At 44.6% G+C, this 72,089-nt stretch overlaps 2 protein-coding genes and 1 long non-coding RNA gene across 4 annotated transcripts in view; 2 read left to right on the forward strand and 1 right to left on the reverse strand.

Moving 5' to 3' along the window:
• The first annotated feature begins 7,792 nt into the window (after positions 1–7,792).
• ghrhrb (growth hormone releasing hormone receptor b) lies at positions 7,793–39,380 on the forward strand. The gene is made up of 12 exons (XM_049010451.1): positions 7,793–7,872; positions 13,578–13,686; positions 25,331–25,431; positions 26,617–26,714; positions 28,352–28,484; positions 30,523–30,676; positions 30,802–30,862; positions 31,903–31,972; positions 32,091–32,182; positions 34,135–34,264; positions 34,615–34,656; positions 38,362–39,380. Exons 5-12 carry the CDS (start codon positions 28,383–28,385, stop codon positions 38,542–38,544), a joined length of 834 nt encoding a protein of 277 aa, XP_048866408.1. The 5' UTR covers positions 7,793–7,872; positions 13,578–13,686; positions 25,331–25,431; positions 26,617–26,714; positions 28,352–28,382; the 3' UTR covers positions 38,545–39,380.
• Positions 39,381–41,116: 1,736 nt separating this feature from the next.
• adcyap1r1b (adenylate cyclase activating polypeptide 1b (pituitary) receptor type I) overlaps positions 41,117–72,089 on the reverse strand; it is a 31,371-nt gene continuing 398 nt past the window's right edge. The window contains exons 2-14 of one of the 2 annotated variants that reach the window (XM_049010447.1): positions 65,118–65,296; positions 62,944–63,043; positions 56,485–56,595; positions 56,176–56,276; positions 53,085–53,182; positions 51,654–51,786; positions 51,191–51,344; positions 50,626–50,686; positions 50,390–50,459; positions 49,926–50,017; positions 46,930–47,059; positions 46,631–46,672; positions 41,117–45,998 (exon numbers count right to left, since the gene is read on the reverse strand). In XM_049010447.1, coding sequence (XP_048866404.1) covers positions 45,789–45,998; positions 46,631–46,672; positions 46,930–47,059; positions 49,926–50,017; positions 50,390–50,459; positions 50,626–50,686; positions 51,191–51,344; positions 51,654–51,786; positions 53,085–53,182; positions 56,176–56,276; positions 56,485–56,595; positions 62,944–63,043; positions 65,118–65,171 — 1,356 coding nt within the window. In that variant the 5' untranslated portion in view covers positions 65,172–65,296 and the 3' untranslated portion in view covers positions 41,117–45,788. The remainder of the gene's footprint in view (positions 45,999–46,630; positions 46,673–46,929; positions 47,060–49,925; positions 50,018–50,389; positions 50,460–50,625; positions 50,687–51,190; positions 51,345–51,653; positions 51,787–53,084; positions 53,183–56,175; positions 56,277–56,484; positions 56,596–62,943; positions 63,044–65,117; positions 65,297–72,089) is intronic. The other variant, XM_049010449.1, reaches the window with a different exon arrangement.
• Positions 48,505–50,067, forward strand: LOC125739907 (uncharacterized). The gene is made up of 3 exons (XR_007397381.1): positions 48,505–48,802; positions 49,087–49,110; positions 49,928–50,067. It is a non-coding gene; the product is annotated as an uncharacterized LOC125739907 (long non-coding RNA).

A 72,089-nucleotide genomic window follows, 5' to 3' on the forward strand; every position in this document is an offset into this window, starting at 1 on the left:
TGGAAAGATGCTGAAAAATAAACCTGGTGAGGATTAAACATTTTTAAGCAGTATATTGGTACCGATTGTCATCTGTGTATTCTTTGTTTACTGATAATGACAAATGAGCCCCATTAATACTGCGATGAGTTATCCATTAACTAATTCCCTGGGTTACGTTAACTTATTAAGGTGATTGTTATCAAATTTGTTGCCGTTGCCGTGCGGATGTTCGCATGGAAACATTCTTCTGTGACGTAATCCTTCATCGTGGAGGCTAACAGGCAAAAGACACAGAAGCCACTGTTTCAATGGGTCTAATTCTCATCTAATGCTCGGAATCTTCATACTTAATGATGTTTGGTGTTGTGCCTGAGGGGTGTGGGTTAGAGAAGGGTGTCTGATTACGTTCTGATCATCATATTGGAACCAGAATGTTCAAACAGATCGGCAAACCGGATGTACTCCGGATATTTCAGAATTAATGGCTGATGATGGCATAACAAGGAGAAATGGTGGAGATATCTGGGCAGCCTCGTAGGTAAAGCTGGTACAGGCTTGTCGTCGCTGTTTCTTATTACTGCAGGTCAATAGAAGTGCTGTGATACTCAGGAGGATGAGTGGTTCAGTGTCTGTGGGTTCAAACCCCACCCCCTGTAGATCCTCAGCTTTGATCCTGGATGATAAAGCTGTCCTTTAGTGCCACACTCTTACTGCAATGTTGTCATAAACATTTTGCTTGATCTCTTCATTGCTTCAGAGCTTTGGACATCCATTATGATGAATGCGTCATCACCAAACTCAGCACGATGTCATGCAAGCACATCATTACCAAGCACTACATGGACATTTTATTTATTTAACACATGTTTTTATCCAGATGTACTTTTTTGAGCAGAGCAAGCAGAGCCAGATGGAGCAATTAGGGGTTAAGGGTCTTGCTCAGAGGGAGTAATGTTAAAATTATTCGGGGATTTGAACCAATGACCTTCCAGTCACAAGAACAGTATCCTAACCTGCTGAGCCACACACCACCCCCCAGAGGAGAATGTTTGAAACTGCAGCCTCAGTGCTTGTGGGATGGTAATAAAGAAATGAATTTAGAAATGAATAAGAAAATACCCGTAAATCGTAAATTTCCATTGTAAAGCATTGTAGAGCTTGTTGACCCTTATTAAATGATAATGGGGCAGGGGAATTCTGGGAAGGGGGGCAGAGAATGATGAGGCTAATTAGGCTTGTGTCCCTCGATCCTTTAATGACTCGTATGTCCAGCGAAAGCCTGGCAAGATGGCCACGGACAGCGCCCCGGGGCATGATGGGTCTTTTCACTGGGCCATTTGCATTTCCGTCATTCTGCTGGCCCGCTCCCATTTGTGGTGTGGAAAAGAAACACAACAATTCCAGTGGGCTGAAAATGTAAATGTCACTGTTTGGGCACAGGAGGCGATGCTGGGCAGATGGGCCGAGTCACATGGCCCCCATGTGGGAATTTGTGCGGAGGCTCTACAGATCGCCCCCACCCCCACTAAAAGCCTGTGTCATCATTTTCCTAGACTGCAGCAAATACATGACAATAGATAATGATAATAATAAAAATAATAATAATGTTCCAGCATAGCATAGCATGCCACGGTTCTAAGCTTAGAAAATTCTAGCAACATGCTTTTTTTCATGGTACTTGTATGGAGGCGTCTCCCTTATTGACCCACCCGTAGCAGTGACTTAATTCTGCTACCTGATCCAGTCACATTACTATTGCATGTCATCCGATATCAACAATGTTACCCTCAATATCAGTGTTATTACCTTTCATATCAATATTGTTACCTGCGATATCAGTGTGTTACCTTCATTATATCAATACTGCTGCCTTAAACTTACTAATATGTTTGCATACAGAGTAAAGATCATTGTCTTTGAGAGAGTACAACGCCGGAGACATCATGTGGGTTGACAGTGAGGACGCTACTTTAGCTGGTGATGCTGCATTTTCTAACCAACTGAATGTTCCTAAGCTTCCACAATGTTCCTGCACTTGGCCTTGCACTCCAGGCCTCTGTCTCATTAAAGTAGCCATATCCCAGCAGCTTCTAACTGATTAGGAGAGCTGCCAAGCCCTCCTAAATACACACAAGGCCAGCCATTTGTGCCTTCTGCATCCAATTACAGCATCTCCCAACAGTAACACTCACCGTCTTCAAATGGGGCAGGGAATCGGCTTCAGTTTCCAAGTCCCGATCATGTATCCTTTAAGGTTTTTCTGTTTTTTTCCCCGCTGGAGAAATATATTGCAGTTATACGTTTGTATACATTTATCGACTGACTTTACTGGTACAAGCAGGGCTGCCTCTACCTTTTCAGAGGCTCTAGGAAAAGCTTTACTTGGGAGCCCCCCCCAGCAAGAAAGCTGATGATCATTTCGCGATCATTTCACTTCCTCCGCAACAGAGATAATTCAGGGGCCTTAGGGAACCGCATCTTCTACCTATAGCAGGAGCTGCCCACGTTTCTGCCTGCACATAAACATTTCAGCTTGAGGCATAATTTGAATTGTTATAAATTTTGTGAAAGTATTCTTATTTCGTAAATTATATTTATGAAAAAATGAATATAAATATATATATACACAAAGTCAGACACACATAAATTTTATTTGTTTGTTGTTTGTTTGTTTGTAATTCGTTTGATTACTTTGTCTGGGTCCCCTTGAGCTAATAGTGTCTTAAGCAGCTGCCAGTTTGCCTACACCTGGATCCAGCCCGAGGTACAATAATTATCATTGCAATTGCTATCATTTTAATTTTCTGACTTTAAATTTAACATCTCCTTATATAACTGGGCATAGTGCTGCGCAAACGCAGGTTAAATAGCTTAATGGTGGGTATATGGAAGTGCATCACCCCCTGCCCCCTCCCGTCCCACACACACACACACACACACATCGAATGAATTCTGTGTTGCAAGGTCTTCTGTGACAATTGCAACCACTTATATAACCGAATCCAACAGACCAGCCAAACCGGGTCTGTGCAGCAGCATCTATTTACATGTAATATTCATTCAACCAGTAGATGTCGCTCTCATTCCCGCCCGTCCCCTAACGTAGCACATCCACACAGCTGGTTCTGCTTATTAGCACGGCCCAGGTTACCAGGACCACTGGTTTGCACGGCGGACCTCCTGGCTGTGAGATCATGTAAGACGCTGCAGAATGCAAAGCGAGCCGACTAGACGCGAGACTAGAAGAACATATGAGACCCATTTAAACGCAGGATGCGGATACGCGGGGAATTGAATTAACAGTGAAATGTTAAGTGAGAAGAAATGCTCATGTGCTGCAATAGTGCTGAGATTAGATTTAGCGGCACTGGTATCATTTTAGTGCAGGATCATCATATAGCTGCTCCCCCCCACTCTCATGTTCCCTTCATACTCTTTATTCACTTGGGGAGACAAATGGAGTCTTGGACACCCCCCGTCCCCGTCCAATGAAGGGGATCAGCAACCATTTATGGAGGGTTATGTAAGTGTTTGGGGAGGTGTAGAATAAGGACACTTTGGGATAATGAAAAGTGTATAGAAGGTGGTGATCGCAAGTCATTTAACTGATATCAGCCAATGGTTATGGTCTTTGCAAAGAAAAATATCTATTTATTTCTGCATTCGTTTGTGTCTCAATGTACGGAAGAGGATTAGGGCCACCGTGAATATATTATTTGAATTCTTTAACTTTAATCTCAGAATTCAGACTTTTTCTCAGAATTCTGACTTTATAAAAAAAGAATTGACATTTTTCTCAGAGGGGCGGCATGGTGGTGCAGTGGTTAGCACTGTTGCCTCACACCTCTGGGACCCGGGTTCGAGTTTCCGCCTGGGTCACATGTGTGTGGAGTTTGCATGTTCTCCCCATGTCGTCGTGGGGTTTCCTCCGGGTACTCCGGTTTCCCCCCACAGTCCAAAAACATGCTGAGGCTAATTGGAGTCGCTAAATTGCCCATAGGTGTGCATGTGTGAGTGAATGGTGTGTGAGTGTGCCCTGCGATGGGCTGGCCCCCCATCCTGGGTTGTTCCCTGCCTCGTGCCCATTGCTTCCGGGATAGGCTCCGGACCCCCCGCGACCCAATAGGATAAGCGGTTTGGAAAATGGATGGATGGATGGATTTTTCTCAGAATTCTGACTTTTTTTCTCAAAATTCTGACTTTAGAAAAAAAGAATTCTGAGATTAAAGTCAGAATTCTAAGAAAAAAGTGAGAATTCAAATAGTATTTTCATGGTGGTCCTAATCATCTTCCGTATCAATGTGATATTTTCTTGGATCATGATCAGGGACGGATTACAGACCGGGCCAGCAGGGCCGCTGCCCAGGGGCCCTTGGGGTGCAGGGGGCCCGTGGGGCCCCTAGCCCAAAACAATTTGCAACGCTTATCAACAATGCATTTTCGTTTGTCTATTTTAGAGGGCCTACATTCTTTGATCCTCTGCCTACAAGGGCCCCTGACCCTATAGGAAGGGCGTTTGGCTGCCAAGGGCCCTTGAATTGTGGTGGTTGTGGTGGTGGTGCTGGAGGTGGTGCTGGTGGTGGTGGTGGTGGTGGGGAGGGGGGCCCTCACGAATGTTTTGCCCAGGGGCCCACACAACCCATAATCCGTCCCTGATCATGGTAAGTAAACCTTTTGGTGCCGGAGATTGTAAATGACCAGCAGCGTTTACAATCAGATCGAATCTAATAGCACATTTTGGTCAATGATTCGTTTCAATAAAATTTGAATCAGACACCAAAACCGTATTTCTTACCGTGATTCGGTCTGACCTGGTCCTACCTGGTGTTTCAAACAGGTCCTTAGAAAGATGTCGACGTGCAGGTCCACACGCTGTGGATTGCAGGGAGCATGCGGAGAATAAATTAGAATTCATTTGAATAAATCGTGCACAGTGTGAAAGGTGATATCGGCACGCCGGGTTGCCGGAATGGGCGAAGGCGTCAGGAAGCGCTGGACAGCTTGTGGCCACCGGTCCATGTTGCTGAGCTAATTTAGGGTCGACACTGCTCACAGATCAGGCTTCCCTCAGCGCAGACTCAGGATACATTGGATCATGTTCTTGAATGACAGCGATGCGGCCTGCAGCCTTTGCTAGTCCAGCATTTAAACCATGCGATAGGAGTGCGGTGCCTCTCATTGCTGCTGTTCCATAAGCTACCCTTGACCTCTGGTCATGTGATCACCAAACCAAGCAAGTCTCTCTCGGGAAGAAGGGGAGCTCCATCGGAAAATGTGCCACCTCAATCCCGGAATACTGTAGTTTTGCATCGCCATTGGGAACGGGTACGTTGAGTTGCCGGAGCTGGGATGACCTGGGGAATGGCTGTTGTACTTATTGTAACATGGGCTGGGGGAAACTTAAAAAGTTATGGTGGACTTGATTCTGTCCCGCACTGTCTGATAGCTGACCACTAGTGCACACCCAGTTAATCCAGCCACTGTGGATCACTAGGTAAATTGCTGTTTTACCTTTGAAAATGGGCTTAAAACTATTACAACTATATTGCATAAAATATTTACCAGCACATAAACAAGGCACCCTGCGTCCTGGACCAGGATAAGCAGTAAAAAGATGGATAGATGATGGCTAAACATGGGGATGATAAACAACCCAGCAAGCTCCGAAATATCTGGGTTAAAGAGTGCGCTATTTTTCTTTTATTTTTTTTTTTGTTTTGGACCGGACCGAGCTAGGTTTATGCTTGACGGAGCAGCTGGATCCCGCCCTCACGCAGCTACAATAACAGATTCGGCTGGAGAGAGACAAGACCTCAGACCGTCAGCTTGGTGGAGGTGCAGGTCAGCGCAGGACCGCGAGAGAAAGCGCTTCCATTTAGATTCGCTCCCCTGCTTTAAAGACAGGAAATCATCATCAGAAAAATCTTCTAATGATTTAAAAGGATCACGCAGGAATCACTGAAAATTTAAAGCTCTCAGGCCAGATAGAAAGGATAGACATCGTCTACCCCCCATACCTTACAATCCCACTTTGTCTGTAAACGCCCCTTCACCACCCCGCTCCATCCTCCTTCTCCCATTTATCCAAAATTTTGCAATAATAAGGGGCACGTGAACAAAACAGGACAGAGGTTTCCTCTTGGGATTGTGGATGGCTAATACCTGCCTCTTTCCCCCCATTCGGATCTGTGTAGGCGCTGTGCATTAAACCTTCACCTCACACGCGAGGAACCTAAGGACGCTTAACGAGGCCGCTAGAACAGAGACGTTAATTAGCGGGCTGCCCTTACGGTGAAAACCTGCGGGCGTTTGGGACATGGGGTTAGACGTGGGATCGCTCTACATAACATCGGCATCGTAATCCAGCTACGCGCTGCGTGCCCTTAGCGTGTGCGTGAGGAAAATGGGGGGGGGGGGGGGTGTGTGTGGGGGGGGGGGGGGGGGGTTACAGTGACGACGTGAGGCTTCATGTTTCTGTTTCGGTGACTCTGGGCTCGTTCTTGAATGTTCAGCATCTTCCCTCCAAAAAATTTGAAAATGTCAATTATTATTAATAATGCAGTTTTCTTCTTCTTCATCGTCATCATCATCATCATCATCATCATTCTTCTCATTATTATTAGTAGTAGTAGTAGTAATATTATGTCATCAGTTATTTTCGTCCATACAGCCGTTTTCTAACTAACTATCGTGGTCAGACCGGAAGCACGAGGCTGGGGTGCATCCTGAACGGGCACATACATGCACACATGCACGCACACATACATGCGCACATGCACGCACACACTCGTAGACTATGGGCTATTTAGTCGAACTGGATTTTCGGAGGGAAAATGCCAGCAATAGGAAAACACTATTATTATTAATGATAATAACAATATTTTTAATTATGTTTCATTATGTTATATGGTTTGGTGATGTTTTTGTTTTAAGTGATATTTTCCTGAATGTGTTCCAGTACATAAACTAAGCATATATGGCACTGGGTAAAGTTATAGCCCTTGGCTTAACTGAAAGCCTGAACACGCCAAAGCAAAACCGATGTCCTTCATGAGAACCGTCAGCGCGTCCAAAAGCCGCTTCAGGGACGTGTACGAGTTTGCTCGTTTTACCGACCTCCTCCCCTTTGCAATGCGTCTGCCGGCTTCACCTGCGTCCCCAAGTAGGATGGGCTTTCGGGGACGTGCCAAAAAAAGCCGTGGCTATAAAACGCAAACTGTTATTACTGGTTTGCATTGTCGTCTCTCAACTCCTTGACATTCGTCTGACGTTTTTTGTCCTACAACCTGAATGCTGAAGCCCTGATAATCTGGAGGATATGCTTAAATCGCCACAATATTACCGCACCTACTATTGCAATCGTCCGCAGCTGACCGAGCTGCACGGTCCAGCGCTGTCCCTGCACGGAAGCCGAGGCGCGCCCGCCTTCATCATCCCCGACCCGGTCCCTTTGACGACGGGCTGCGGCTGTTAGGGCTGCGGGTTGTGGGCTTGCGGGCTGCATCGCTCGTGCATCTCAGCTTCGGGACCCGAAGACATCACTGGGACATCTGGAAGCAGTCCGTCCTCCGTTACTGCTCATAGACATCAGCATCTGCCTTTCGCGTATTTATGCTCTATACCTGCCCATAGAATAATTCTCGGGAGGTATGTCTCAGCAGTGGTTATTTTTTCTACCTAAATTATCCAAAGAAAATTAAAAACCGGACAGTTCAAAAGAGAAAGAAGTCTTTTTTTCTCCCCGTTTCCACTTCTTCTTCCTCTTATTTTTTATTCTTTTTCTTTTTTTTTTTTTTTTGCAAAATGACAAGCTGTTTTAAAACTTCGTCGACATTGAGATTAATATTAACTTTATGTTGTCTGTGGGTGCAGCACACTTCATGGAAGCTGGTAAGTTTGGGATCCTGTTATGATAACTTTCAGGGCGAAAACATCATCATCGGAAAGATTATTAATGTTAACGAAATATTTTATATATAGGACGCATCATCTTCCAACGACATCTTAACCAAAGAAAAACGAATAGAATTTTAAAAAGTTGATATTAAGGAAGTCATTATGGAAGTTAAATTCGCTTCCTTCCTGAAAATAAAAACATTTCATAAAATGAATAACAGTGCAAAATTAATTTAAGCTACATGGTGGTCAGTGAGACAATTACAGCGCAGCCGAATTGCAGCAGTTTTTCCAATCGTCTACAATTCGAAAGCACATTAATCATAATTAAGGTTAATTAGTGGCGGAAATTTTGTTCGCTAAAATGTATCGATTTTTTCCCCTATGGTTGGATCCCAATCCATTAGCTACAGCGGAGTTAAAACGTAACTCAACAAACAACAAGAATAGTTTCTAGGCGAAATTGATTGACTTGATACTTCAATAGCGCAATAAACACTACGCAGTTCTTTGAGCAACCCGTTACCCGTTGTTTTTACAAACGTCTACTTCAGAAATTTTCCTTTTAAAGTGTTGATCCGCCACTGATACGTAAATCTATAAGCTTTTGCCGACATTGGCATGCAGTGTTTATTGCCTGTAACGCCTGCACCTATACTCTATTACCGCCAAACTCATTGCTTATGGGTACATTTCAGTATCTCTGGACTTGAATTGATTCGAGCTGATTCTCTCCCGAATTTAGAAAGGATGAATTATTTGGTTTTGCTCCCGCTATGGACTTATGTGAGTAAATGTAAAGGATCCCTTCTTATTTGTTTCTCCGGTTCTAGTCTGAAGTGGTCTTGAGTCATATGGTCTCATTAAAAACACTGCTACTGTCATGCCAAGGTGAGTCAGTAATGTCTGTCTTAGGAAACTTGCCCGTAAAATCAGTCCTGAAGGGTTTCTGCTTTTCACCATTGAGAAGTTCTCCGCAGGACAGGTGAGGTTTGCTAGCATTATTGTGTAATTTGCGCTTTTTAGGAGGTACCGGATAACGATGTCCTGTTTTTGTCCGAGGCTATTCAGCTCTAGTGTCATTTATTAAGGTACTTCAAAGCAAAGTATCCAAACATCCGACTAAAAAACACTTTTCCCGTGCAGGGTTTTTTTTTTTTTGGGTGGGGGGGGGGGGGGGGGGTCCAAACGCATAACGCGCGATACATAAACAGGAAAACGGTCAAGGACGAGTCAAAATATTACAGCATAAGAGGAGCATAAGAACAGCGAAAACTCCACATCTGGATAAGATAAGATAAGATAAGATAAGATAAGATAAGATAAGATAAGATAAGATAAGATAAGATAAGATAAGATAAGATGGATGATTCTTTATTGGTCATGGGGGGAATTATTTATGAACAACATAGTCTTGCTCAAGAGGGCACTAAACAAATACACGGTTGTGCTATATCTAGGACAGCACTGAGCCGCACTCATGGAGGAATTAGTTAATGTAATGGGAAGTAATGCGGGCTCCTTAGACGATTACCGCGGCTTGACGGAGTGCCCCGGCGTCCACTGTGATCGATCAGCGCTAAAGATAGGTCGATCCCAGGACTGCACCACGCCGCATCAGACACGCCGGGGAGCACGGCTTTCACCGGCACGCCGATTCAGAAACTGCCGGAAAAACTCCCACTCTCCCAGTGAGAAACCTATTCGGATCTGCGGTACATGTAGGTTAAAAGGATTAAATTATAGACGGGGCAGCAGATGAAAGGAACGATGGAGGTAAACCGTGATACCAAGGTATTGTGCTATGCAGGGGAGTAGTTAGAGGTGAATGGCTGGGGGGGCTAAGTCTTTACTTGGGGGGGGGGGGGGGGGGGGGCTGAAAGAAAACTATTCAGGACTTAAGCCAGTAAATACACATTTATTTTATTTGAAGGGGGGGGGCAATCTGCTATAATCTGCTATATTAACAGACAGGCAAATAAATGCAGACTTTCCAAAGAACCAATCAGCAGCTTCAGTCCTCCTGGTATCTGGCGATGGAGACTGGGGCCTCTGTGGTGTGGCCAGCAGGGGGGCTAAAGGTCAACCCCCCCCCCCCCACTTCTCGAATCTCACCATCTGTGCGCAAAGAGGCCAGAAGGGTCAGCTGATGTACATACGCAGGGGCACAAAGGCATGCATGTGTGTGTGTGCGTGTGTGTGTGTGCGTGTGTGTGTGTGCGTGTGTGCACTCACGTGGCTAGGTCCTAGGGGCCTCACCTGGGGGGGGGGTTCTGTTCTGGCCAGCCTTCGTTGCCTGTCCTTCCATCGTTATTAGCACGCAGGAGACGACCTCGCCAGAGGCAGACAGCCGCACACTGGCAGAAGACCACTGGAGACCAGTATGTAAACAAATGGGGGATGTTATTAATAGACCTTGGGCGGAGTCACTCAAAGACTTCGGGTTCGAGCACTGCGGATGATGGCCGTTTGCTACAGATAGAAAGGTCGTCACGGTTAATAATATTAAGAACCAGAATCTCAGCCAATCACTGTCTGAAATTTCACCAGAAGGATCCAAGTTGAGGGGCAGGGACAACAGCAGCTTCTGAGATGGGATCTGGTTGGCGGACTCTTGGTGGTTAGAGGATCTTCCATTCTACAAGATCCCATTCTTAAGATGTACCTGCAAGCCACGCCCACACCTGATGTGATGTGTTGGTGAACCCGTGAACGGGCATGCAAAAAAATGAATTCTTGAACGCTTGAAAAAATAGTTGGCGTGAAAAAACGAATGTCCTTGTGGTGTTGGAGAAGGGATCCGTGAGATCAGAATTAGCGGGTGGGAAGGCATGTCAATTTGCTGACAGTGTCCCCTTTTGGTGATTAAGGGCGTCCTTTAAAGAAAAAAGTCATAAATGTTTAAGCTGGGAGCCTCTGATAAGAGGAAAATGGTCTGTAATGGGTGCTGAGGTGCTTGCGTAGATTGTGAAATTACCATCAGCCATTGCCTCTTTCAGACAATGGAAAATCAAAATTGCAGATACCATAAATTTTGAACTATTTGCTGTACAATACTCAATGTACAATGTCCTTTGAGTGTGTGTGTGTGTGTGTGTGTCTGTGCTTGCAGGACTTGTCACACTGATGTATAATATGGTTCTCATAACATGTATGTCAACATGCAACTTATGCATGTGTGCATACATACGTGGGTTGTGACCTCTGTGTGTTTTTGGGTATGTATTGAGGTTTATATAGTATTATATATATTTTATTTATATAATATATATTTGCATGTGTGTGTGTGTGTGTGTGTGTATGGATGCAGGTATCTCTTGTAATAAGAAAAAGGGCTGTGAGCAGACAGGGCCTTGCTGTTGTACCTAGGGCTATTCAGTTGTGCAAAATGTTAAAATAAGCAAAGAAAATGTGTATCAGAGTCACTGCAGTATATAGCATCAGATATATGCGGACACAGGTACAGAGAGGTGAATAACTAAACAAAAAGAATGATGGTACCGGTGTGGGGTAGTAGAGAGCGAAGCTAAGAGCTTTGTTATACTGTGAGGTGCATTTCCTGGGAAGATTTAGGTCATTCCAGCCCTTCAAGCACAGAAACCAGTATAGCAAGCAAATACCAGCTTTGCTGAGAGCTACCACAATGGGTGAGCAGTATTGTACTCTAACCTTTCACCTTCTCTTATGGTCCCGTTCAGGATTGAGCAGGCTGTCACTTTCTGTCATACGCTTGAAGCGAAGTCGAAAATGTTTAACAATCGGTAACGTTCGGAGTCATAAGTGGGAGGGATTCATGTTTAAACAAAGATAAAGACAGGCAACTCACAGCGACGCAGTCCTGTTTCTGCTGGATACTGAGCCAGCCGGAATGTTGTGGTAATTCAGGATGTTACGGTAAAAGTGCCTTTGAAAGTCGCTGCTAGAAAGCCGATGGGAAAGACCGCAGTCGGGCCCGTGGGAGAGGAGAGGAGAGGCAGGGAGTGACAGGGTTCTTCTCACCAAGATGCTGACATTCACACAGGATTCACACTTAAAGTTCCCCGCAGAAAAAGGCCGCCCAGGGTCCGCCTTGAGATCACTGACATCTCGCGTTAGTGAAGCGTGCAGATTTCCTAGAATGCAAAAAAGAGAACTTTCCCAGGAGAGTGGATGCTTATTTCTAATATAACACTGAAGCTGCCAGAAGAGCAGGTCACTGAGGTGCTCGTGCAAAGTCGGCACCCTGCTGTTGTCTTTATCGACAGCGCTCCCTGCCGCTGGTGACAAACCTTCCTCACATCATCCCCGTATCTCAGCCAATCTCAGCAGAGTCACAGATTCACAGTTTTCTTTCGAAGTCTTTCCATCCCTCGGGTGGGCAGCTAAATCCACACGCAGTGTTGAGCGGGAATGACAGACTTGACTCCTTGATTCCTTACTCACATGGAATCCTACTTCTGACAAATCATTTTCGTTTTCTTTATTTTTTGTTCCCACAGCCTTTGCAAGGTACGGATAGTTATTTATGCCAGAAAAGCTCACAGGGTTAATGTTGAAAGCCCCCCCCCCCCCCCCCCCCCACACACACACACACTTTCCTGCTGAATTTGACTTGCTTCGCTACAGTGTTTCAGAAAGTATCTAGAAAGAACATAACAGGAACTGCCAAGCAAACAGCAAAACGATTAACCATGAATGCTGCCTTCTCCAAGTTCTCCGAGTGCGTCTGTAGGATTCCTGCTGCATGTAAAAAGCAGTATCTGAGCCCCATGATGGACGTTACCCCATTCAGGATTCCCCTGCCTTGCATCCTGGGATGCCTGCAACAGACTCCAGGCCCATGGCCCTGTACTGAATAAGTAGTCGTGGAAAATTGAATGCTGCAACTATTTCAATTTTTGCTCTGTCGTTTAATATTTCCTGTCGATGACATAGTGCGTCAGTAAGCTATATTTCTAAGGAATTGATTAGTCCATTTCCGGCTTAATACGGAAATATGTCACGGAGAGAAGTCTATTTGAGAACAAAAGATATTCAGCGTATTTTGGATAAGCAGTTATGGGAAGCCTGAAGGTGTTTAACACGTGACATGAAGGTCAATAAGAACAGACCAGAATCCCAGTGACATTTTAGCGTATTATATGGTAATGTGTTTATTCAGGATGAATGGATCTGAAACAAATGCAGACTTGGGGAGAACAAGGACAGGGCAGGTCATGTGACAGCAGGTAATGTGACAGCAGCTCATGTGACACCAGGTCATGTGACACCAGGTCATGTGACATGGGATGGAGGCCAGAGACGCAGGTGGAAGCCTGTAAATTCAAGGCGTCCATCAGACTGATAACAGCGTGGTCTTGACAATAATGCTCTGGGTTCGCAACTGAGTATTCTGGAGCTTTTGAGACATTATATTTGCATTAGATTCCCTTTAGTGCCACACAGTGGCTTTTCACTGTAATATCGTGGCTAATTGTGTTAGTGTGTCAAAAGTATGATTTTAGCCAAAGTGGCCTACTGCTCCTATAGCTCATAATACGTTTTAGCAAAATGGTCCGAGGTGGGAATCTTAATACGAAAGTGTTTGATCCCAGGCAACTGGGACAAGTTTGGCTCTGCCCTCACAGAACCACATCCAGAACTGTAACCAGGTAAATCTGAAGCCAGTTGTGATGCCACCTTACCGCTGTGACCTCTTACCCCTCCCTCCCTCTTTGCAGGTGGACGCCATCCATCCAGACTGTGCTATAATATCACAGCTGGCCAAGGCCCAGGAGCAGTGCCTGCAAACACAGAGGCAGGAGGCCCAGAACCAGACAACCCGGTCAGGTAAGCCCCCCCCCATCCCCCCCCCCGCTAGGGTTTCCCTTACAGACAGTAAGACTTACTCAGTAGCTCTCATTTTTCACCCAAAAACCGTAGATCCGTCTTACATGTGGGACACTGACAGTGATAAGCTGACCCATTAATAAACTGGCATAGCAGACACATGGAAAATGATGATATGTGATTGTGAAAATATTGCATTCCAGACAACCTAGAGTTTGAAAATGACCTATGTCCTACTGAAAAATTATTATGGAGCATCTTAGACTCCTTCTTTACTTCAGGCTGCTTTATAATAATGATGATGATGATGAGGAGGAATTTGAAAACAAACAAACAAATACATAGTATTTTCAATAATAATAATAATAATCATCATCATTAAAGAGTGTCCTGCTGCAGATTACTGGCCACAGCATTGCATTCCTGCAGAGACGAGGGTCTCTGTACCGCTGACCCTGCAGAAGCCAGAGGAATGACCTCAAGTGACCTCTCCACTTCAATATGTATATCTGAGCGAAAAAAAAGTATGGGAAAGAAATGCACTCCTGGCACTCGATGCCGCATGGGCAGCAATTATATGGAGTAATCGGCCGTGCGGATTGGGAAGATTAAAAACGGGGGCTGTTCTCACGGAGACCACGAGGTGGGATGGAATATCAGGCTCTGCCCCCCTCCCTCGCACAAACTGAGAAAGAAAGACACACACACTTAACGGGACAGTGTGCGTCTTGGGGAGATGGAAACGCAACAGAGGGCTCGGGGTAGAGGCTGTGTGGCAGATGTAAGAATAGCGGAGGAATTCGGCGAGAAATCTGTAAGCAGCCCAAGCTCAGTTTACACGAGCTCCTTCCTCCCCGAGACCGCAGTCACCCTCACTTATGCCGTCCGGTCGCTCTGACATCAGTCATGTAATTAATGAACTGCCTCACGACCGGAGTTGCACATCCAGCCGCATGACAGGTAAAGCATTCTCCAGGTAAAAGAGTGGTCGCAGTGTGCAGCAGGCAGTGTGTTAATGCGTGATAAGTGCTTACGGTCCTGATCTCAGGTTGGGCTGCGGAGCTGAGCAGCTGTCGCACTCTTGAGGTGAGCGTATCGAGGACGCTCTGAGCCTCTCGTCGTGCAGGTCTCGTTGAAGTGAAGTATAAAAAAAAATAAGAAAACAATATTTAATTTGTGTCGTTTGCCAAAATTCCCCACAGAGTAGCAGACGTTCGCCCTACACGGTAAAATAAGCAGCTATTTTGTACTTAAGATTCATTATTGCTTTCCGCTGGGTTGCTTTTTGTGGAGCGCTAAGTGTAATTTACTTGAAGCACGCCTGCTCTGTTGTGTTATTTTAAAGAGGGGTCTGACGTTATTAAGTGATTTTGATTTCATTCTAGGGCAAACTTGTTGGCTTTTTCAAGGAAGACTGTATGTATATAAAAAAGTACTGGAATGACAGCAAAACGTCCCTGTAGTCTATAATCTAGATTGCGTCTTCCGGGAGTTTGAAGAGATTTCAGCAAACATTTCCAACACAGGATGGAGGATCTTGTAAGTGGCTGACTTTGAAAGGTGATCTTTCTAACCTGAAGGGTTTGCTTACTTTATCTCCATCTGCATTCTCTGATTCCTGTCACGGACAGGTTGTAGCCTTTATGATGCATTATTCTTCTTCTGAAAGTACCAAATACTGATATCGGGTAAGAAAATGATTTACATTATTTAAATGATTATCCCAGCAATTCAGTCTCTCTTTGCATGTGCTTCCTCTCACATAGGGAACATATCCAATCTTTGTACTTACATAAAAATGAAAACCACACGGGTCTGTAGCTTCCCCCTCTGGGAAATGTAGTTCTTGGTTTTCACTCCACTCAAGCTCTTAACCGCTTTATTCAAAAGAGTGCCAGCTCTGATGGTGTTTAAGGGATAAACTGAGAACGTGGTTGGGAGTTTGTTGAAATATCCAGCACTGTAGTTTTGTGCTCCTTCAGAGTGGTCATGGTGCATGACTGTTGAGACTTTAAAACTACATATCCCAGCATGCTTTTGGGGTATCCCATGAGTCACTTAAAGAGCATCACTGCACAGTGGCATTAACTTAATAAGAATATATAAACTCTCCATGTTTTTAACTATATTCATAGTGAGTATCACCCAGTCCTGGATGTTGTTTCTAATACTTTGTTCCTCCCTCTGGATAAGCTATTTGTGACTTTGTTCATATCATCCATCCATTCTCTGTAACCACTCATCCTATTCTGGGTTGCGTAGGGTCCAGAGCCAATCCTAGAGGCTACAGGCAGGGAACAAACCAGGATGGGGCACCAATGCATCACAGGGCACATTCATACCTATGGGAGAACATGCAAGCTCTACACACATGGAGTCAAGAACAGGGACTCGAAACCTGGTGTCAGAAATGTGAGGCAGTAGTGCTAATCGCTATGTCACTGTTCCACCCCTTTGCTCGTATCAGAACTGTGTAAATGTAACTTGCTGCTTCTGCTGGGATCTGTGGCTTACGTGTCGGACCCTGAAAAACATCAAAAAGCAGAACGCAAAAGTTTAGATGCATTCCAAAATCATCAAGTACCAAGAAGGAAAAGCGAGGCTTATTTGTTGGAAGGTTACTGCATCCATCAGTGCTGGTATCTGTTGTTTTGCGAAGTCCTCTAGTGAGCTTGTGGCTGAAATGAAGGATTAAGTAAAATAAAAACATAATTTTATAATGTATTTTCAGTGGCCATTAATAGCCAATAAATGTAAAATAAAAAAATAAATAACGTGAAAGCGTTATGTGTGTAATATTTGTGGGCACTCAGATACAGTAGATAGACTGTATATGGGCATTAGTTATATATTGTACTTTTACAGTTGTATGGTATGTATTTCTTGTGACTCACTTTAGCTGAAGTAACTCGCCGAGGAAACATCTGGAGAGGCAGCCTGAGGCAGACAGCAGTAGCCGCTCCTCGCAAACCGAGCTCCTTAGCTACACGCTGTGTGGGAGTGCAAACGCCTCACGGACATTTAAAGGGCAGCTGGCTCCTGATATCCGGGACCGACGGAGGGAGCTCATTCCGCTTCAGCTAACAATGCTCAAGCCAGAAAATTACACTTGAGAGAAAAATCAGTGACATGCCGCATTGGTGACTTTATGGACGTGGTATTAAGCTGTATGTGCCTTTAAATGGCCGGGGCACCAGAGATAGGCTCAAGTCATGTGACTAGTACATTTATTCACTTCATCTCTGACATGTAGCATGTGTAGCATTGCATTGCTTGACAGCGTGTTTCTTAGTAGTCCACTTAAGAAAATGCAGGGGGCCCAAGGCAGAGCTGTGGGGCACCCCGCTCTTAGTAACAGAGTATCCGGGAGGCTTGATCTGTACTAAAAGATTCACTAGTCTTTGGGTACATCCATCCTACAGCTGGGTCTCCATTTTATTTACTTAGAGTAAAGACGGCAGTTGAAGGCCAGCAGGCAGTAGCTCGGGGGACTTAGAGCGACACGCTCTTTATCGCGGAGGCAGCTATCGCTTTGCCGGACGTTTTCCTTCCCGCTCACACCTTATTTCAGATGCCGCTGCCTCATTCAGTCTTTGCAATCAGCACGGCTGGCTTGTGGGTGTGTGGGGGGGGGGGAAGGTGGAGGCCTGCTGCAGGGTGATAAAGAGGAACCGGATCTTCTGTCTGCCGATTTTAATTAAGGTGGAGGTAATGGTGAGTGGGAGGGGAATGTGGTTTTATCTTCCACGGTTATGCTATGACTGACCGTATCAGATGGGGAAGGGAAACCAAGTGGCCGGGGGGGGTGGGGGTGAGGGTGGGATATAAATGGAGGTGTGACTCCTCTATACTGTCATTTGTGTTTTTCACAATGTTATCTCCTTTGACTTTTAGCCTTCTATAGACATCGTCGCCAAGCCAATGTTTTATCAAAAGTCCATCTAACCACCCAACAGAATCTCCCGAAGTCATTCAGATAAGTTTAACAAGACCACATTACAGCAAATAATGGAGAATTAGCCTTTTGGTGTTTCACGTGACTTTTGTGTCGTGGATGACAACGTTTTCAGGAGCACAAGGCAAAGCCTTCCTTGGGAGCCCCCCCACCAAGAAAACTGATGATTATTTCACTTACAGCACAACACATATCATCAGGGGACCGTCAGCTAGGGGTTCTCAACCCCTGGTCTATAGGCAGTATTCCGCCCAGCTTTGGATCTTTGCCAGCATGTTTTTTAGGGAACACAGAACGTTTCTTCCTGCCACAGTACCAGCCTTTGGGATGTGTTCTGACATCCTCTCACACTTGCTTGGGTAGGACAGACGTGCTCCACTGACTCACTGCTTCCAATCCTGGAAGCTCTGCACTGCTACCCATCCTGAATTTCTCCTCTACGGTGCCCAGCTATTTTAATGGCCAAAGCTGTACATTTCTTTGGGGATAGACAATGACACAGTACAACACCATGCTGTAGCGCCACTACTACCCTTTGGGTATTCAGTTCTACGTATTTAGCAGATGCTTTTATTCAAAGCTACATACATTTTTGAGAAAGTAGGGTCAGCCTGGCCCACCAGTAAGACCTTGCTCTGGGGCCCAACAGTGAAATCACTCTGCAACCGTGGGATTTGAACCAATGACCTTCAGATCACAGGCACAGAGCCCTAACCTACTGAGCAACCACCACCCTGAAAGGCATTTAATCACCTGGGATTTGAAACCTGGTTACCAACATCGCAAGCCCATCTCTCCCTGTTCCCACCCCCCCTCATTTTTAGAGGTAGGATTAGGGGAAACACAGTATGCACACAGGATCTTTTATAGGATGGGAGCTACTGAAGTGACATGTAAACATATACAGGTGTAATTTAGGTTGATACCAAGTACAGAGGGGGATAGATTATACAGAGGATGAACAGGCATGACGTTTGCGTCATATAAAGGTTTGTTTAGATGTTGTGCTAAATATTTAGTCATGTTCCTAAACTCCTAGTCCTGCAGTCCTTATCTCTAGCCTCCCTCCCAGAATCCTGCCCTGCCTCTAGACTTGCGTGGGGTGGGTAGTAGGTTCAGCAGAAAAGTGGGACGGTCTGCTAGATCTTCCAAAGCGGTCTGAGTTGGGTCGCAAGGAAACCAGCGTCTCACCGCTTAACTAATAATGACATATAACGTGAGAAGTTGCACAGCAAAACATCCTATAAATGTGGCCTTTGACTGGATACCAAAAGATGCCCATCGTGGAAAGCGATTAGCTCTCCTATCATTTCAGTTGTTGCATCGAGGTCACATTTGACCTCAGAACAGTGCTGGTGGTTAACGTCTGCGGCACAAAAACCCAGTGACATTCCCTGTCTTATTGGCAGACTGGTCAGAACTACAGTGCAGGGTCACAATGAGTCTTGAGTCTACTCTAGGAAGGCTAGTGAAGACCCAAGAGAGGATGATCGTCCATCACAGGACACCACACCAGGGTCTGGGATTGAACCTCCAACCCCAAAGGATTTAAGGCTGCCTCCTATACCATGCCACGCTCTTCAATTAGGTGAGGTCAGGTAAGCTGCAAGTATAACGGATGCATCCGGAAGGCAGCTGGCGTGAACGTATGTAGCAGGGCGGCCACTCAGTCCGTGCTCTCTAAACGCACTCACTGACTCGTATGGTTCCCCGTGACCCCTGTGAATCATTATGATAATTCAGTCGTCACTGGTACGCCAATGCAATCATGTGGATAATGTCCCCCGCCCCGTGACGGCCCCCTGCCGAGGCGAAGCCATTCCCGCGCTAATTCCGTCGATAAACCGACGCTAATCACGAGTGCCGTGACCTCGCAACCGGACCGTGGTGGATTTAATGATGCATGAATGGGAACACGTGGGGATCAGCAAGAAGTGGCCCTGACTGGGGCCCTGGCATTAAGGGGCCAGTGACTGCGGTCAGGCTGGGCAGCGATTTCTGTCATTTCTGCCGTCACAGTGCCCCTTCTGCTCCCCCCCTCTATCAAAGACACTGGTAGCTCCCTCCTTCTGAAAAGGACAGTGGTGACTCCCTGCTTCTATCAAAGACAATGGTGATTCCCTCCCTCTATCAAAGACAATGGGGGCTCCCTCCCTCTAAAAGGGACAATGGTAGCTCCCTCCTTCTATCAAAAACACTGAGGGCTCCCTCCCACTATAAAGGACACTGGGGGTCCTTGCCACATATCCCTTTGTAAGCCTTGTTTTGAATGAGGATATTTTACGGACCATGGGCCAGAAGACTGGGGTCTGAAGGTCAGACTGTGGGCAAGTGGTGGGGGTTGGTCACTGTGGGTTTCACCCACTATGCTTGCGTTAGAGTAGACTCCTTCAGTATGGAGAGGAGAGTCACATCACATGGGGAAGGAACAGGGGACTCTGGGTATTTAACAAGTTGAGAGCAGAAGGAACACAGGCATTTTGGCTCTAACAAAGCGAGTAACAGGCCAGGAAAATACAAGTCAGAACATAAGGACTGAACATGTCTTTAGCTCTCCCTTCCTCTCTCTCCCTCTAACTTCTCTCTCTGTCTCTCTCTCTGTCTCTCTGTCTCTCTCGCTCCATCCTTTATCTCTCAGCATATATTGCAGTTTTTTCTCCACAAAAGCTAGCTTCATGTAGTCAGTAATTACTAACTGATTGTAGGTGCGTTATCTCAATTCCCTGTATTCAACATATAAATCAGGGCTCCTCAAATCTGGTCCTCGATTCCACAGTCCTCTCAGGTAGTCTGATTCTGATTGGCCAGCGCCTTCACACCTGGCTCACAGGTGAAGGTAGGACTTGCCCCCTGAGGACTTGATTTGATATAAATGCATATTAAATAAATAAATAAATAAATAAATACATTAATAATGTCGAGTTATCTTTTTTCCTAAAAAGACTCCAGACTGGAATTTGACTTGTACATTAAACCTCTTGGTCTTGTAACTAATATGTTGTGAGATGCTTAAAAGCTTCACGTATCTTGTCGTCTGGACTTCAGATTTAGTCTGGAATTCAGGTTCTGCGGTTCTTCTTGGAAGCGTGTGGGCCTGGCAAGGGCTTCGGCGAGACGTGTGCTGTTTTATCTTTGTGTAAATAATCAGTTTTTATGTTACCACAGTTAAGGCCAGTGCTGGGTGATATTTTTATTATGACATGGCCCAAATAATCAAACCGTAACTTTATTGCAATCTGCAGACAGACCTTTGGCTCGTGCTTTCTGGATTTATATACTGTGTTCTTCACAGCTTATTATTAATTCAAAGTTTTATTTGAATTTTTTTGGAGACCAGTTATCCAGTAAAGTTCGCCTACAAATCAAGCCTCTCTTTTTAGTCTCTGAGGCAATAATTTGAAGTTATTTTCTTTTTTTCAGTTCTGTGAGAATTTTTCAGTCCCTGCATCGGTTTTTTTCCCTTGCTGCAAACTGACATCACACAAAGAATCAGAATCAGAATCAGAATCAGAAGACTTTATTAATCCCAGAGGAAATTGCTCCCATTGCGACATAAAACACATAAACACGAAGACAAGAACAATACAGTATAAGTATAAAAATAGGAATGAACTGTAAAAAAACTAGGGTTCTGTTAAACTAATAAATAAAATAAAAATGAAGTAAAATAAATGAAATATAAACCGCACATAAACATAAAAACCACACTCACAGTCAGATCCTGACAGGAAGTGACTTAATATCCCTGCTTCCTGTATCACCCAGGATGTCAAACGGAATGGGTGGAGATCCACTGCTGGTCCCGTGCCGAGGTTGGGCAGGTGGTCAATGCATCCTGCTTCGAAGTGTCCCAGCTTTTCACCAACAACCAAGGTAACTACTCCCAGACTTCCGTGGAAGAATGTGTATTTATCTATACCCATAATGTAAAATGGAACAACACGCATCGCTACTTTACCATTCCATTTTATTTAAATTACTGCGTTTTTACATTGCTCTTGTAACAGGTGTGACCAGCGAACAGTGCCAGACTGGCAGAATGGAGCTTTTAGACCAGTAATGCACCATTAAACTGCATTCATAAATGTAATTAATTTCTCTTTACAAAAGAAAATCACTTATGTTCAACATTAAAAAAGATTTGGCTCTGAGATACATGTTCACTACTCCTGTTTACATTTTAACCCCCAGCTCTGCTTCCTTCCAAAAATTTTTTTCAGTAGAAAAAAAAACCTCTGAGGATGATTCTTTCTGTTCTGGGGATGCTTCTCGTGGTCTGGGGACGGACTCGTGTCTGGGGATGGTCTCTGCATTGGGGGTGGTCTTCTCAGCTCTAGGGATGGTCTCTTAGCTCTGTGGATGGTCTCTGCTTTGGGGGTGGTCATCTCAGCTCTAGGGATGGTCTCGTCTCTGTGGATGGTCTCTGCTTTGGGGGGTCATCTTCTCAGCTCTAGGGATGGTCTCGTTTCTGGGGATGGTCTTTGCTTTGGGGGTGGACTTCTCAGCTCTAGGGATGGTCTCGTCTTTGTGGATAGTCTCTGCTTTGGGGGTGGTCTTCTCAACTCTAGGGATAGTCTCCCAGCTCTGTGGATGGTCTCTGCTTTGGGGGTGGTCTTCTCAGCTCTAGGGACGGTCTCTCAGCTCCGTGAATGGTCTCTGGTTTGGGGGTGGTCTTCTCAGCACTAGGGATGATATCTCTGGTCTGTGGATGGTCTCTGGTTTAGGGGTGGTCTTCTCAGCTCTAGGGATGGTATCTCTGGTCTGTGGAGGGTCTCTGGTTTGGGGGTGGTCTTCTCAGCACTAGGGATGATATCTCTGGTCTGTGGATGGTTCGGTCCTCAGCGAGTGGCTTGGGAAACATTGGCCCTGGTTTATGAGTTATAAAGAGACGTTCCGGCCACATCCTGACCCAGGTACGAAGGGGGCCACTCAGACAGTACTAAACGATCACCAGAGGGAATTGTCTTTTATTCAGTTTTGGGTTGGGGGGTCCTGGTGAAGGTACAGTAGATCTTAGAAGCATCTTGAAGATCTGGGAAAAGGAGCAATGCATGAAATAAATAAAACAATTAAGAGCTCTGTAAGCAGCCTGGCTGCGCGATTCACTGTCCGCACGCATTGGCCATTCTCCGGGGCCCACGCCCGGCCAAGGGCATCACAGTCGACGGGGGAGGTGTTCCGTGGAACCAACAGGAACTATATTAATGCAGGGGGAGGGCAAGAGCAGTCCCACCGGCGAGCTATGAGTCGACCCGCCCACAGAGCACTCCTCCACGCAGAACCTTGTTTCCCAGAAGCCGCACACAGTCAACGTACAAACTCCCAGGGCTGCTTTAAATACCTGAACCCTTCCCCCCCCCCCGCCCCCATCGCCCACCCACACCAACGCAAACGCTGCCCTCTGTCGATTTGCTGATATTGCTCATCATCATGGCAACCGTTGCCCCATGCTGTAGAACACTGGCAATAATAATCCATCCTCTGGCGATAATATTTACAATCATCCTTCATGATCGCATTGAGTTTGCTGCCAAGGAGGCTTCAGATGGAGGGTCACGCACACACAGACCACATGCACACAGACACACACGCACACACAGACCACATGCACACAGACGCACACGCACACAGACCACATGCACACAGACCACATGCACACAGGCGCACATGCACACACAGACCACATGCACACAGACCACATGCACACAGACCACATGCACACAGACGCACACGCACACACAGACCACATGCACACAGACCACATGCACACAGACGCACACACACACACAGATTCTGTTAAAAACCATTTAGCGAGGCGTTTTTATTGTGTTTCCATTTAGCTAGCGCCACTCACTTCCTTCTGGAAAGTTCCAAAAGCCAGAGACCGACTGAAAGGTGGCACAGGTTTTACAGACTGTACACACCTTAGGCTTTGGGGGTGTAAAACCTCAGGGTCCATACTCGTAAGGAAAATGCTTTTAAGGGAGAAGTCGCTCAGTTCACATATGACCCTGGAACTTGCACAGATGTGTCTCATATCGCAGAGACGACCTGCGACGAAGAGCGAGCTGGCAGCTGGATCGAGAGGGCAGGCAGAGGGGCAGCTGGCGGATGACTGGAGGTTAGGGGGCTAAGAGGAAGGGTCCCCAGGGGGATTTCCGGGGGGATCGGTGAGCATATGGGGTGAGAAATGAGATGCTAAAAGCTAAACGGATGCTAAAAACCTGCTGATACGGGCCCAAATCCCAGTGATGGTTTCATACGGAATTTAGTAAAGCAAAAGTGCATATTATATCCTGCAAGCAGATCACTCTGTGAATGGAGGGTTGGCCATCAGTGAATGCCCTGATTGGACAGCGTTAATACATGCTAGCATGGCCGGTATGAATATGCAGTGATTCCTATTCACATGCAGAGGTCCCCAATTAATGATCAATAAAGCAAATCAAGCCATCTGACCAAGTCCGGCTTAGCATTTAAGAAAATTGTACACGTTTTTATGGAATTTCTGCATTTGTTGTTCTGTGTCATTGTAACACATCGTGATCTTACACTTAGAGTCCCCTACCACGGTGTTGCTGAAGGTAGCAGACACAATGCCAAACATTCTCTCGATCCCATTCAATGTGCACTGTGGTAAACATTAAAATGAAAGGGAGATCAGATCATCTGATGCGGGAACACAACGTTCTACTCTCTGACTCCATCTGAAATACTCCAGAATGTGACTGACATACTCCACAGCTACGAGACTGAACAGCCTTTCTGTAATTCATGTAATTTTGGCATGAGAAATACAAACCCCGATCAGCTGCCGTGAGGCAGGTGGCCCAGTGCTAACGGGTGCCGTCCCGAACAGCGGGAGTGACGGACAGCGTGGGGGTTTATTCAGAGACGCTGCTCTGAGAGATGTGGGGAGGCTGACAGAACCTTCTGGTAGCCCCCACACAATTAATCGTGTGCCAGTAAAACTGACAAGCATTTCAATTCTAATAATCTGGTGTCAGCTGATGGCGAGATGAGGGTCTGGTTTAGGGACAGCGACTAGCCCCCTCATCCCACGAGAACCTCATCGCACAGCTATTAAGACCCACATCTCCTGACTGTGGCGAACAGAGTGACCGTGATCAGCTTCAGACAAAACACCTCAACAAAAATATCCGACCGACGCCCACTCAGCCCCCCCCAATAAAACTCAGCCTCCGCGAGATGCCCGGAGTTAGACTGATGGTGGAGAGATGATCCCCTTCCACCTTCCAACGGCATTTACTATATGCGCGCATTGCTATGGGATTTTATTTGTGATATTTATGACACGTACAAGTGTCTGAGACAAGCTGGAAATTGCACAGGACCAAACAGACAAAGCAGGGTCACTTGTCCCTACAGCGTCATCAAAAGTTTCTCAGCTAAACTTTTAGAATCATCATTTTTATCTTTTGATTTTGACAGACACCAGATGCTCAGGCAGGTGTGGCCAGGTTTAGGCGTAAATCAGCCATTAATTAAAACACTTTCACTACTTTCGTTCTCAATGAGTGGAAGGCCTCCCCGTTATTGTCACATGGTCCTGAAATGCGCCCCCCCCCCCCCCCCCCAAAAAAAAAAGCATCATTGCCCATTCATCAGTGTCATCCTGATGAACTGCATGGTTACAACTTTCTAAGAAGGCTTCCTGTCCGTCACCAGGTTATGTGTACAGGAACTGCACCCAGCAGGGCTGGACGGAGCTGTACCCTTCCTATGAGGATGTGTGCGAATTCCGGGAGAAGGATGAGGCCGAGTCTGAGGTTGGTGACACCCTTCATCTTCATCATCATCATCATTATCATCATCATCATATCTATCTCTCTATCTATCTGCACTACATAGCTAAAAGCATTTGGGCACCCTTGCTAATTATCGGCATTGCCTAATTAACCCACACCCATTGCTGACACATGAGTATGATTAAGCACACAAGGACAAAGTCCCCTGCAAGAAACATTAGCAGCAGAATGTGTGGTTGTACAGAAGACATTTCAAGTTGGCACCATCGCAAGACGACATCCTGTCCTGGTTAAGTGCAAGTGACTGTGAAAGTCAAAAACGTCTGGGTGCTACTTGGTTCTACCTGGTCACTCAGCATCAATACCGAATCTGAATTACAGCAGATCCCACCAGCAGTGTTCTGACATCTAATGGGTGGACAAGCTTAAATAATAATCTTGGTTCTGGAATGAGATGTTGGGCAAATTTGTGCACACAAACTTTTGGCCATATAGTGTACCCAGGGGTGCAGAACAGTGGGAGAAAGTTAAGATAATTGCAGGGGCGCTGAGTGACAAGGGCTACAAACATTATTGGGTTGGTCTGGGTTTGAGGCCCATATATGACATGCTTTCATGAGGACCAAAATCTTCAGCGGCAAACAAAAGTGTAGCTATCTGTCTGTGAATAGATGGATATGTAGGTGGGCTCTATATATGTCTTCGTGATGGATACTGAATAACTCGTACCCATGGAAATGCAAACAGGCCAGGACACACACAGAGATGTCAGAGATTAAGAAAAACTGCCAGCCGGGTCCTTTAAGATGTCAACGCGGCCACCATGAATATGCAGCAGTTCCTCTTGTCATAGACGGCACGCCTGAGAGCTTCTGTACAGAGCTCTTCAGGATAGAAGCAAATACTCACTGTTTACCAAGTACACGCCCCCCGCAGACTCTTTTGTTTACTGCTCAGGGCCTTGATTAATCATTAGTTAATCAAATTAGTTTGCTGGCAAATGATTTTATCCAAAGCCTGCAGTTTTGTTATGGATTTTGCAGTGTCTGGTGGTATAACATGCTCAAGGCTACAAAATTACAGTCTGATCCTTTAGGAAATATTTATTTGTCCAATTAGCAAAGGGTAACTAATAGGCTGGTCTTTTCATCACACTTCTTGTGAATCGAACGAAAGCTCTTTTGTTTTGCTTTTTGTCTTCATCAGACGACATACTACTCAACGTTCAAGCAGGTCTACACCGCTGGCTACGCCACATCGCTGGTGTCCCTCATCACTGCCATCTTCATCTTCACCGCCTTCAGGTACTCCTCTGTTGGCCCAGATTATGTATGGCTTCATACACACAGACACACACACACAGACAGACACACACACAGACACACACACATACACACATACACACAGACACAGACACACAGACATACACACACAAACATACACAGACACACACACTCACACATACACACACAGACACACAGACAGACAGACACAAACACACACAGACACACACACTCACACATACACACACAAACACATTCACACACACACACACAGACATATTCACACACACACACAGACACACACACACAGACACACACACATACACACACAGACACACACAAACACACACAAACACACACACAGATACACACACACACACAAACACACACACAGACACACACAGAGATACACAGACACACACAGACAGACAGACACACACACACACACACACAGACACACATATACACACACACACACACACAAACACACACAGCTTTGGAAAAAATTAAGAGACCACTGCATATTTTTTTTTTATTTGATTTTTAAATGCTGGTTTAATCCCAGTTCTGCTGGCAGAAGGTTACACTGTACAACAGGCTGCTTCCAGGCTCTACGTTTCTAAGACAGCAGTACACAAGCACAAGGTGAAGCAGGAGACACTAGTAATGACTAAAAACCAGCCAGGCAGTGGGCAGAAGCAACTTTCTAATGCCAGAGATGACCATCGACTTATCCAGCAGTGCCTCATAAATCGGAGGATGACCTCAAGTGACCTTCAAAAGGAATGGGAAACATTAAGTGGTGTGAAGTGCACTGCTGGGACAGTTCATATCAGGCTCCTAGAAGGACTCCAGGACCCAGAAAGCAAGGAAGAAGCCCTTTATCAATAAGAAGCGTGGAAGAGCCAGGCTAAAATTTGCATAAAAATTTATTTTTTACAAAGGTGCATACCCATAAATTGGCAAATGATCGAAACTGCAAATTTTGCTGTGGTCTCTCATTTTTTTTCAGAGCTGTATAAATATATAAAGTTATATAAAGCAACTTTATGTAGGTCATCTGTACTGCTTCCCTGAAAGAATTCCAGAAAGACTCCGGAGTTGTCTTACAAAGGCCAGGAATATGTCCATGCAACTCCATATCTAGAGCCTGCTGTCAGGGAGTCTGCAGCCAATCCCAGGGCAGCAGGCAGGGAGCATGCTCAGTGGGATGCCCGTCCAGGTCCTTTAAAAAGGGCTTCCTGGCTCTGAGGACATCAGACTCCCAGGAGGCAGAATCTGGGAGATCTGCTGAGCTATTATCACATTTGCTGTGATATAGGGCTTATAAAATAGCCATGAAACAGTTCAGAAGGGCTGAAGGACAGTTTAAATCAGTCAAGTCCAGTCCATCTTTTGATGGAAACTTAAATGCAGTGGCGAAGGAGAGAGTTTGATATTGAGGGGGAAACAACTTAATTTTAATACAAAGGTCTGTACTTTGTGAGGGGGGGGGCTTAATAAATCTAAATTAAATATTGGGGGTACAAACTCACCTCCCAGTTCCTACATCCCTTCATCAGTAATCCTAAATAATCCTAAGGATATACAGTATGAGGACTGCGTGGACCCCAGTTTTAGAAAGATGGTACATTCCCTGACCCTGTCGCTGCCCACAGGAAGTTCCACTGCACCAGGAACTACATCCACATGAACCTGTTTGCCTCATTCATCCTGCGGGCAAGTGCCGTCTTCATCAAGGATAGCGTGCTCTTCGCCGACGAGACCCTCGACCACTGCTTCGTATCCACGGTGAGCCAAGTTGATTAGCAGCGTAAGTTGGGGGGGAGTCCTCCAGGCTTGGGTCATGTGACCCTCTGGGTGTGACTAATGGGTTCTATTACGTGAAGCGTATCGAGAATTCCAAAATTCTGGAAGCTCTAAGCTTAAATAGAAACACAAGCTTCATGAAACGCAAAAGAAGATGAGTGGGATGGAACCCACAACAAAATGCTACAATCTTTACAGCATCAAAGTTGTGACTCTGTAAATTTCCATATTTCATTACTGTGTAGCCCCCCCCCACCCCCACCCACCAGAGCCTCTGAGAACAGCCACAGCTGGAGCTATAAATATCCAACACAAACGTATGAAAATATGTAAACAGATCTTCCTCCTCCCTGTGCTGACCATGATTCGAGAGATTGTTGAATTTGTCATGGGCCTGTTTGTGTTTTCTAGGATTTATTTGAGCCTTCCTGGCACACAGCCTGGCATATTCCATCCGTGGTGCGAAAACCACAACTGCATTTAAATAAACCTTTATATTTATCCTGATTGCAGAGGGAGGAAGCTGCAGGGGTGATTCTAGCATTTTTTTAAGGGTAGGGGGCATCAGAGGGGTGATAATTCATACTGAGGGGACAGCCTCATCATTGTTCAATGATATATTTTGAATTGGTGAGTGACGGGGGAGGGACACTCCAGTGGCCAATCAGGTTTCAGCTGGGAGTGGTGCTGCTGTGGCTCCGCCCCCGTATATGCCCCTGGGAAGCTGGGAAGGAGCATGGTGCCATCTGAACAGAGCCAGTGGTGTCCTTAGATTACTGCTCACAGATGGCACTGTGTGACAAAGAGGCGTCAGCAGGGGGACCAAGGCGAACAGCCCCATCTGGCATGTGGGGCTATATTTTTAGAAAGTAAATGCAAACAGACAATGGATCGAAAGATTAAATAATGCCTGGAAAAATAAAGAATGTATTTAACAATGTTGAAAAGGAAACATGGCAGAAAGGTTGGATTAGTGGAGGGAGCAGGGAGCCCTGCCTGTGCCTGCAGACAGCCTTATTTGTCTCTGAAGGTCCACCTGTGGGGTTTAATGTGATAAGAAGGCTTAGTTTCCCATCATGCACTGAGTAATGTCTCCAATTCTTATTTACTATTGCACATCCACATCCAAGCAGACCTGGGTTGAGCTCATCCAGTGAAACGCTTTACATTTTTCCTGCAAAATCGCCTGTGAAGGTCAGCTGATCCCAGCTGGAGAATCAGGAGGACCTGAGGCTGTTACAGCAGAAGGAGGGCCATCGGGGAGGCAAACGTCGACCATGACAGGCCGCTGCACTGCTTACGCTGTGCCGTATCTGCTGCTGGGAGGATGCTCACGTCCAAAAGGGCTTTTAGCCAAAACTCAGATCAGCAGCACTGTCTTCCTACCTGACGTGTACATTCGACTGTCTACCAGCCCTTAAACACAGATCCATATTCTGCTCAAAATACTGAAAAACAAGTGACTAATGACGCTTTAAAATCATGAGACTCTAATATGACGTAGCATTTCCTAGTACATATATATCAAAACATATTATATTAAAACAACCATAAGGATGTGGTCGATGGAAATGGTGGTTTAACTTAACAAGGTCTTACCTGCAGGTTTTTTATAGTTGGTGGAGGCTGACAGGAGCCTGACTTTTGAAAAGCCGTGGTTGTGGGAAGTGGCCAGTTGATGCTCGAGATTTTTTTATTGAGATAAATAAGATTCAGCTTGCTTTAATGTACCTCCCTTCCAAACATGGCTTCTCCAAAGCTCCTGACAGGAATTACAGATAGACTAGAAGCAGACAGGTGTAACAACTGTTCCACATGTGGGAAAAATACCCCCCATGACCCAACCAAGATAAGCAGTTAGAAGATGGATGGATGAAGTCATCAAATGATGGAGGAGAGGAGCTTAAGTCATGAGAGTCATTGGGGCTTCCTGACTGCTCAATACCCCTGGACTTGCTAATCATAACCAGGAGAAGTTGTCCAAGTGGTATTCAAACATAGCTTCCTCCCTCCCCAACAGACCGCCTGCAAGTCTGCCGTGGCCTTCTTCCAGTTCAGCATCCTGGCCAATTACTTCTGGCTGCTGGTGGAAGGGATGTACCTGCAAACCCTGCTGGCGCTCACCTTCGTGTCACAGAGGAAGTACTTCTGGTGGTACATCCTGATTGGCTGGGGTAGGTGACATCTTACTCTATGGTCTTCGCATTTACTGTCAAGTTACCTTCGTACAGGTAGCGCAATGTTGGTGCTGTTCTAGTGCTCCAAAAATCAATGACACCAGAGATGGATTTTCCTTCAGGTCTTCCAACGATGGTTCTGACCATCTGGGTGCTGACAAGGAACTTCTATGATAACAGAGGGTAAGAAATGGCAGATTTCTATGGACCAGTGATTCCCAAACCTTTTATAGTCATGTACCCCCATAGATATTAAAACCCACTGCTGCAGACCCCCTCTAGCTCTAATCATACATAAACACACACATTTACAGACTATATACACAGCACATAATGAGACATTTAGTTTGGTGCAGTCAATCCCACATATAAATTTTAATGCGTACATTAGCATATTCAGTGAATTCTTCACTCCCAATACATGTGAACCACACTGGAATATCGTTCTCGTCTAATCTGCACGCCTTTCATGGTACCTACTTGTCCGCTTGATGCATTGCTGTTGAGTGAGATTGCCTTGGGTTGTTGATGGTTTTGTGTCGGTTTGGCTTTCCTGTCCGTGTTGTCTTGGCTAGCCACAGAATGTGTACTGCAGTAATTAACCGCTTCTATTGCAAACTGGAATGTATGCATGAGTAATGAGAAAGTGAGACTTTGTGGCTTTCTTTCATTTTTATATATATATATATATAAAAATTGGCATACCCCTAAGCATGACTTTACATACCCCTGGTAGTGAAGCACTGCTTCAGACATCTCGTGCAGACATCTGCCCACTAGCATCTCGTAAGTAGGGTGAAGGGCACAGAGTCTAAAAATGCCCCTGCTTCACTGTGTCTCCACAGCTGGAAGAGCTCAGAACAGAAACTTATTAACTATTTATTTGGCAGAAGGGCAAGAGTGTGTTTGCAGAATATGCACAATTGAAAAGATCGTTTCCTGTTTGCATGTTATTATACCATATTTATAGCAGTGCTTAAACAACTCGCGGACTTACAGTGTTTGCTCTAGGACGACTGCGGTGTAGCAGCAATTCGTTCAAAAGCAGTCAGTGTGGTTGTGAGACAGAAGGCAAGCCAGTGTTATTCCTTAGTAAGCTTAAATCCCATTGGACTGAGGATGCCTTTGATAAAACTGCATGAGTTTCAATTGCCTTTCAGTTAATTTGCACACAAACCGGGTGCATTAATTCCTGCTTATTAATGAATTTATTTGCATGATAGATGCTGGGATGATAATGACTATGCAGCTTTCTGGTGGATCATCAAGGGTCCGATAACAGTGTCGTTACTGGTGAGTGCGGCATTTCCAGTTCAAGGTTGTGGTGACTGGGCCACGGATGCTTTGCTACGCAGCCTTGTCCAGCGGGCGGTCAGCTCGGTAACCAAACCAGAAGATGTCCCCTGTGCAGGTCAACTTCATCATCTTCATCAACGTGATTCGCATCCTGGTGCAGAAGCTCAAGTCGCCCAGCGTGGGAGGGAATGACACAAGCCATTTTACGTGAGTCCACCCGGGATGGACGACACATTTGGCCCCAGTGTGGGCTGATCACACAGGGAAATGCACTAACCTTTCAGTTAGGCTCATCACCCACTGGTAGCCCTGTGGGCAGATTTTGGGTATTGGGACGGTATCAGGAACTTCTCAGTCCTTCTGGAATGGACAGAAACACCCGTGGAGCGGCCCATAATTCAATGGCAACTTGACCAGCAAATATCAGACTGAGGATGCAGATGCTGGTGTACCGCTGTCCTTTAATGACAGAAAGGGCTGGTTTTGGTTGGTCTGATACCTGGATTGGACTGCAAACCATGCTGCATCTCCCACATCCGGTTGGATTAATTGTTTGCCCAACCAAATCCATTTAGCTCCTTGCCATCTTCAGCAATGTGCTTATTCATTTTACAGGGTGAGCTGAGCTCTTGGGCAAATTCATTATTTCTCCCATTTTAATTAATTCTTTTTATTATTTAGGGTAGTTTATGGAACATGTAAACCAAACAGGCAGCATAAGTCATACGTCACATGAGCAGGCAGGCGATTAAAGTCCCACTCAGATGCATCTCCTCCCAGAACATGGCAGAAGGTGCTTCTGGAGTCACATGAGACCTCAAGCTAGGAAGTGAGGAGAAGCAGATGACAACTATTTAATAGAAGCAACCAAACAAAACAGCTTTGACAATATACATCCGGCATCCATCCCTCCATCCGTCCATCCATCCATTCCTCCATCCATCCATCCATCCATCCCTCCATCCGTCCATCCATCCATCCATCCCTCCATCCGTCCATCCATCCATCCATCCATCCGTCCGTCCGTCCATCCATCCATCCATCCATCCATCCATCCCTCCATCCATCCATCCATCCATCCATCCGTCCACCCATCCCTCCATCCGTCCGTCCATCCATCCATCCATCCATCCATCCATCCATCCATCTTACTGCTTGTCAGGGTCAGGGATATGGCAGGGGGCCCTGAAGCCCAGGCAGCAAAGAGCAAAAGGCAGAGGCCCAGCCTGGACGGGACACCAATTCTACCATTTATATATAAATTTATTTATGAAATAAGAAATAAAAGCTATACCAACTAAATCTATAACGTTGTACTGAGACACTGCGAGGGGCACACAGATCACTGGCCAGCGTGTCCGAAATCACTCCCCATCTCTCCCTAGCGGCCCAGCCAGTGTCAAATTATGGGAATTTATGTTTCCAATATCCGGGCCACTCCTCCAGTCCTCTCATCGAATGAATGAAACAGATTCAGCTTAAGGATAAATTTATTCAGACTGCCCTGTTGTAAAGTGGGGTCACCTATTCCCAAATAATCCCTCCTCATTATCCATCCATCCATCCATCCATTTTCCAAACCGCTTATCCCACTGGGTCGCGGGGGGTCTGGAGCCTATCCCGGAAGCAATAGGCACAAGGCAGGGAACAACCCAGGATGGGGGGCCAGCCCATTGCAGGGCACACTCACACAAGTCACTCACACATGCACTCCTATGGACAATTTAGCAAGTCCAATTAGCCTCAGCATGTTTTTGGACTGTGGGGGGAAACCGGAGTACCCAGAGGAAACCCCACGACGACATGGGGAGAACATGCAAACTCCACACACATGTGACCCAGGAGGAAACTCGAACCCGGGTCCCAGAGGTGTGAGGCAACAGTGCTAACCACTGCACCACCATGCCGCCCCTCATCATCATCATTATTATTATTATTATTATTATTATTATTATTATTATTATTATTATTATTATTATTATTATTATTATTATTATTATTATTATATCAAATCTCACATGAAAGAGAAGCCTTCACTTGCACTAACTCTCAAGCTACGTTTAATGAAATGTTTTGGTTAATCCAGCCCAATTAGAAGGCATCAGCGTCTCCTAGGTGACACAGTGGCAGTGTGACCACGACTCATTCTCTGTTGTCAGGAGGCTGGCGAAGTCGACGCTGTTCCTCATCCCACTGTTCGGCACACACTACACGGTGTTCGCCTTCCTGCCCGAGAACACTGGGGAGGCGGCCAGGCTCTACATCGAGCTGGGGCTCGGCTCCTTTCAGGTAGGTGGCGACGTTGGGATGGGAGGACCACAATCCAACCCTCTAACAAGAGCTGGAAGGAATGTGGGCATCCATCTGCCAATTAAAATTCATAAGATCATGAGTGAATAGGGAACATCATCCCCCATCCTGAATAATCTACAGGGGCCACTACCACCAGCTGAAAGCTATTTGTCAACTCCTGTGTCACTCACAGACTCATCCCCTGTATGAATGCTGGCCCCTCTTATACTCCCACACCTTAGAAAGTCTTAGATTTGCCCCGATAATCATGCAGTGTCTTCAACGCAGATGTCACATGTCTCATGTGGGCATGCTGGATGATGCCAGTGTGTCTCTCTGCCTTTCAGGGTTTCGTTGTGGCCCTGCTCTACTGCTTCCTGAACGGAGAGGTGAGTAGATCAACAGGCTCTCTCTCTTACCTGCACACACAACATGAGGATGTCGGGCAACCCAGGGAGTCGCCGAGAGGTAGCCCGGAAAGTCCTGGAAGGGGACACCTGACAGGACAGCAGCACAAGCTGCAGGGAAGGCAGGGGAGTGATAAGATCTGATAACATCCTAAAGGCTTTTCTGAGAATGTTTGGACCCCATTTACAAGTCTGAGACATACGGAGGCTGGCTTGTATGCCATCCCCACCTTTTATGCTAGCTGCATCCGGCCCTGCAAGCGATCCTTCAGCTTGCTGGGAAACAATTTTTCGGGGGTTGGTGGCAGGATTGGCACTCCAGCCACTGTGAAACACTTCAGAGCAGCTCCGTCTAAACAGGTACGACATCCTTCTGCTCCCCGTGGAAGCAGCTCTGCTGCAGCTGGCCACAGGAAGGCCGCATGGAACTTGAAAGGGATGGGAGAAAGCCTTTGGGAGCCCCGGAAGAGTCGAAACTGTCGGAGAGCTAATAGGGTCAGGCCTGTTGGAGACTCAGGCTAAGGCACTCCTTGGGTGTCTTGTCTGTTGTCTCAGTGTATGTTCCAACCACGATGAGTGATGTCTCGCCGAAGGAGACATTTTACTTACAACTTTGCTCTGTGGTTGATGGGTGCCCCGGAGGTGACACTCCTCTGGTCATGGGTGACTTCAATGCGACCACAGGCACTGACAGGGCTGGCTAGAGGATTGTGTCGGTCCCCATGGGTCTGGAGAACAGGGTGAGAGTGGCTCTATGTTCCTCGACTTTGTGAAAGGTCAGGTGCTGCGGATCGCCGGATCCGGGTTCCAACGCTCTGAGCGGTATAATTGGACTAGGCACTCAAATACTGGTGGTGCGGCGATAGAGATCAATCACATCCTTGTGGGCAAATGTTGGAGGCTCCTGCAGGGTCTACAGAAGTGCCCAGTTTATGAATTCTTACAATAGACTTGTTGTTGCTACTCTGAAAATTCAGCTTAGATCCAGTAGGCTACCACCTACTAGGAGAATGAGGCTGGACTTGGCCAAACTCCAAGATCAAGCTGTTCCTGATGAGTTTGAATGCAGTTTGTGAAGAACTTACAGACTTGGGTGTGACTGCTGACTCTAATGTGATGTGGGAGACTTTCCATGATGAGACCCTGAAGGTAGCTGAGGGCTGTGTTGGTGTTGCCAGTGTTCCCAGAAGGAGGTGTTTCATCTCACAGGGCACCCTGGATATTATCGAGATCAGTCGCAATGCATGACTTGGTGGCAATTCCAGTCTGTACCGGGAACTGATTATGGTGGCTGTGAGAGCTCTGAGGGTAGACAAGGAGTTTTTAGACGAATCTGTGAGCAGGTAACACACCATCTGTGGTTTAGTGACCCACGTCCTGCTTACAGAAGAATCGAAGCATTACGTACGTTTGAATCTGTCCCTCGGAGACTTGCAGTCAGGGTGGATGATAAAACGGTCCTTATGGATGACACTGCAGTTGTGACCCGCTGGGTTGGCTACTTTGAGCAGTTGTTTAAAGCTGACCATCCAGCTAGGACGTTGGACATTTCTGGGTCCCTTGTTGTCAAGGCTGATCAGCAGTAAACCACCCAATCTCACTGAGATTACACGGGTGGTGAATCAGCAGGGGGTAGGGAAGGCCGCAGGGATCTGTGGTATCCGGGCTGAACTTCTCCAGGCTTGTGGTAAGACTGTCCTCCTGGCAATGCAGGCAATCATTGCTTCCATTTGGGAGTCAGGCATCATCCTAACTGGCTAGAAAATGTGACCTGTGGTCCCTATCTTGAAAGGGAAGGGTGAACGCCTGGCTTGGGGCAATTTTAGGGGAATAACCCTCTTTTCACTGCTGGATAAAGTCCTTGATTGGGTCATCCTTAATAGGATCTGTAGTCACTTGCTTGCCTATCAGTGGTGGGAGCAGATTGGTTTTTCGCCTACAAAGTCTATCATCGACCGCATCCTAATACTTAGGGTTCTCATTGAGCACAAGCATGAATATTGGCAGAAGTTCTTTGCAGCCTTTGTTGATTTTTGTAAAGCATTTGACTCAGTTGATCGACTTACCCTGTGGGACATCCTGAGACTTCGTGGGACTCTCCCAAAGCTTCTGGATATCATGGCTGGCCTATACATTGCTACAGTGAGTGCTGTGTATAGTGGAGGGAGAACCTCTGCGTTCTTCCCAGTTGAATTTGCCAGGGGTGTGTTCTTGCTCCTACTCTGTTCAATGCTTACATGGACTAGATGTTGGACAGGGTTGTGGAGTCCAGTGGTTGTGGGGCATTTGTTGGTGAAGAAAGTTTTACTGATCTTGAGTTTGCTGACAATGCTGTGATCTTCGTGGAGTCAATGGAGGCTTTGATCGGGGGTCTTGAGAAACGAGGAGTCTGAGTGTCTGGGATTGCGGGTGTCCTGGATAAAGTGCAAGATTAAGGCATTTAATTACTTCTTAGGCACAGCCATCAGTAGTGTGTCTGTCTGTGGGGAAGGTGTCAACCTCATCAAGAGATTCACTTATCTCTTCCTACTTTTCCTATGAAGTCAGCAGATGGATTGGGAGAGCATGGAGGGTCATGAGGTTGCTGAAAAGGGAGGGGTGTGGCGCTCCTGATATCTTTGCAAGAGGACAAAGGTCCAAGCCTTTAGAGTCTTGGTGTTCCCTGTCTTGCTGTATGGCTGTGAGACATGAACACTATTCAGTGAGCTGAGATGAAGACTGGATTCCTTAAGTACTGGGTCTCTTTGGAGAATCCTTGGGTACTGCTGGTTTGACTTTCTATTGAATGAGCGATTGCTAGAGGAGTTCAGAATGAGGCATATTACCTGCATTGTGAGGGTGCGTCAGTTATGGCACTACGGCCATGTGGATCCCTGAGGGTGGCCTAGCTCGCAGGATCCTCATTTCTGAAGACCTGAGGGGTTGAACCAGGCCAAGGTCACACCCATGCATCACTTGGCTGTGGCAGATGGATTTCCGGAGGGTGGGACCGTGTGTCTGCCTGGGGGGTCACTAGTTGGGATCCCATGGAGTTTCGCCATGCGGTGGCTGCGGCAATGTGCTGTATTAGCACATGCTCCCCAACCTGGCCTGGCCTGACCTCATGTGCATGGTTTGTGGTGCCCGATCCCACTCCTTACTCCAGCCCTAACCCCTAACCTTATACCTAAAATAAAAATAACGTGCACAGATGAAAAAGTGGATTTTTCAGCCAAAAAATACCATCACTCATGTAGTCAAAGGCGGACAGTCTTTCACATTTCTGAGCGAAACTTTATGAGAACAATGTGTAAACACTGCAAGATCTTTGCATGAATACTATAAGGATGTTGCTTGAACATTGCATGGATGTTTGTGTGAACCTGGTCCAAAAAGCAAAAATCCAGATGAAGACCAGCTGAGTACTTTGTGACTGTAACTCTTTCTGCATGCTCTACTGGTTAGTTGAAACAAAGTCTTTTGTTGTGAGAACACCGAATGAACACTGAGTGGACTTTGTGAGAATATTGTGTAAACATTGTTGCATGGATGTTTGAGAACAGCATGTAAACATTGCAAGAACATTACTTTACATGTTGTATGAATGTAGCAGGAACATTGCATGCACATAGTGAGAACATCACGCGTGAAGAATATTGCGTGAACATTGTGTGAACATTAAGGGAATGTTTCTCCCGATGGCTGCAGGTGCAGGCCGAGCTAAAGAAGCGACTGTGCAAGTGGCAGAGCCAGGGCTACCTGAGCTTTGCCAAGAGACGGCGGACGCTATTCGCTGAAAGCAGCACTGTCACGCAGATCTCCGTGCTGGAGAAGGCAAGTCCCAAGGAGCTGCTGTCCTTCGAGGTCCAGAACAGCGTCTCATCTATCTGAGAGCCTGATCCAGACCCCTCTGCCCCCTGGGGACCCAGTACAGGGGCAAGTACTGACAGAGGCACCTTCACTAAATGCGTGCTGTTTGTTAGCATGAGTGTGAGTTTGCAGTCAGTATCCAAAGATGACAATCCCTTTGTAGGAGCGGAGCCACAAGGGCACTGGTCCCAGCTGAAAACTGATTGGCTGCCTGAGTATCCCCTCCCCAGTTACTCACCAATTCAAAACATATCATTGGCTAATGAAAAAGTTGGCCCACCTGTTTGAATTATAGCACCTCATACCCCCCACAAATCCTAGAATTGCCCCTGCCCCTTTGTTCTTGTGAGCTTCCATTGTAGTTTCACACGAGTCAGTATAATTAACAAATCACAGGTAATGCGATGATGTAAAAAGGCATCGTGTTGTGCTGATTTCTGAGGAGGCAGCCTGGTTATACGATCCCAAAAGTAAGACATGTGAGGAGTGAAGTTGGAAGTGTACATTACGATCCACAGAGGCAAGATTAATGTGAGTCATATGTGCCAATCAAGGAAAAAACCACAAGCTTCCAATGGTCATTGCCATTAAACTCATAGAGTTTGAGGTGGGGTCAGTAGAGAATGTAAATGAGTTTGGTAACGAGATCTGTGTCATGAGATCAGGTGTAACCAGAAATGTCTTTGTTAACGTCATTGCTGAGGTCATTGGTGATGTCACTGCTGGTGTTACCTAACCATTAACACAAACCCAGATGCATCCCAGATGTATATGTCTACATCCATGGACATATTGATGCTGAATGGGAGCTTTGGTTATAATATGGGAAAATAGGAGAAAAAACGAAGAAAAAATATATTTTAGTAAGAGACTGCACTGAAAGGTCATGTGAATTAGAGGCTGCTAGTGACAGGAAACAGGTTTAAACGTTAGGTATTTTTAAATAAAATATGACATATTAAATTATGGATTTTATAAATTATATATTACAGAGAGTAGGGAATGACTGAAATGAAAATAGATACATTAAAACGGTGTCAGTAATACACCAGGAAATAGAACATAGACATAGACTGCTAATACAACATAACAGGAAAATGAATATTAGATTTTCATTCAGTCCATATTGTATCAATAAATAGCTTTATTGTGAGTGTAAATCAATGATTTTTTTTCCACGTGTCATTTAACAGTGAAGCTATTAATGTGCATCGATCCATAAAACAAAAGACAGTATTAAATGTATTAAAGCACACATTGAAAAGCAGGGAAATAATAATGTTTGTTCTTAAGTACAATATTTGTGCTCAATACTTTGACTTTTATAATTCTGAACGTGCTGCATTTGCACAGCACACTAACTGTCATTTTTACAGCTATCCTTGTCATCAGTGACACTTTTGTAATATTTTATCATTTTAAATAATTCTGGTTACTTTTATTAGGCATTTTATGAAGCGATGTCACGCATTTTCCGTACAAATTATTTTCAAAAAAGGCACCTATCTCATTTGCGATATTAATTATTTTTTTAGAAGATGATTCCCTTCGTAAAGCCAGAAAAATAAAGCCGGCATCAAGTCACCGTATGATCTTGTTTTTTTAAGATAAAGAATATTTTAAGGGTTAAGGATTTTTTAAATGACTTTTTAAAAATGTATAAACCTGGAGCACTAAACTGTAAAGTTTATTATTTTAAATACATATCACATGTTCATGTGATGTGCTGTAAATAGTTTATATTAACAGAAAAAAATGCTGAATTAATATCTTTTGGAAAATAGCCCTTTAGCTTGTCCATCTGTGTGTTTTGTGTCAGAAGTTAAATGTGGATATATATTTTAAATGGAATAATACAGGTGGATAGCTTCATGCTACAATGCATTTATTCCACCAAGCCATAAGCTTAAATTATTATATTAAAGCTACTGCTTAGTAAATATAGTAAATGATTATATGGTAAAGGTAAAACACATACTGTATAGGTGCGTCATGTTCGGGATACAGTAGAGAGTGTGGTCGTCCTTGTTGAGAATTTTGATGTGTTTAAACCTAATCATGTGATCATATCATTTGTAATAATAAGGAGTGTGAATACTAGGGGATTCTCCCTCTGGATCCAAAGGATGGGGGCTTGGACTGTCTCCCGTTGACAGAGGTAGAGAAAAGACTGCTCCCTACTGGAGGGTCACGGAACTGTCTATTTTTGGACACCACTTCCTGCTTCACCTGATGTTCTGGCTGCTAGGCGATTTGGAACTACACGGTGGATGGAAATGGCTCGTGCTTTAAACAGCTGTGCGTATGTTTAGCTTCCAAATAAACTGCTAGTAGTTGTAATTCTGTTCAGGTAAAATGAGCGATTTCACAGTTCGATGGTAGTTAAACATTGGTCCATGTATTGTCAAATTCTTTCAGAATTTATAGAAACATGCTCTTAAATTATTTGGATATTGCCCTCTGTGTTGTTGTTTTTTAAACATGTTTTCCTTTGCAATCACATTGGTTTGTCCTCTATCCAGTGAGGTCTTCTCTGGCTTCACCCTCTTTCAGCCAGTGCTACTACTGAAACACACAGCAATCACAAGTAACCCACTGTCAAAAAAACATTTAATGCAATTAAAAGTCAATATTTCAACGGTGTACAAAATTCATCTGTTATATGTACACTGAAAGTAAACAGACATTTAAACAGTGTGGTCAATCTAAAAAAACAAAACAAAGCTAACAACCATACAAGCAGAGGAGCGGACATGACCTTTGACCTTTGTCAGCATAACTCTGACCCCAGGCTTATTTACACATGAGTTTTCCATGAATGTGTACCGGAAACTCTCAGGGATGGATGCAGACTGAAGCTTATATTCCAGAATAACATAAACATTTTAAAAGCCCACAAATGACAACTGATATGTTGTTTAACTTATTCCATGTAACTTCAAGTGTACCAATCTATTCTCCCTACATTTTTCATGTATATGTCAATCTTTTTCTTCCAGGTGGGGGGTCTATGCTTATTTCAATACAGTAATATCATTCAATGGCCTTGATTTGTAAACACTGGGAAACTCTTTAGTAATGTAAATCAGGGGTGCCGTAAAGGGGACATGTTTGGACCTTTCCAAGGGTCCCTGAGTGACTGGGGCCCTAAAATATATGTAACCTAATTGGAATGGTCTGATTTGGGAGCAAAATATGATATACGTTCATGGAGCCCAAAATCTCTAGTGCTGCCCCCGTGTTACAGCACAGACAAGAAACACTCACACGCACACACACACAGAGCCTGGGGAGGAATCATAGCCCCGGCACTGGAGGTGTGAGGCTCCCACTGAACCACCTTCCTGCCTCAAATATAGTCATATATTTATATAACTGTAAAAACACCCCCTGACTGACTCCCCTGAAGATGAAAGACTGGATTAGCTCATAGTTTAAATATGAAATCTGATTCATATGTAGTATTTCGCTTGCCCAATTTCTGCCATGCTGTGGGTGAGAGACTTGTGGTGCATAATCCCTCCCGCACTAGTCTTCACCGCCCCCCCCCCCCTCAAAGAGATAACCAGGTCTAAAATAAGCCCCTCAGGTTTTAGGAGGAGATGAGACCAAAAACAGTATTATATAAACCGTCCAAGTCAGGCCTCGCTGAAGTCAAAATGCTCGCCCAGCTGGTGGCCTCACGCCTTGACCTCTTGGTTTACAATCAGCTGTGGAATAGCTGGTTCCTGATTCCTCAAAGGAAAGTCAAACGATATCACACATAAATGCCGAATAACATGCTCAGCACATTCACGGGTCATAAATTTAGAGAAGTATTACACTGAAATTCAGATTTCTTTATATAATATTAATATAATATCAATCTCCCTATGAGCTTAATTTCTTAGCCATTTGTCTGTGCATAGCCTAAGTGTGAACTTAACCGTTTTCCAAGCCGCCGCCACTCAGCACACGCACAGCGATCCTTGTCATGCCAACTCAGAGACGCCATGGCAATTGCGGGGAGAATGTTGAGATGTCTATGTCTGTATTCTCTGGTTGTAAATTCGCATAAGAAGGACACCATTTCTAATATCCATTTCTTTTTCTTGCCATTGAATCCATATCCCCATTCGCTGGGGGATGCGATTGGTCTGGGTTGGGAGCCAAATAGACTTCTGATGTCAAAGTTGGCCAAAACTGTTCACGAGTCCATCAAACACTTGACCCAGTGCTAGACAACATCTTAAAGGATCTTTCCCTCTTCCCTTGTCAAACATACTGTTATTGGCACCTTAGTTCATGTTACACAAAAAATAACAAGTAAGCATGCATATAAAGAGCAGAGAGGTGGCTATAGGGCACGAATTTACCACACCGGCACCAGGCTGTACATCATGCTACCCACTAGCACTGAAGACGATAATATAAAAGTACAGAAAGACGAAGGTTTTAACCAACCTCGGCAGGTATTGTGACAAAGAGTCATGGAAACAAACCACCATTGTACCGGATGAAGTGACCTATACAATCAAATGCGTTGACATCAGGGAGAGAATATTTAAGGCTCATTCACGAAGTACTGAACACGTTCTTGTCAACACAGCAACAACATGGGCTACAGGTGTCTGAGAAATTGGCAGCCACTAGGGGGCAGTAGATGGCTCAAGTGAATTTTGACAGGAAGAAAAAAAAAACGTGTGACTTGTGAGATGGGGATTGCTTTGTTTTGTTAATTGGCTTATTGAGTTCTTTGGGAAACCTAAAGATGCCGCATAGAGAAGTCTGGACCTCACTAGCTGCATAGGGTGATAATTCATTCTGATATCTGATACTGTAAACTGTTGCTGAAATCTACATTAGCATATATTTCATCAGAAGAAATAAAATCACTGTGGTATTACAAAATCAGTTAGAAAATAATCTATTTTATACTCCCTTTCTAAATATTTGCATTTCACTCTATTATATACCTAATATAAAGTAAATTGAAGACTATGCTATTTTTATTCATTGAGGTCACAACAGAATATGGACCTTGTGGGATTCTAAATGTCTCACTTTTTCCTAGGATATTCCAGTAATGTTTTTTTTGAGTGTTTCTTGTGGCCACAGGTTATGGCATCTGGAGAGAGAAAGTGTCTCATCTAAAGGGATGATTAGCTGCTGTTATTTAAACTACTGACACGCTCCGATAAAAAGCACTTTGCATTCCAAATCATTGAGGCTCTCCGAAAGAGAAGCAGATGTTCCCTTTGTAGGATAATTCAGTTGTTATGTGGTTGAAAAGGCACTTCTGAGATGGAATGAATATACTGACCAATGTAACATGCTTATCACAAAGTATAAATTGTCTAAAAGTTTAATCTCATAACTGGAAGAAACAACCAAGTTTCACTGCCTTGTTTGGTGTAAATCTAGTCCATGGTAAGTATGACAGGATATATAAGTGTAGATAAGTTCTCCCCAAACGAGCTTGATGGGCCGAATGGCCTCCTCTCATTTGTACATTTCTTATGTTCTTATCACACACATGTATATTTTCCACAAATCAACTGAACAGCCAAAAAATTGTTACATTTGCATCTAACAGCTTGATAGAAATCCCACAGCTCCAAGTACTGATATTTATATAAACTTTCTTTATATAACCTTTATATGAGCTCTATAGGTTTGGCTCAGGACTTAAAATAACAACACAAGGATTTTCTTATATCAGTGAAATTTTGAAACACAAATCACAGTACCAAATACACACAACATTTAATAAGACTAAACAGGTCATTCTGAGAAACACAGAGGTTATTGACATTTTCTGTACTGGCGGCTATTAAATGCTATAGGCATTCTGCTGTAGTAAGGCTTTTGAGACTCTTCATAGCCAAGGATCTTGCAGAGTGTTTTTTTAAACATTTTGACAACGTTAAGCCTCGGGGGAAGTGTGATTTTTAACATATAAAATAGAATACACTGTATTAAGAAAAGTATTCTGAATAAACTAAAAATTTCTCCAGATTTTCCACTTCATAACCAGTGCAGAAGTACATAAAAATTATGCCGCTGTTGGCAATATTTTGAGATTCAGCAAATCATACTCCATTTAGAAATTGAAATGATCTTTTTTCTAGGACTAAACTGATGTTTCCTAATTTTAGTCGCTGTTAATAAATCTAATCCTTCATGAACCGACACTGTCCGACCTCCTGCAATGTCATGGCTCTGACACCTCATAAGTCTGTCCCTTTACTGGTTTCCTTAGTCTGATTTCATTAACTTCCTTTGTAGAACAAGTAACAGCAGGGAGATTATGAAGGAGTAATTCTTTCTCCCACACGTGACCTCATTCTTGCACGCGTCATCTTAGGAGTAACGGTACCACTCCATCCAGGTGGTGCAACCAAACAGAAAACTCCGACAACTCCCATCCAAGTCAGTGCCAGAGAGAAGCTAGATATCCCCTAGAACCACAGCGATACCTTGTGGTCATATTTTCCATAGAGCTTTGATTTGTCTCCATTTCTGAACCCCGGATCACACATGTGCCGGAGAAGGGGGAACTAAGATGACAATCCAGGAATATGGCAGGCCGCCGGTATTCGAGACGCATTAACGCATGCAGGTACCGCAGGGCACATCGGCATCGCAGTGAACCAGGTCCTGTTACCATGGTGAACATGGCGGATGGATATTTACATGTCCTACTGAACCACGCCTTTCTCAACGACAGGCTGCTTCCTCATTGACAACCATGCATCGGTGATTTTCTTCCAGACGTCGATTTTATGTACAGATACACATAGGTGGCCAGGCTCTGCCATTAAAGAGCTGAGGAGCACCACCCCACTTGGGCGGAGCACCAGCCACCCTGACCTGCCCCATGGTCCCTCAGGCAAAGGCGGTCTATGACCAATGGTCGACTCGCAGTTTCCTGCATTTCAAGTCAGTCCAAGCAGAATGAGAATGAGACGAAGGGACATTTTACTCGTCGTTCACTACTGTATGTACAAGAAAATGAACATTCGGCATTTCCAGTGCGTTTTTCTCAAAGGACTATCGCTGGCCCTTTTTTGGCAATTCCAATATATTCGCATGGTGACCACTAGGGCGACAGCTGCCAGGTCATGGTGCAGGCAGGCGGGCGAGACTCTGTGCCGGCCTCTGTTGGGTGTCTGGTGGGTCCGGGCAGGTTTTGAATGGGGTTTGCTGGTTTTTGGGATGGTGGGCCAGAGTGTGTGTGAGGTGTGCGTGTGTCGGCAAGTGTGGCGAGGCTCCGGAGGCCGCTCTCAGGCGCTCAGGTGGCCGGCGTCTCCGCCTGCAGGCTGGACATGCGGATCTGCGAGCTGCTCTTGCTCAGGATGGACAGCTGCGTCCCCCCGTTGACCCCGCTGCTCGCCAGCGATGGGTGCCGGTGCTTCAGGTCCACAGCAAAGTACCGGTTCACCGTCCAGCTTCGCCATTTCCTCTTCATCTCCGATTGCACCTTTAGGGAGAAACTTGAAAAGGTCATTTTTTAATGTACCGAGCTGCAAAGGTGTCGCGATTTCTCCCCCTAACTTCCTCTACACTGCTGCAGAATGTTCTGGACTGTAACGGCAGTGTCATGGGCAAAACCAACCACTGCCTAAAATAAACAGAGGAGCTGAGTTGGCCTGACCTCTGACCTATTAAACACAACCGCCGACCACCACTCAGACAGAACACAGATCTGACGAAGTCACACACAATTGCACAGATTTGTCGGGCCATCTGGATTTCATCCTTTCATTAGGAATCTGATGCAGCTACCCCCCTACACCCCTGAAAGCACCTAGCCTTGTCCGGAATAAAGATGCATAACCCCTGACAGAAACTGTGGCCTGTACCTTATTTGCATAATTTTTCCAGAAGTAAAATGTAGGCTCAACAGAAATTGACTGAAGACTGTGGTTTTATTTTTCATAACTGATAAGATGGTTATTGAATGTATATATCTGCTGGTGAAGTGGCTATAGGCTGGAGTTTATTTATGTTGACATGGAGAAACTGCAATTATCGGTCATCAGTATTCTGAGGGTTATATACTGGGTGATTTTTTGGATAAGGAGGAGTCCTATTAATGGAAGGAGGAGCACTGACGTGGACTCACCTCTCCATTGAGGAAGCAGTACAGCACAGCCACCACGAATCCCTGCAGACATACAGATGGAAGGGGAATTAGAGACCCGATTAGCTTCAGCATGCTAGCCAAGTCTTATATTTAGACATGTGGGAGCATTTGATGGATGAGAAGGGAACTGTGTTTCCATGAGATCAAAAACACTTATTCAGCACAGAGACACCTAGTGGCCAAAGGTGATTCTGCATTGTGCCGCAGAGGCACACACGGGACGATTTAAAGAGATGTGCCCAGTGCCACCTACCGGTTTTCTGAATTATTGCACGCACCTGGAAAGATCCGAGGCCCAGCTCAAAGACAAGCCGTTCCCTCTTGCTGACGTCCTCGGGAGAGAAGGCGAACACCGTGTAGTGGATCCCGAACAGGGGGATGAGCAGGAGAGTGGAGCGGGCCAGTCTCCTGTTGGTCACATGACACGTTCAGGAGGGCACCACTCAAGCGCCCAGCTACGCACCGGGGGTTTCAATTATGACTAGATAATGTCCAGACATTACGCTCGAATAGAAACTTTTGATAAATTATTTGGGAATTAAATGATATATACAGTACCAGTCGAAGGCTTGCTGGTAACTAACCTTTTCATAACTATGTTTGACATTATTCTAAAATAGAATATACAATCTACAATACACAAAACACAACCGAAGCGATGTTAAACGCAACTGAAAAATCTCACAAAGCGTTTTTCGACACAAAGCGTTTTTTTTTACAAGTTTCAGATGGTAATCACCCAACGTATCACGCCAGCTCATCTCACAGCCTCCTGTGAGCAGCTGTTGTTGAAACTTTAAACTGTCTTTGACATCCACAAGATTGCTCAGCACCATTCACTCCAGTGTAAGTATACAGTACGTGTCATCAGAAGCGATTCTAGGATTTGAAAATTAAAGGGCTCATCCCCCTGAATATTATGAATAAATACAGGCTAAACACAGTAGACATGCTTTGCAGCGGGTTAATTTAGATAAATATTAATGGAGAATGTTTTTTTGTTTTTTTTTTTTAATTACAATGACAAAGGCACGCAGTGCATTCGAACTCCAGCAAAGACACGAAAAGACGCGCGGCAACTACAGCGCGCGAGACGCCCTATTAAAGTTGGTGAAAAAGGTGGGAGGTACAATTCACCAAGGAAATATTCACCACTAAGTTCTTTTTTAATTACAAATATTTAGAGAGGTGTGAGGTTTCATTTCTTTAACTGCTGAATAAATACATTCAATATTCAAATAAATTCAGCATTGCACAGATAGAATTATTATCACGATTATAATTATTTGGTTTATTTCGGTAAAAATCTGGGTTATTTTTCAAAGTATATTTTTAGACATCCTGGGGTAACATGGGAAACTGCAACAGGTAGCTGCCCTTCACAGCCAACTTGCTCTCATCTCATCCTGTCCTCACTGTGTCCTTCAAGTTCTTAGTGTGTTTACCCAGCTCCTCAAACTGCTGTGTAGCCCTATGGCCTGAGTGTGTGGCTATAAACCCTTTGGTCATGAATTTGAGCCCAGCTTCCTCTTAATTAGTAATTCTTGAATTTTATTCACTGGGGTTTATTTTCTATTTTAGTTTTCTTGTTACTAGTTTTTGGTTTGGTTTTGGTAGGTGCCTGTGTTTGTGATTATATATTACTCTGCTACATTCTTCCGTTTGTTTTTCTTCTGTTAGTTTTCCTGTTGGTCACTTGGTTCCTTGGTCAAGTTTATTAGACCCACCTGTTTCCCTCTGCATCATGTTTATTCTACCTGATTCCTCGTTGTCCTGCACCCTTCCTGATTGGTTAATTGTTTCATGTCTCCCTGCTCCTGCTTTGTTACCCGGTTCAGTTTGTGTATTTCTATTCCTGCCTTAGTTCAGTTCCTTAGTTGGTCATTGTGTTAGAATGTTTCTGTTTGTTACACTGCATTACTGTTTTCACTTTGTAGGTCATTTATGGTTTTGTTAGTAGTGTCCCCCCCCCCCTACTTATTTCTGACTCTTCATAGTCCCTTTTTTTGTAGTTTTGCCCATTGTGTATAGTTTCTGTAATAAATATCCTTGTGTCTCAGACAAGTGGCTCGTCGCCACCTTCCATTCTCTGCCTGCACCATGCCATGTCCTTGACGATTTACTACATTTGAAAGAGGAAAAGTTAGTTGGGTAAATGTTTTTTTATTTTTTGATGTACTACTTAAAACTACAGTATGTTGATTTGATTTTGACAAATTTGAAGTAGTTTCATCAAAATGTTTGAGTCAATTGAACTTAGTCGGTTTGACAGTGTAATTTGGACAAATCAGTGATTACAAATTATGTTTAAGTCACCTGGGAATTTAGTGCATTGAACTCGGTATATTAAGTGGAATAAGTGGGGAGGAAATACAAAAAAAAAATTGATTTGAAGCAACTTGTTCCATTTTAAGTTAAACCAACTTTTTTTTTAGAGGCAACCAGTTTCCTTGAAAAATGTAAGTAAATTGAACTTACCCGGGTTTATCATGTGTAGAGAAAATGCACAGGAGCTAATCTGGATGATAAGTCACCAGAGTAAGGAAGACCACCCTAAGTGCTGTCTATTCATGTTTATTAAATTAGCATTAGAACAGAGAGCTTTTTAAAAATATCTTTTGGTATTGTAGCTGCAAAATACAGTCTTTATTAAAGCCAGAAAGTTGTCTGTCTGCTGTGTTAAAATCTCCATTGAATAAGTGAGAAAATGTTTAGCCTTAAATTTGGGCTTGTTCTACATTGATTGACGGTGCCAGTATGTTTGTTCACAGGCGTTGGATTTGAACTTAAATGATCAAGTTGATTTTCTGCAGGAAAATTAATCATTTAGATTAATTGACCAATTGATAAAATAGTTGGTAGATTAATCTATAGAAAAAGTCATTGTCGTTAGTGGCCGCCCTACTTAATAGCGTACATGATTATGCAAAACCTGGCTTCCAGCAGCTGTTTTAAACCCTGAGTGGTGCTATAATGGCAAAACCATTTCTCAAAATTGACAAAATTTGATCTTGTGACAAAATACCTTACAGTATTCAGTACTTGTAGTTCAACTATGTTTTCAAAGAAAATACAGTGAAAATTATAGTAACTTTAAAATCCACATTAAAGGCAAAACAGCCTTTTCTCTGTCAGCATAGTTACTGTTTTTTTGCCTTTGTAGGGCAGGATACTTGCTTGCTTAAAGTTGTCCAAATAAAATAGGATACATAGATTTTAATTTACAACCCCAGCTTGTTGCTCAAAGGGTGGGTCAGTGCTAACTCTCACTCACAGGTAAATGCTGGACTCGTTGCCACCGATGTCAGGAGACTGCAGCTTCTGAACCAGGATGATGATGATGCCGATGAAGAGGACGAAGTTTATCTGGAGAACAAACCAGGCATTAAACCAGCATCTGAACCACCCATATCAGGATGTAACCGAAACTCTTTTACATCTTTGTCAATTTTATGGAAAAAAAAAAACATTTCAAATAAATGCTTGTAGGATGCAAATGTAGAAATAATTTTCCTTCTCCAATTAGCCATTTCATCTGCCTCACATATGTTTTCCAAAACAAATTAAAACTTCATTTGATTTGATCAAATTTTTTTTGTTAGCGTTTGACAGTATAATGGTGGTAAAGCTTACTGGAGACTATCCGTGTTAAGAGGTGAGTTACTTAATACAGTACTGACTGGCTCAAGAACCATAGACCGTCACACACTGTCTCAAACTTTCCTTGCCATCACTCACCATAATGGATGCCACTACAGGTCCCTTAATGACCCACCAGATGGCAGCGTTGTCATTGATGTCCCAGCAGCTGGGGAAACACAGCAGAGGTGGAATGAGTCATTGGTGTTCAGTGGGAGTAAATGCCTACATTTGAAAAGAGACCTGTGGTTGGGTGAGCGAGCCACATCTGGCCCAATCAAATCATCCCGCACAAACCCTCACATAGCACCGAACGCCACAGGCTGGTTGCTCACCCGATGTCGTCAAAGTGCAGCCGGAGCACTGCCCAGACTGTGACACAGGCCGTGGGCATCCCTGGACACAGACATAATGTTAAGCATATGGTTGGCTAGGTCAGTGGTTTTCAAACTACGATATGCATATGACTGGTGGTACACGAGCTCCCTCTGGTGGGACGCAAAGGTATAGCCTTTTATGACATCAGTCTTAAAGATATTATGTGAAGAGCCTAATATTTTCTGAAGTGGTACACAGTAAAAAGTTTGAGAACAACTGGGATAGATACACCACATAAGAAAACAAGTGTGATTACTCAAGTAAATCTGTCCCTTGTGATCAGCTGCAATTTATCCTAGGAAAGCTCCTGATGTGGAGCCAAACTGGTCTCTTGCTGTCTAAGGCTACCTAGTGCCATATTGAGGATCCAGAGAGTAAAGACTTTTGATGGAGTAGTTTAATGTCTCAAGAGCCCAGAAGCTTGGTTAGTATGAATAAATAGCCATTGAGTAGAAAAATAAGACAAATGGATCTTTCCAGTGAGAAGATGAAGTGGGTTGTAAAGACGCTAATGCTACTTACCCCAACCAATGATGATATACCAATAGAAGTATGTCCGCTCAGGGAAGAAGGTCTCCACCAGCAGGGTGAAGAGGTACAAGCCTTCAATGAAGAGCCAGAAGTAGTTGGACATGACGCAGTAGTGGAAGAACACCATAACTGCCTTGCACTCCACCTAGGGCCAGAGAGGTACAGCACCGGTCACCATGGTAATCTGACTAAAGCTAAGTGGGGGTCATTAAGTGAAGCAGGACTTAGTGTGAGTCATTCCTGCCCATTATCTCAGCAAATCAAAGGGGGAATTATCCGAGAGCTGTCAACAATGACAAAAATGCTGCAATTTTAGTTAAATCCCTGAAGAGGGCAGTGTTGTCTACATATGAAATCTCACTAGCGCTCACTAATCTGACATCATAACACGGGCCTCCTGTGGACGGCCATCAGCATCACGATGCATATGAAGCTGTGGGTCACCATGACTCACGGTTTGCAGGAAGCAGTGGTTGCTGTCCTCCTCTGCATAGAGCACTCCGTCCTTGATGAACACGGATATGGCGCGCAGGATGAAGGAGACGAACAGGTTCATGTGGATGAAATTCCTAGTGCAGTGCAGCTTCCTGAGGCAAGACATGGATGTGAGAGGAGCACCGGCCGAGGAACGTCAATTTGAGCGTCATGAGGCATTTCTGAACCCAGGCAGCTACAAAGGAGATGCAGACACAGCGCTGTGCGAAAACCTCAGGCACTCAAAGGAAATGATGTTTGAACGATCTTCATATTGGTGTAAAACTATGATATGAATTATGTCTGTTAAAGCCTCAGCTTAGCCGTTTCAAAACCTCTCCTAAAATCATCCCAGGATTCGCAGCGACCATCCAATACAATGTATTTTTTGACTAGACCACTGGCATGACATGTTTGGTTAATCAATAAATCAGTCAGTTACTTAACTAATTAAGTTAATTAATTAAGAGAGCTGGTGGTAAAAATCCCTGAGGAGAGGTTTGGGAAACAAAGCGATATTCTAGCCATCCAGAATATATGAGAATCTTTTTGGAGAACAGAAGAAATTCTGTTATACTTTTTATCGTTACTCTTAATTTGCATATGTTCAAATGTTAAATTGTGTTCTTTTTCTAAGCAAATATACACTTACTACCCAAACAAATAGCCTTAGATATTTTCTTTGCCTTGCACATACTGCACCTTAAAAATGCAGGATAAAGCCAGACAAAAAGAGATACATGGATTTCCCCTCATATCAGCCATACACCATATTAAATACAACTCTAATAAATGCATCAGCCGTAGTAACTTATTCATATCCAACTTAACAGCATCCAGAAAGGCAGTCAGTGATACAGAGACCTTGGTAAACAAACAACCACCTAGGACACCTTTGACAGGGAGCTGATCTGAACACACACACACACACACACACACACACACACACACACACACACACATACATACACTGTCATGTAATCATATCTGTATGGGGACTGCTCATTCATTTCTATGGGAAAAATGCTAATGCTAACTATGACAACCTTAACCCCTACCCAGCCCTAACCATAACCATAAATATTTAGCATTTTTAGTTTTTGTTAATACAGTCACGGATTTTTATAAAAATAGAGTTTTCCCATAAGGTAAAAAAAAAGGGTATTCATCACCACAAGGTAAGGTATACCTGGACCACACACACACGCACAGGTACATGCACACATTTCACCTGCATGCCTTTGGAGTGAGAAACCCCACAGGAAACACTAACAGGCCCAGGGAAGGGACAGCGGGCTGTTCACACATGCAGCCGGGACTGTATTTAAACCCGCCGAGGCCGCAGTCGCTGCTACCGTCACTGGGAGGTGACTCAGCCACTGCCAGTGCCGCAGGGGCTGCCGGTGCTTACCTAAACCTGCAGAGGATGACCATGGCGGTGGTGAGGGACACCAGTGAAGTGCTGTAGCCCACGGTGTACAGCGCCTTGACCGACGCATAGTACAGTTCCTGAGGGAGACACAGAGCGGGGTTGCCAAGTGCTGAGGTGCATAGCGTGTCAAAGTCACCAATGATCTGTTGACTCAATGACTGCAGAGTTCCAAATTTCCTCTGGCATTAATGGAACGGGCTCCCATGGCTGAGCAGCTGCATGCAAGCCTCACTTCACCAAGCACAATGCCAGATGTCGAATGCAGTGGTGTAAAGCACGCCGCCACTGGATTTTGGAGCAGTGGAAACATGTTCTGTGGAGTAACGAATCACACTTCTCTGTCTGGCAGTCTGGTGGAAGAGTCTGGGTTTTGCAGATGCCAGGAGACCATGACCTGCCTGACAGCATTGTGCCAACTGTATAGTTTGGTAAAGGAGGAATAATGGTATGGGGCTGTTTTTCAGGGGTTGGGCTGGGACCCTTAGTTCCAGTGAAGGGAACTCTTAATGCTTCAGCAAACCAAGACATTGTGGACAATTCTATGCTTCAAACTTTGTGGGAACAGTTTGGGGAAGGCCCTTTTCTGTTCCAGCATGACTGTGCCCCAGTGCACAAAGCAAGGTCCATAAAGACATTGTTGGGTGAATCTGGCGTGGTACAACTTGACTGGTCCACACAGAGTCCTGACCTCAACCCCATCAAACACCTTTGAGATGAACTAGAATGGAGATTGTGAGCCAGGCCTTCACATCCAATCTGTGCCTGATCTCACAAATGCTTGTCTGATTTAATGGGCAAAAATTCCCGCAGACACACTCCAAAATCTTGTGGAAATCCTTCCAGAATAGTGGCAGTTGTTATAGCTGCAAAGGGGGGACCAACTCCATATTGATGCCTATGGATGTAGAATGGGACGTCATAAAAGTGCCTGTACAGTAGGTGTAACGGCCAGGTGTCCTAATTATTTTGTCCATATATGTGTGTGAGTATACAGCTGCAGAAAAAAAATATTAAAGCACAGCACAATTTTTTGTTTCACTCATTTTTCTATTTATGGGTGTGCATCTGTAAATAATATGTATTTTTTGCAAACTGTAGCCTGGTTCTTCCTTGTTTCTGCTTGATGAAGGGTTTCTTTCTTGTTTTATGAGACTTCAGTACTGCTTCTAGGATCCTGATACGAACTGTCCTAGCAGTGCACTTCACACTTGCACCTGTCATCTTCCAATTAATGAGAAACTGTCGTATAAGTAAATGGTCATCTCTGGCATTAGAAAGTTGCTTCTGCCTTCTTCCTGGCTAGTTTCTGCTTGGTCTCAGTGTCTCCTGCTTCACCGTATTCTTGTGTACAGCTGTCTTAGAAATATTTAACCTGGAAGCAGCCTGCCACGCAGTGTAGTCTTCTTTCAACAGAATCAAAATTAAAGCAGGATTTAAAAATGCAGATTTGTTTTAAAAATATAGAGTTGTCTCTTATTATTTTCTGCGCCTGCATATATACATACACACAGACACACACGCAAACACACACGCACAGACACACGCACACACACACGCACACACACTGTATAGATGCGGTTGATTCGGTGCTTCACAAAATATATTCAGCGAAGCTTGAAATCACCACCAGGGTGAACATCCTGGATGGGGACGTTGCTATGGCGATGAGAAAGACAGGAAGGAGGATGCTGGTGGGAGGTTCCTGCCAGCTCCGCACTGCCGTGCCAAAGGGGAGGCAGAACAAGGACAAACTGGTATCTCTGGGCTTTTTTCCCCCTCAGTCGTAATCAAGAGCCGGGCCTGGGGCGTCGCTGCCGAGGTGCGAGGAAGGCGGCCGGCACAGGGCCAGGCTAATGAAAAATTATCAGCGGCAGTAGTGTTAGCTAAGCATGGCAGCCTCAGCAACTCATTGAAATGATAACCCTGGATATCTGCAAATAGCTGTAGCGAAATGAAGGGTTTTAAACAATAACCAAAAAACACTACTGGAGAGATTATCACCTTAACAGAGACAGAAGTTTAGATGTTTAATTCTCTATCCATCTGCCAACCATTTACGCGATACTGGGTTGATTGGGGTCTGGAGTCTATCCCAGCATGCAGAGGGCAGGGGGGGGGGGGGTCTCTGAACAAGATGCCAGTCCAAGATGCAGGGCACAGACACATTCATCCATCCATCCATTTTCCAAACCGCTTATCCTACTGGGTCGCAGGGGGTCCGGAGTCTATCCCGGAAGCAATGGGCACGAGGCAGGGAACAGCCCAGGATGGGGGGCCAGCCCATTGCAGGACACACTCACACACCATTCACTCACACATGCACTCCTACGGGCAATTTAGCGACTCCAATTAGCCTCAGTATGTCTTTGGACTGTGGGGGGAAAACGGAGTACCTGGAGGAAACCCCACGACGACATGGGGAGAACATGCAAACTCCGCACACCTGTGACCCAGGCGGAGACTCGAACCCGGGTCCCAGAGGCGTGAGGCAACAGTGCTAACCACTGCACCACCATGCCGCCCCACAGACACATCCTCTATAGGTAATTTAGGAACACCAGTTCACCTAACTGCACATTTTTGGACTGTGGACTGCAGTACTTAAGGGAAACCTGGCCAACTTCCATAAACACTGAGCCTGGGACCAGATTCAAACACTCAACCCTGGAAGGGTTAGGTCACAGTGCCATCCGTCGTGCTAGTTCTACCCTTTAGATTGGTCTTTAATACTCCATTATTTTGGTTTTATATTATTTATTGAAAGCCTTCCCTGAGTCGATTATATTGAAAGCTGCAGTGCAAAAACATCCTTCTACACAATTCTCCAGCACTGCACCGTGTGACAGCATGCTTAGCCAATCACGGCCCGCCATGTCAGGAAGGTCCAGCTGGTGGGGCGGTCCCTGCTATGGCTCATGACATGGAGATGGACTAAAACATTCATACCTTGGCAAACAATATATGGTAAATGGGAAGGAGATGGTAGTATCACGGTACAGCTTGGGGTTGGTGCAGGTGTAGGTGGCTTAGACCCATGTGAGGGTTGGACTGTGGGAAGGGTAGCACTCACATGTTCAGTGGTGTTGTCAAAGTAGGCGCAGGCATCGGCATAGTGTGGGAAGGTGTCTGACCAGCCGTCTTCTGTACAGTTGCGGCTGACCGTTGGTAATTCTGGAAGCAGAGAAACCATCATGTGATCTGTGGGCCACCACTGAACGTTCCAGGACTGATACTACTGCCGTGGCCTTCAGCAAAGTACTTTGTCCAAATCAGCTCAGCAGTCGACTCAACGAATAGCTTGTAAGCTGAAGCCATTAGCAAATCGCTGTGGCGATAGTAAGCGGGAAGTAAACCAGTGCTAATGTGGCGTGTGACACACCTTCGTCCCCCAGACCCATAACCACAAAAATCTCCGGGCAGCTGATGATCACCATGTCTCCTACAGCAGCCGGCTGCCAGCATGTCACGTTGTCCCACATCCACGGGCAGCCTGATGAGGGAAACAAACAAAGGAGAGACCATTAGCTTATTCTGTCTTTCGGGATGCATATAATGTAACTGCTGACGAAAGAGAAGCTGACGTAGAATCAGCGCTGTTAAACAGTCTGTCCAGCAGATGGCAGCAAATGCTAAGACCCAAGTTCATATAAAGCCATTTCACAGCGATAACTCAAAAAATATGCATTGTTGTTGATATTTTCATCCACCCCTCCCCAACATGCTTTCTCTGGTGAGGCTTGTTTTTTTGTACGTCACAGAAAAGAGCTGTGTGATTCCATTTACAATCAGTATTTACTGGTAATATCCATCTATCCACACATCCATCTTCTAACTGTTTATCCTAGTCAGGGGGGGAGGGGCATCTGGAGCCTATCCCAGGCAGCACATGGCACAAGCCTTGGACACAGTACAGTGCACACACAGGCACATTCGCACACACCCTCATACGTCGGTTTTAATGTTAACCTTTCCTCATTATATCTTGTTCAGCACCTCTTGTGCCTATATTTAGCAGCTATAGTGGACGAGAATAGAGAGAGTGAAAGAAACAGAGAGAACGCAGTGGCAAAGGTGCAAAGATGGAGTGATTAGACAGAGAAGAGAAACAGGGAGAGAATCCTCTAATATCTGTTTCCATAATGCTTGAGTACCAAGCCCATCATTTCATTAAGTCAGAGGAGTGACTGTTTGCCTGGAGCAGACGATAGCCAGTTATCCTCTTCTGGGGAAGTCCGTGAACCAGCACCAGAAACAGACTTGTAATTGCCACTTAGACCCAGATGCTAACCAATGTCAGTCATGTAAATAACTGTAGATTTGGAAGCTAAACACAGGTTTGTCTGAATAATGACCAGAACCATGTTAAGACCCTAAACATTTACTAGTATTCTCACTGCCAGGAAAAACCATGCACCTGTACCAGAATCCTTACGGCCAGGGAAAACCATGCACCTGTACCAGAATCCTTACAGCCAGGGAAAACCATGCACCTGTACCAGAATACTTACGGCCAGGGAAAACCATGCACCTGTACCAGAATCCTTACGGCCAGGGAAAACCATGCACCTATACCAGAATTCTCATTGCCAGGGAAAACCATGCACCTGTACCAGAATCCTTACGGCCAGGGAAAACTATGCACCTGTACCAGAATCCTTACTGCCAGGGAAAACTATGCACCTATTCCAGAATTCTCAGTGTCAGGGAAAACCTTGCACCTGTACCAGAATTCCCACTGCCAGGGAAAACCATGCACCTGTACCAGAATTCCCACTGCCAGGGAAAACCATGCACCTGTACCAGAATTCCCACTGCCAGGGAAAACCATGCACCTATTCCAGAATTCTCATTGCCAGGGAAAACCATGCACCTGTACCAGAAGTCTCATTGCTTGGGAAAACCTTGCACCTGTACCAGAATTCTCATTGCCAGGGAAAACCATGCACCTATACCAGAATTCTTATTGCCAGGGAAAACCATGCACCTGTTTCAGAATTTTAACTGCCAAGAAAAACCATGCAGCTGAACCTGAATTCTCACTGCCTGGAAAAACCATGCGGCTGAACCAGTGCCAGGAAAGACCACTGAGATGCAGAAACATACACATACACACACACCCTGCCACCCCCCACTAAGTTGCCAATTGTCCCACTGAGCTCTGAGGGATACTGATGAATAAGTAATGAATATTAATGACATAAGACTCCCACACGTGTTCGCCGTATGTGACGGTGAGAGCCAGGGTGATGTGTGGGCCGCCTCGTGAAACACGCGTGTGACCGGCAAGCTGCTCAGCCACATCGCTACCGGAGAAACTCATAATTTAACAGTGGGAAAAATGCGACAACGAGCTCTACGTTTCTCTCTCTGTAATTCGCTTCTCCTTCCGTCTGCCACCCATTCAATTCTCTTTTCATTTTCCCTTGTTTTTCCTAATCATTCTTCTACACTCCTTCATTCCCCCTTCGCTCTGTTTATCTTTTTCTCATCCACTGCATGTCTCTGTCTCCTCATCCTCACTCTTCTTTTTCAGTTTACTCCCTCCTTTTCGTTCCTTCCGTTCTCTGTGTGTCACACCAGCCTCGCGCTGCTTCACACCATCCCAGCCGGGAAAATTCGGCATGAAAATTCAAAAATAACTTACGTGCAAAACAAGTTGAAAATGCGTCACTGGGCTGCACATGTCACAGAGCACCACTGAAGGTAAGTGGGGGGCAGGTGCTTGCTGTTACAGGAGGGAGAGTCGGGTACTAAGGCTTTTTGTGTTGATTAGGTCTGCCTGTCCCTCATTTCTTTGTCTCCCCCATCCTCCTGTAATTTTCCTGTTTACAGCTGAGGTGTCTTGACCACTCTCTCGATCAGCAGGGGCTACTCTAGGATTTTTTAAGGTGGGAGACATAAGAGGTTCCATAATTGATAGAGAGGGGGCGACCTCATCATTAGTCAGTGATGTGTTTTGAATCTGTGAGTGACAGGGGAGGGGGCCAACAAGCTTTCAGATAGTGCCAGTGCCCCTATTATCCCACTCCTGTCACTGCAGGCCCGTACCCCCTTCCCTGCCACGACGATCCTGTCATGGAGCATATGCATCGGCCATGACACATCCCATTGGGCCCAAATTGCTAGCTGTGAACTTTGTTTTCCCATGACTTGTAATCCAAGGAAAGAAGCAACTTTGGCGCTTGGTGCAAACTGTAAATTGTAAAATATACTATCGGATATTGCTCACTGAATATCATCTAAAGGACAGATAGATAGTGCAATTAGCAAACAGCAGTACTGTGCTCTAGAACTTGTTTGTTTACTTGCAAGCCTGCTAGTGGCATTCTAGTTAATTTCAACAGACATGCTCATGTAGTGGCACTTTGTGCTGTGTCAGATATGGAAGTCTTCACTAGCGATAAATCAGAATATCTGCTTTTGTAAAATTAATTTCGTTTAGCTAAACGTAGGCGATTTTATAGACTAGTGAACGTAACATTGCGTATTGTATGTGTCACAGCCGCTGGCGCCGTTTTTTTAAGCGTACACCTAACAGTTTCCTCTTCGAGTTTGCGCATGTTCAGCACCCTTCCGTAAGACTAAGCGGGTAATTCACGCATTATGATAATTAATTTAACAAGGCGTTAAGGTGCCTCCTTGCGTGTGTACATGCAGACACTGGCACCGCTGTCAACCATTGCCACTAATATTGTGGGAAAGACTGAATGACGGTATAAATGAAAAACGATCACATCTCGTACTGCAGTTCCGGAACACGGAATCGATTTGTCCCCGCCAACCCCAACTCAAGTAATTTTTCATTTCACAATTAACACTAAAACGTATGAAAATCACTAAATTATTATTCTGTTTAAAGTTATGTTTAAAGTTTTGTAAATATTACTTGAGCTGAAACAGTACACGAATTCGTCATTCAGTGAAGAATTGTATTTTTGTATTTTCAAATCAAAATTACTTGTATTGTAATTGCATACATTTTCAAGAGGCAGTATTTCGTATTATATTTTGTTACATTTGATGGCAAGTATTTGTTATTTGTGACAAGATACTTTTTTGATTTGTATTTGTGTCCGTCTCTGTTTCTCCTTTCTATAGTTTTTAAGTAAAAAGATAGCTCTATTTCTTGTTAAATCGATTTGTACAATCAATCGCACGGCAGCTCTCTCCCATTTTAGATGTGATTTTGTTGCGGTACCCAAGCCGAACGCTAACGCTGCCGCTTAATTTTTTTTTTTGCTACTCAGTGGGTGTGAGCGCAGTGACTACCGCCTGCTGTGACGTCATGGGCAGATCCTCTATTCCCAAAAATTAGACCTTCTCTGCTCCATCCCGTATTACGCACATGCGTGCTTAGCTACACTTCTCCGGGGTCTCATTCTCTCTGCCTTCCTGCGCCATCTGCACGTCAGCCAGAGGATAGGGGTCGGCGTTGTTTCCTGCAACGACATGTTCGCTCATCTGGGGCTGAAAGTGTCACAGGAAGCAAGCGTGGAAACGGGACCAGGTAGGAGTCATGGTACAGCTCCAGCAGAGTGCATGGCAGGTCTGCAGCCAGAAATACATTTTTTGGGGTGGGGGGCGGTTGGTCAAACCTGCAATCTTACTACCTGTCTAGATGCCTGGTTCATGGCACTGTAGCTCCTCGTCAGAAAACACACACAAACATACTCAGACTCACAACAAACACTGTAATCAGGCTGTTTGTCAACACAAATAAGGCCGTTAGAGAAAGAAGAAGAATCCAGTAGATCTATTCAGCCAAATTGAACCATGAAGATGGTGCAGAGTTAGGTTCCACTCAGAGACATGACGCCCCGCCCCCCCCACCCCAATTATCTGCATCGCTCATTTGCTAAGCTCCGACACACCCAGAGTGATAGTAAATCCAGCTACATTCAGCCAAGACGTCCATCTGCGTCAGCCAAACAAAATATGGGCTCAGACTTCGCTTCTGATGCGTCTGTCTGCGAAACAAACACAACTGGGGTCACGGAGAGGCTAAACTAGCTTTCCGTCTGCTGCGGAGCAGGACCCAAGACTGGGCTCACGGTCCCACCACATTGGATTAGCACAGGGCATTAGTTAGCCTTGAGATTTATTTATTCAAGAGTTTTAAGCAAAGCATAACTTAAACATCGCTGTTAGGTGATGTCTTCAGGTAAACTGATAACCATTCATTAAAAATTAATGCACTACCTTGCCACAAGCTTATAGCTAGTTTTGGATCATTACGGCATTGTGTATGTGTGCATGCATGTATACATACATACATACACACATGACGCTGGTCTTTTAAGGTAGAGAAGGTATATTTTTCAGATTAAATTCTGAAACAAATAACTTTGAAATAACTCATTACAAAAATTCCATTGTCATTTAAAAATGCTATTGCAATGCAAACGTAAAATTCAATAACGTAAAATGGTAAAATGTATTATCTTCATACCTCCTTAAGATGTTTTTCTTTTAGCCAACAACTGCCAGTACAATATTTATATATATATATATATACACAACGCATAATTTCTTCTGAGTTTGAATATGGGTTATGATGTTTCAGAAGGTCTGGAACAGCGACCCACGCTGACATCTCATGGGGGGGGTTTTATTTTGCTTGAGGTGATGGACACCTTCCCGAAAAGGGTAAACGTGGCCAAACAAAATTTCCCCGTCAGAAAATTGTGGCATTACAAAATCCCCCCCTCCCACACCTCACCTGGGGAACCAGTTTCTAAACGGACAGCTGGGACTGGCCCGAGGGCGTATGGAGTAGGACATAGTCCAGTGTTTTGCCCCATTTTTGTTTCATTTCCCCGAGACAGCAGTTGCTCGATTGAGAAATCACATCAAATAACAAACACAGAATGAAAATGAGTAAATGTGATTTCGGAAAGGTCCGCCTAGGCTCTCCGCCGCAGTATAAGGTGGAAATGCCTTTTAAAGCTCTTTCTTGATGTTCGTCTGCTTTGTGACACACAGTCACTGCAGTCCGATGGAGTCAGGATCTTCCGTTCTGTTTTCTCCATCCTTTGCAAGTTGATGTTTTTTCGAACAATCCCATTTGTTCTGTGATCCTCCGCCGTTCGTGTCAGTTTACCGACAGTTTAGCAGCAATTACTCAGAGACGAGGGTGATGTCTCAGCAAACCTAATTGACAGATAATTGATTTGGGTAATAGGGCTGACAGGACTACAGCGTGAGGTATAGGCTTAGTGTTCTACACACTGCTGTAGCCAGCTATGAAGTCACGTAGGTCTGGACCTCGGTAATTTCTTAAGAGCTAAAAATAACATTTGAAGCTAAATATTCAACTGAATAAAAAATTAGGCTAACTAACGTTTCACATAACTAATTAATTTTTAAAAATAAAAATAAACAGCTTATGAATGGGAAGGTATTAATAATATGATTGATGAGACCCACCCCCATCCCCGGGTCCCGGACCTCATTATTTTTCAAACACGGTTACAGGAGACCCTGGTTCTACACAGCAAAGTCTTCTAGAGAAATCTTAAAATGTGCTCCAGCTGGCGCTGGAGAGTTGATGTAAATGAAAAGTGATTTGGGTTTGGAAAATGAGTGCAAAGGTATAAGAGAGTGGATATCTGGTCTTCTTCCAACTGACGACAGAAGGAAATATTCTAAGCAGGCTACAGGATGTTTGGGACATGCTTTTTATCAGTGAGAAACATTTGTACGTTTGTGTACTGCTCATATGTTACAGTTTCTTCTATAATGATATATGATGATCTGTCTTGTCCTTAAAGAAGACCAGTCACCCATTCCGAGGCAAGGTGCACGTACACACGCATGTGCGCATGTGCTGACGCCATACCTGGACGGTCGGGGTCGTTGTCACTCGCTATCCTCTCCATGCACTTCTCCTGCTCTCGCTTGATCACACAGTCCCCATGCTCCGAGTGCATGCAGCAGGCCTGAGGAGGAGAACAGGATAGCAGGAAATGAATCTGATGACTGAACGTAGACCACAAGCTTAAATGAGGATCGGGACCATTGTCCACTGGGTGTGATGACTAGCACCAGCGTTGTCATGTTACCGCGCCTTCCTGTAGGGGGCGTGTACGTCAATGGCCTGTGTCACGCCTCTGTGCAGGCGCGACGCAGCCCATCTCGCGGCGCTAACGAAGGCTGACAAACCGTAGCCCGCAGTAACGCTCTGACACGCTCATCATCGACTAATTGCCCCGAGATCTCGTTAATTATGTCTGTGCGCTGTTTTTCAAAAGGAATTAATGCACCGTCTCACTCGGCTACTGAGGGCACACGTGAGGTCATGCCGATAAAATGAGGGAAAATTGTGTACAATGACTTTAATATTATACATTTTTATGACCCATCTTGTGCTGGTGCTCAAAATGGAATATGACACATAGCACAAACAAACTAGCCCAAAGCAAAACGTAAAGCGAGTAGCGAGGGGTTATTCCAACTGTGGATGAGGTCATCCACTTACATCTGCATGCTGCTTCACTCCACATTCCTTCCTGATCCAATTATTATTCATGTTGCTAAGCAGGAAGAGTCCAGGCAGAGGGAAATGATGCTACAAAAGCAAGAAGGCCAAACGGCTTCCAAGACAGGGAAAGAAGTGATCTCACGTAAACCATTAATGTCTTAACTCAACAAGTCTAAACATCCTTCTAAACTCTTGAGGTTGTTATGGGGATAACTACAGTCAGCTGTTTATTTTGAATTCGCCACAAGATGATCAAGTTTTAAGCTGAGTCACGGTCCGTAGTGATAGTACATTTGTGCCCTGCTCAGCTGTCTGGAGAAACTCTGTGTTAGTCCAGGACTATGGCCAAGAATCTTTAAAAGATCCTTGATCCCTCAAACCGTTTAGGTACTAGCAGACGAACACAGGTGCAACGTTCAACCTACTTCCTTGGAGATGGAGGAACAGTACGATTTGTCCCAAGTCATTTGGTTTGACCCTGTTGCTGTTCAGCCTCCACGGTACTCCACACCACTCAGATTCCTCTGGCCTGACAGAGGAGGGTAAGTTCTGACCTTCACGGCGAATGAGCTACGACTTCTGCGGCTGGTGCTGGTGAAATCGGATCGCTGTCTGTATGACATTATCCTGAGCCGGGGAATCGTTCTAACTTCCTACATGTGACTCTGCGCCATGATTGTGACACGTAAATAGTCTGGAGTGGTGAGACAAATCCTCCTCCAGGCGATGTGCTGAGACACACGCGCAGGCACTCAAGGGGCTTGCGGCTCCAGAGATCTCCAGCTCATATTTGACGCAGCAGGACACGCTGCTCAGCCCTGCTCTAAATCTCTGGTGGCTATAACAGGGATAAATGTCAGAGTAACACACCCCCAAACCCCATGCTGCCTGGGAAAAATTAAATGATGTCCAGAGGGAGGGAAGAGAATGAACCTCACTCAACCACAGTGCAGCCCCAACGCCCCAATACTCTGGTAAATGTGGTGGAGAGCATTCTCACTGCATTACACTACGGTATGGGACCTACTCTGCAGCTGACAGGAGGACACTGCGGAGAAGACTACGGACAGTAGGCTATCTATCTGTTTGAGGACATTTACATCAACAGATATAGAAGCATAACGAAGGACCCCACACACTCTGGTTTAAACTGTTACTTTTCTCATTCACTGATTTTAGGTTTTAGATATAAATGTTTAGGTGGTTAGCTATTTTAGCTCTTATTCAGTTACTGAATTTTGATTTATTATTGAGTATTGTCACTGCATTGTATGATGATGGACCCAAGTTACTAATTTTGTTCTCTTCATGTGTCAACGTGTTAAGAATGACAATACAAAGAACTTGAACCGGAACCTGGACCTGAAATGCTACAGAATTCTGCTACTAAGCCTCAGATAGACGCTTCTGTCCCACAGGTGTGTTAGTTAGATGGCATTTAGCGGACGGAGATGGGTTACAAGGGAGAGTGTCTGAGGACGACCTTCCTCAGACGTGAGAGAGACCAGCTCTCCCGATTTCTCGCTGCTTACCAGTGGAAGGAGGAGGAGGATGGCGAGAACGCTGCCGTTCTTCTTGCCCGACATTCTGTTGGGCTTCTCAGGTATCAGGTTTTTCGTTCAGCAGAGCGCTGCTGTGCCGTCGAGCATCCGCAGTGAAGGTGTACGTCCTGTAGGAGGCGACAGTGCGGATCCTCCTACCATCCCAGGGTCTGAAAGACAGGCCGTACCTTTGGTTACTCAATCTGTCGTCAGCCGAGACATGACTCAGTCTCTATCCAATGAAGTGAAAATGTGAACAATAATTAGGTCACTGTTTTATAATGTAAACCTGTAGACTGCATACTGCTGGATCATACCTATATAACCAGTAAATAAAATCATTTAAAATACTTCAGGACAAAAAAAACTATGCAACCATGGAGCATAACAAGTAACCCAATGTCCCCACAATGTGATAAAAACCTGTTATTTTGACATTGTGGGGACCATTTTTTCAGTCCCCACAAGGGGAAACTCAATTTTATAAAAATCAGTGACTGCAATCAAAAACTTAAAAAGTCTTGTAATTTGTTTTGGTTATTTATGGTTAAGGTTAGCTCTGGGTAGGGGTTACAGTTTTCATAGTTGGGATCAGGGTTTTGCCCATAAAAATGACTAGACGGGCCCCACAAATATATGAATATGGGCATGTGTGTGTTTCTTCCATCTATTAGTAACGCGATTTGTTCTGTCTGTCCTGTTGCCTTCCCTTCTGGATTTCCTGTTTGCGTTCGATGCCGTACAGAAAACCAAAGATCTGGCACAGACAACCCCCCCCCCCCACCCCCCCATTCTACTACACAATCCAATTACCCTCTTGCTTGCTGCTTTATCAAATGATGGAACAGGCTGTATTTACGGTACGGCCTTAGAGAGAGACAGGGTCCTTTTCCACTGCCATTTGGATGGAGATGCATGATTAAAGCACCGTAGCACTGAGGTACATATCCTGTTCCTTGGGCGCAGGTGGACTGAAATTCCAAGATGCCCGCAGCCCCAGTTACGCCTGGAAACTTCCTGCCAGAAGCCCACTGCGGACCAAATGGCCCCCATGTGTCCCTGGGCCAGGCCTAGCGATCTGAAAACACTGTGCGGTTGTCAGGGCAACCATTCAGAATCATTCGAAGTTGGAGCCAGGGACCAGTGTTGTAACCCAGAGCAACAGAGATGATGCCATGGTTTGACATGGCTGCTCATGACAGGAGATTTCTGACAGAAATCACGTTCAAATGATATGGGGGTGGGGTTTTATGGGCTGTTCTTTGTTCGTCTGTATAATTGCTCTAACGAAGCATTGAACATACAATGAGTGCACCGATATAAAGACCTGAGCCCACGCCTTAGGAAACGTATCGAGCTTTTCACTTTGACACCTGACTATGTCTCCTGCTCAGGGAACCAATCAGATTCTCATGTTTACTCCATGGGGGCAGGGACAGCGGCCTCACATGGTTTTACAATTAATACAACAGTCATACATGTCATCACATAACCTTAATATACAAGGTGAGGCACTATGACCTGATGGCTTCAGGATATTTACAACAGCGCAGTTTGTGGCTGGGTCAGATAATAGCTACATAGGATGATGAAGTCAACATTATTCAGTCTTTTATGGTACTGGGTAAATGGAGCCAGGCCAGACCGACTGAAATGGGAAGCAAACAAAGGAAAAGGTTGTAATTTCAGGTCCCAGAAGGATCCCGCTGTGGCATCATTTACTGTAGTACGTCCAGCTGCTCTGGAATAAAAGGTTACTGTGCCATCCTCTGCAGCAGGTGGCGCTGTGCTTAAAACCCTTGATTAGCTAAAGGTTCCAGAATAGAGGACATACTATGAATTTTCTTAATAGGACTTCGACCCCCCGCCAAAAAAAAATCTCATAAAAATTTTTTTTTTGGCTTTAATATCAGCATCGCTGAGAAAAACTTCATCACAACCACCCACAAAGGTTCATTAAGTCACACTATAACACCCACACACCAAATTACAGGCTTAAATGTATATAAAACAAAAAAAAACACCCACACATATATTTAAATGCACGTGTTCGGACATTTCACACATTTGCAAGTACCACACACACACACACACAGTGATACACACATATTCACAAGTTAATTACATAACACAAATACTGAAATACAACCACAAAGTCACACATGGCATCAGACACGTAGACAGCCAGATAGCCACACATTCCCAGATCCTGAAGCACTATTTCCATACCGTCAATGTCTCACTCACTGCAGTGACTTTTCACGGTACGTTTCAATCTGTAAAAAATGCCCACCCCCCACCTGCTTCCCTGCAATAACATTCTCTTGCATATAAGTAGTTAGGATAACTACCACTGCAAAATGTCACCTGTGGTTCCTTGATATGCTATCACATATGAGGCACCACTCAGCTTCCCAGCCTGAGCAGAAACATCAATAAGACAAAGTACAAATTCAAACCGCGCAGGTCTTTCACTGTTTAGTCATTTGTCGACCAATCAGCCCTCAGAATACTGGTATGTCGCCTTCTCTCTTAGCCAATCTGGAGCTGGGGCCTTCCGGCACATCACAACAAAGCCATCATGATAAAAATGCTATCTATATCTGAAATATGTTTATGCTGCACAGTCAGATTCTCTCTAAGCAATTATTAATAATGTTGTAAGTTATTTGCTGCCCCCAGCAATATTGCAGCAAAAAGCTGTTTCATTTTCCAAAAATGCCTGCACCACTCATATGAGGGTAGCTCCTCCATTCTCCAGATGTTGGGCAGAAAAATGTAAATAACATACTTTTAACTGTGCAAAATGTAAACAGTTTATATTCTCTTGGTGAGACAGGCTTATGAGTACTGCTATCTGACTTGAGGACAACAGGTCATCCAGGAATTGGTGGTCTGCTCTGAGCCAAAAAGCCTGATGTTTGTATGAAGTAGATAGGATGATTGCAGCCCGGAAATAGATAGAAAGTGAAGTGAGGGTTGTGGGTTCAATTCCCACCACAACTCTATGTGGATGTTGACAAAGGCATAACTTTGGGTTGAGCATTGGGTGCAGGAGGGGTTGAGGTCTCTACCCATTTAAGGGGGTCTAGGAGATTGTAATAGCTAATTTATGTCCATGTGTGCCGAGTTTGTATATTCCTTCTATGTTGGTTTTCGGGTTTTCTCCCACAGTTCAGAAGCATGTGGTTTAAGGGAATTAGTGTCTCTAAAATCACACAGTGCGTGAATGTGTGCCCTAAGATGGGCTGGGATCCCATCTGGGGTGTCCCCCTGTCTTGTAACCTGGAACTGTAAGCTCCAGGCTCACAGAGAGCCTGTATGGCGTAGGTGATTGTGGAAAAAGTCTTAAAAAGCACCTCTAAGCTTTCAATATAAAAACAGTCATGGCCATTAAGCCATTTAGTAACTCAGCCACATCCAGAGCAACACCGCTCAGTCCTACACAACCCGCAAGATGTAACAATTTGCTCAAAACCTCACATGACATGAAATGACACAAATTTGGCTGATGCCCATGTGAACATCAACATGCATTAAAAATTAATTGATGATTAATCATTTTCAAAAAACATGCAGCTAGTGAAGTCAGGGTCGCCCCCGGTTTTATAGGAATCAATTCCAGGCTGCGTCACATAACGTGAGCTAACAATCACATTCATACCCAGAATCCCAAAGTATACTGTAATGACAACATAAGTATTCAGTGTCAAATGTCTTTGTCATATGTTTTAACAAACAAAACTTAAAATAACTGTATACACTGTATGATGTTTTTCGTTCATATTACATACGTTTTTGTGTTATACCTTATATGATAAACGTGTGTCGGACGGTAATTCTCCACGGCAACCCCATCATCAGCTTTTCCTGAAGATGAAGATGGATCAGTGGAGGAGTGTTCACAGGTCTTCACAGCGTGCCCTTGCCTGGTCCCTCCTGCACTATTAGGAATTCACACCCACCCCATTGCTGGATTTTTGTTGTTGTTGTTGGTCCCTGTCACAGCCGTCACCTTCAGCCTGACGGGAGCTGTTTCCTGACAGCACGGGGTCCATCAGACCCGCCACTCGAAGACGGGCGTCCAGATCGCTGCTGTCACACAGCACCCCACAGGAAATCTAAGTGGCTTTCTCGTAAACAAATCCGACCTTTATTGGGACGAGCTAAATATGTTGGCTATCAGGAAAGCAGGCAGTGTGACTCAGGCCCCCAGGAAAGGCTCAGTATTTTTTCGAATTAATTAATTAAGTGGCAGTATGCAACGCGGAAGCTGCTGGCTGCCTTATTATATAGGCTGAAGCTGGAGCCGTTAGCTGCTAACAAAATATATAATGATAGTTAAGTGATGTCTTTGGTAAACATAGAAATATGAAAATAATTCACACAGGTGATGCTGACAGCAGGGGGTGCCATAAAGGATGATTCCAAAGGCCCCTGAGTGACAGGATTGGTCTGGGTTGGGGTCCTATATAATATGATTTCATGGCCTCCGAAATCTCAAGCGGCACCCCTGGCTGACGACAACTTGAATACTAGATTCACCGATTCTCCAGTCGCCTGCATACATCCATGCATTTGTAGTAGCTGCTAACCTACTCGAGATCATTCGGATCCCAGAAGACTTCCTTGGAAAACACATGGTATAATGTATCCACTATAAGAGGGTGAGATTTTTTTTTTTTTATTGCACTCATGTGACTGATCACATGACTTACATAGTTTGCCACTTCTGCACTTTTTCCAGCTGCTGGATATTTTAGTGCAATGAAAGCAATGCCCACCCAGCAAAATGGGTCCTGGAATGTGGTGGTGAAAGGCATCCTTCAGCTGCAGATGTCAGAAGAGCAGTGAAATACTCGTCACCTTTCCTCGACTGCTACTGGTGACATGCATTTGGCTGAGGCCCAGTAAGAAATGGAGTAACTGGAAATTCTATGCAGAAATTTTAAAAAAGACATTACATCAGATTCCATGCATTGTTAAAGGTAAAACTCTACTGCTCTTGGATCAGAACCTGTATCGTTCTGATTACCAATCCAGTTCCCTTCCTCCCTTCAGGCACCATACATGCTGTTTCAGCCTGGTTCCGGAGTGGAGCAGCATTCCCATATGCTGCGCGATATCCGAAAATGTGCAGGATTCCAAATTACTCCAGATAAATCTTAGAGTAAACCTGAAAGAAGTGTGTGTCCTTCGGAACTCAGATTTATAGATTAACCTGATATAATGCTCAGACAATCAACAGCATTTTACAATAGACAGGGTATCACTCGAAAAATGGTCTTTCAAAACAGGACAATCATCTTAACAATGTTATATGGTGCCTCGTGCAATTTTCAGCGCATTTAAATAATCTAATAAATTAAACAACAATCTATTTACGATAACACATATGTAACTAGCAATGGCATGGGTAACACTCGCTGAAAAGGCAGCGGAATGACACACTGATTTAAATGTACTGTCATTAGCGATATAGGCATCACAGGTCTGTCAAGTCAATCAGTATTACATACTATTTAGCGTCTCTGGCAACAGAGCCTCCAAAACTTAATGAATAAACTCCTTTTTTAACTATGACAAAACACAAAAACCTTTCACCCCACCCAAGGATTTACACGAACGTGTAAAACAACCCAATGATTTCATCTTAACCAATAATATAAAAGAAAATAAAATGCACATAGTGGAAAATAAAAAGCACACGCGCGGTAATCAGTATGTCGTTATAATGCTCCATTTTCATCAATCTGAACACCGGCCCTTCGAAATAATATCTAAATAATATCTAAGTATCCGGTTTGGTTTGTCGTTGCCTCTGTTGAATGAAAGAAATCATTCATTAACGGGGGTAAGGTCCGTATTTTAAACAGGAAAGGAGCGAGGACATTTTATGTCGCCGCCTGTCATTGTCATCAGTGCCTGAATTCCATACGTGTCCGTACCCATGTTCATACGGGACTCAGGAGGAGGCGGGAGGCGGGTGACTGAGGTCTTACAGAAAGGTATATTTTACTGTATTTCTTCATTACATGCCACAATGCAAATTTTGAAAAGGTGCCCTATAAAACAAGAGGTGGGTGCGTGAGGAATTTTGGTAATTTAACGGAAATCATCTTAGCTGAAAAAAAACCCATATATATATATATATATATATATATATATATATATATATATATATATATATATATATATATATATATATATATATATATATATTCCATATGTTATATATAATATAATACAACAACCATATCTATCTATCTAAGGTTAATATGTTTATATTGTAATATTTATTGTGTGCGTGTCCAAGAACAGTCACAGTGCCTGACTTACTCACTGTCCACACACAGCTGCAGTGGTAATTAAATGACTAGAGCGTACGTTTAGATCTACAGCATTGCTTGGAAGAACATAGACGTGAACTTTCCCCAAAGCCCAGGAACATGGGAAGGCTAACCTACTTAATGAAAACTTTATCATTTACATTAAGAGACTGTTTCATCTTTAATTGCGACGTGCGACGCACCAGAGGAAGGGACCGCAGTTATATGGGTATATGTCTGCCAATACCATAGACCATATGTGTCATTTTTCTTCACCCGACATTTTATTCTCGGGTATCCTGACGAAAAACCGCGCAGGGTGATACACACGTTTTGCATTTGCAAACTGCAGCGCGCAATTTATGCGCAAATTAATATCGGCTTTGCGGAAACGCATCCCTTCAGTTTATTTGCCATTTTGCATGTCAAACAGGTTCCACTTTATTATAAATTTCTGACACATTTAGACAGGAATTCCCCAACTCCCCCCTGCCGATCTCTCCGTTAATACATCCCGCAAACCGTGCTGCATAATCCCATTCCTATGCGGGCGACGGACGCTCGTTTCTCCTTAACGTAATGCAAAAACCGAGTTATGTCGTTTTTATAGGTGACCAAAAAACACATTCGCTGA

Source organism: Brienomyrus brachyistius, chromosome 4, assembly GCF_023856365.1.
Source record: "Brienomyrus brachyistius isolate T26 chromosome 4, BBRACH_0.4, whole genome shotgun sequence".
In the NCBI taxonomy this organism is placed as follows: Eukaryota; Metazoa; Chordata; class Actinopteri; order Osteoglossiformes; family Mormyridae; genus Brienomyrus; species Brienomyrus brachyistius.

Excerpts from the sequence above, each read along its gene's own strand:
- ghrhrb (XM_049010451.1), top strand. The coding sequence starts at position 28,383 with ATGAACCTGTTTGCCTCATTCATCCTGCGGGCAAGTGCCGTCTTCATC. Across the intron at positions 32,183-34,134 it reads AATGACACAAGCCATTTTAC|GAGGCTGGCGAAGTCGACGC; the intron begins GTGAGTCCACCC and ends CTCTGTTGTCAG. Across the intron at positions 34,657-38,361 it reads ACTGCTTCCTGAACGGAGAG|GTGCAGGCCGAGCTAAAGAA; the intron begins GTGAGTAGATCA and ends CGATGGCTGCAG.